We start from the raw sequence: 69032 nt of genomic DNA on the forward strand, positions 1-69032 counted from the left end.
CAGGGGCCTTCAGAGGGGTCTCTTTCCGGGGAGAGGCCTGGAGGAAACCCCGGCCCCTCCTTGCCGGCTCTCACCCAGCCTCTGGCGCCGGCCCCCTCCCACCTCCGCCTGGGCCCCGCTCCCTAGGCTCGGCCCTCCTGTCAAGGCTGCCCAGCCTCTCCCTCCTGGACGCTCACAACCCTCGGCTGATGGTGTTGAGTATGCCTCTGGGCCTGGGCCTGTCTGCCCTGCTCCTCGGCGAACCTTCTGGCCCTGCGAGGCCAAGACCCCAACGGTGAGGGCGGCCAGGCCCAGCCCCAGCCCGGGGACCTCCCTGCGGCCAGGGGACCCAGCCGGCAGGCCCATCCTAACAGGCCTCAGGCCCCTCCCCCAGTCCCTGCAGTCACTTCCCTGGGCTCTTCTGTCAGCCCTGAAGACCCCTCCTTCCCGGGCAGAAGGCTGGGAAAGGGGCACCCCCCCTGCACCCCCTAGCAGAGCTGGCCCGCACCCTGAGGGGCTGGCTCTCCAGGGACGCGTCCTTCCAGGCAGCAAGGTGGGCCACAAGTGCCCCATGAGCCTGCCCCACGCCCCGCTGCTCTCCCTGCCGCAGGCCCGGCCCCAGGGCACTCCTTCCCGGCGGCAGAAGCCCCTTATCAAGAGCCCCGGCCGCGCTCTGTTACCCTTGAATTTAAGCTCACGTCAAGGACGACGTGGCCTGGGAGCCTGGGAGCCTGATGGTGGGGGTGGGGAAGCACAGTGTCCACCGGGCCGTCCTCCCTGGCACTTTAGAATCTACCCCTTGGAGAGGTTGGAAAGGAGCAGAGGGAGGGCGTGGGGGAGGGGAGGGCAGGGGGCCGGCTGGGGGGAGGGTGCCTTGGAGCTGGACCTCCGGACCCCTGGGCCCAGGGCCTGCCTGGGATTTGCCTGTGGGGGGGTCAGGCCGCCCGTTCTATCTGCCTGTAGTCCACAGCCCGGTCACGAGGTTAACGAGCTCCAAGTACGCTCCTTATCGCGTCGCCGAGAGCGAGCGAGGGCCCAGAGCCCTGCACCTGCACCGTCCGTCCTCGGCGCCCTTTCTTTTACTGCGTGACCTCAGTAACGGTTACAGGTGCGGCCACGCTTTTATTAGGTGAGTGACGGTTCCTTCCCTCGAGCTTTCGCCCGTGACGTCTGTGCCCAGATAAGCTTTTAAATGCTTAGTCGTTCACGGAAGTACTAGCCACGCTTTTTTTTCTCCTTTTCTGTTGGATGGCATCATTTACACCCAGGGAATGTGGCCTAACCAACCCCCCTCACGTAATGTCATCACACAAGGACACTGTAGGGCAAGGGCGCCCGAGCAGTGACACAGCCCAAAAGGCAGCGCTGGCCTCCAGGAAGAGACTCACAAAGACGAGCTTGAGAAAGATATGTGGAGCAAAGATGCAAAGGATTAACATCCTCAATATGTAAAGAGTTCTCAGAATAAATAAGGAGCATTTACCTTACTCGGGGACTTGCTTTGATTTCCTCCCCCGAAGGCATCCGTGGCTCCTTCCTCGGGTAACACCTCAGGAACCACCCCTCTCTCACCTTTAGCCCGTGAGACTCAGTGGGCTGGCCTACCCTTCCCCTCCAGAGGTCAGACGTGTGGCCCAGTCCGGGCCGATGAAGGGGGACCCTGGGCTGCAAGCCAGAACCGCAGAGCAGGAGGCAGGCGCTCCCATGGTGTTGGCCATCACTGTACAAGACGGAATGTGCTGATGGAAAACAAGAAGGGCCACACAGGGCAGCTGAGCTGGGAGACGGAGTTGGCAAGATGTAAGAGAACAGAGAAGCTTCTTACGAGCGCCTGGATCTAACTCAGCCTGAAGCCTAACCTGACAGCACGAACTTTCCTTTTTAGCTTAAAGCCATTTGGGTTGCATTTCTGTTTTTCGCAACCAAGGGAGTCTGGGCTGAAACCCACCGATAGAAAACAGGGCAGGAAAGAAGGCCTGATAGTCACGAGGAACACGAATGGCCCATAAACATAAAAGCAAGAACCTATCTTAGTAAGGATATTGAAAATCACACATTAAATTGCACGCACACTGTTATGGACACCTACACCACAGCCCTTCAAGCCACACACACCCACACACACCTGTCCACATAGCTCGTGTCCAGATGCTGTGGTCCCGAGAGGAGCGTGTTATCCGGGGTGGAGGGAAGGGCCTCGGTCCATCTGTGCTATTTGAGACTTGCACAGGACCAGGGTGAGCCAAAGCCCCGCCTCCAGCCTGGCCGCCTCCCGTACATGGAGGTCCTTCAGCAGGTGCGCTGGGACCCAGCCTCCGTCTGCTCAGCAGGGCCTGCCTCCCTGGTTCTGGGCCCTTCCAGCCTCAACGCGGGGTCGCCGGAGCAGGACACAGGCGACGGGGCAGAGGTAGCAGGGGACAGCAGTGGCTCCCGCTGTAGGAACAGTGTGGCTCTGGGGAGACTCACTCTGGATGGGTAAGGGTAAGGAGGGAAGGGTACGGTGGAGAAGACCAAGGCGCGGTGTCCCCCAGCTGCTCTGGGCTCCTGGGAACAGCCCTTGCGGGCGTCAGCTCAGAGTGGCAGGCGGGGTCTGAGGCACACCTCCCTGGTGGCCGGCACGAGCCTGAGCGCACACGTTCTGGGCCTGCCTCGGCACCACAGGTGGCCTCTGGTCTGTAAGGAAGGGGGTGGAGGGCCGTTGGGTGGTCCTGTGGTGCTTTAGGGTCTTGCTGGACCCTTGGACGTGGCTTTTTTTTTTAGTTTTTTTTTTTTTTTTTGTGATAAAAGATACATAAAATTTACCACCTTAACCATTTTTAAGTGCGCAGTTCAGTTGCATTAAGTAATTCCCAATGCCGGGGCGCCTGGGTGGCTCAGTCGGTTGAGCATCCGACTTCGGCTCAGGTCATGATCTCTCAGTCCGTGAGTTCGGGCCCCATGTCGGGCTCTGTGCCGACAGCTCAGAGCCCGGAGCCTGCTTCGGATTCCGTGTCTCCCCCTCTCTCTCTCCCCTCCCCTGCTCGAGTTCTGTCTCTCTCTCTCTCCCTCTCTCTCTCTCAAAAATAAATAAACATTAGAAATTTTTCAAAAAACAATCATTCACATTGCTTGGCAACCTTCAGCGCCATCCATCTCCAGAACTTTCCATCTTCCCAAACAGAAACTCTGTCCCCGTGAAACACCGACTCCCAGGCCCCCTGCAACCACTGTGCTCCTTTCTGCCTCTACGAATCTGACCACATGGAATCGGTAGAATATTTGCCCTCTGGTGACTGGCCCGTGTCACTCAGCATGACCTCCTCGAAGAAAGAAAGCTTACTCTGTGCAGGTGTAGAAGTCTTTAGACACCTGTTCTAGCCTCACCCCTATACGTGAGGGGTATGTATGTAAATGAGCCAGTACAGAAACAACTCAAGGTTGAGGCCCAGCCCTCTGGTTGCCCCGGGAAGCTGGCTTTCAGTGCGCGGAGGGTCCACGCTCTTCAGAGGTGAGGTCAGCAGGCTTAGAGGTTGTCGCCTTTGACCCAAGGGCTAAGGACACCAGCCAGGAGAGTCAACCCCCTTCAGACTAGGACTGAGTGTCAGCTGGGACCAGAGAGGGGCTCCTGGAATGGAGGCCTGAGACGGATCACATCCAGGGGACCCTGCCCCAGGCAGGCACCCTCAGACACGCTGGACAGGTGGGGTGGGGTAGAGTGAGCTGCGTCGGCCTGAATGACCCAGCTTCACCGTCAACATTTCAAAACACGGGCTATGGGGCGTGCGGCACAGCCTCCCGAATCACCAGGAGGAAGTGGGTCCTGAGAGGCGCTGAAGCCCATCCTGCAGCCCGTAGGAATCCAGCCAAGGACTTCTGTTTCTAGAACCTGAATGTCTGCCTGCTCACCCTTCCTTCCCTTCCCGCATCTGGTTTGGGGGCAGAGGGTGAGAGAGCGTCCGTCCTAGATGCCTTGCAACGGCTGGGGCTGGGGGTGCTGTGGAGCGTCCCCGGGGACCACTCTGGGGGGATGCCGGCTCAGGCCTGGGAGGGGCAGGGTCCCAGCACCGACCCTGGGGCCCAGGAGCTTGGGGGAGCACCCCGGAGGGGTGGAGGGACTGGCAAGGGGGAGGGGAGGGGAGGCAGCCGCTGTCCGGGTTCTCTCTCTGAGTGGCTCAGCTTTAGGTGGGGGGACCCGGAGCAGGGCACTCCCAGAGGAGAGAGACGGGGAGCAGTCAAGGTCGGGGTAAATTCAGGTCAGGGGCCGGAGGCCACGGAAAAACGAGACCCGTCACTGCACACTCCTGTTTCTGGCTCACGGCCCCCTGCCCAGCTGCCTCACAGTCCTTGTGTCTGCCCTGCTCAGCTGCGCCTCCCCCAGCCATACGCTCTGTCTGTCCCTCACCACACGCCCGCCCCCCCGGCCCCACTATCCCGCTAGCCCACAGCCCCCACAGTCCTATGGCCCCAAGATCAGGTGTCCCTTGCTGCCAGCTTCTCTGGAATATCCCACTACTGAGCTTGCCCTATTATTTTAAAGTTGTCCGTCTCGGGCCTTTCCTGCACTTGGGGCTCTCCAAAGCCTCTCAGGTACCCTTCACATCGACTCGAGGGCCCTGGGACCACACACCATCGAGGGGGGACAGCGGGAGCTGGGCTGCGGGCCGGCCCCAGAGCAGACGGGCCAGCTTCCTCCCGCTGCTCAGCTGCCACTAACCAGTCCCCAGCCCCGGGATCGGGTTGGACCTTCTTCCCGGTCTGGCTGGTCCCGAGGGGCTCTGCCCACCTGCAAACTCTCTGTGTTCTGAGTAGCTGTGGCCTGAGCTGTCTCGTTTTCTCCCCGACCAAATTTTTGTCCTTTCTGGTCTCTCAGGGACCACCACGGAGACGTGAGCAGGACCGCGGGGTGCCAACGCCCCAGACTTTGTCCCGCTCCGTTCCACGTCCCGTCTCTGCACGGCTCATTAGCTGTCCCGCCGTACTGGGGAGACGTCGCTGCGGGTGCGTGGTCTGGGGACTAGCTTTCGGTCATTTTTATTAGCTGATGGCTGTGACGTCTCTGCCTCCTCGTGATGTAAGTCTGTGTGTTTTCTTTTTAAACAAACAACGCAACAACAATACCAGAAACCATGGAAACCAGGTCAGAGGGGATGGAAACACCTTTGCAGGCTACAAAAAGGCCCGATGCAGAGCCGGCCTCCTCCTGGGCAATCAGAGGCCTCCGTGTCACCTTGGCAATGGGGGGACGAGGTGCTCCTGAGCTCTGCTGCGGTGGCCTGTGCCTGCGGGTCCCCAGGTGTGTCTGCAGGCCCTGAGGCTCCCGAAATTCTGCCCTTGGCCTCCAGGGACCATCCCCCACCCCCGGGCTGCGCCGTCCTGAGGTGTCTGGGCCAGGTGTCCAGCCTTGACCCTGGATGCCTCTCCAACAGCCACATCACCCCCAAGCCAGCCTCCCGGGGAATGTCAGAGGAAAGCCTCATAGCAGAGGAACCACGATGTCTGCATGGAGGGGAGGACAACAAGGGGTTAAATCGGGGACGACACGGCCACTTCCACAGCGGAATTCCGGGCAGACGCTAAAACCACCACTCCGATGGCTCCGTAACGCCTGGCAGGACGCTTCCCGGCCGCGGCTGGTGAAGAAGGCTGGCGGAACAGGGTCTCCGCACGGTTTTCATCAAAAGACTGGATGGAAAAAGATCACACTGCCGGTAGCATGGCCAGGGTTTTCTGTTTTCATCTTTCCGGACTTGCGCATTTTCTAAATTTCCTATCGATTGTGTGCCCAGTAGACACCGCCGAACATGCTGGGATCCATCCCGAGGCCGCACAGGGACCCAGTGTCCAGGCCTCTGTGTCACTGCCTGTCCCTCCTCCCACGGCTCACACCCGGAATGGGGGAGTCCTCTGCCACCGCTCCAGGGTCTGGGCTGGGCAAACGACTTACACTTCCTGTGCTGCCCAGCGGACCCCTGCTGCCCTCACCCCCTCCTTCCCCCGTGGGGAAGCCACACCCAGGAAGGGTCTGCTCCACGCAAACATCCCAACCTCCTCTCCCCTCATCCTGGCTGCTTTCCCTGCCGTCACTCCTCGCCTGGCAATGCCCCAACCCTGGTTGAGCCCAGATACCCACTTATGCCACAACGGTCCTCACCCGAGCACCTCCAGGGAAAAGTCACAAGGCCACCTGTGCAATAATTTGCAGATGGACATTTGACGATGCTGAGCGTGTCCACCCACGTTTGCCTCTCCAGCCTCGGAGCTGGCCTGGATCCCCCTCTCCGGCTTCTCCTCAGCTGCCTCCGCCGGCCTCCTGCTCTGTGTCCCCACCTTCTCTCGGGAAGACGGAAGGAGCCCCCCGTGGGATGCCTGCCAAACCCCTCTGCCCATCACCTTATCGCCTTATCCTGTTGCCTGTCTTCTTAACGAGGCGTCTGCCCTGGAGAGAAGGCACCTTGTCTGTCCCCTTCCTGCTGTGCTCACGTGCCCAATATGCGTGGCACACGGCAGGTGCTCCGTGACTCTGGGTGGACGCCTGAGGGGGGACCCCCCAGGCATCGCACGCCTCGCCACCTCCCCTCCCTCTCAGACCTGCCCCCCCGCCACCCACTCGGTCGCTGCCAGCGCATCCGTCACTGTCCATGGCACCGGGGCACACCCCTGCACAGTTCTGACCAAGAGTAGAAACTCACATCGCTTCTGAATGAGTGAACAGCCATAAAGAAGACAGTATAGCGTGCTCGATGACAGTCACATGAGAATCACTGCTTAGAAGTCCAACATCTCCCAGCAGGGGTCCGGGAGCTCTGTGCAGCCCCTGCGGAAAGCCCGGAATGAGGGGTGTGGCCACACTGTGGCTCCTGGGCCCTGTGCCTGGTCTGCACGAGGTCAGGGCACCCCAGAGGCCTCTGCTCTACAACACAGAGAAGTGGGAACTTTTCTCCCCACTTGCTTGGGACTGCCAGTAAGACGGCGGGAACTGAGGCATTTACAGGTACGGCTTCCTTCCACCTGAGGACAGCTGGTTTATTCTGGGAACGCGACCAGGACATGTGACCACCCCCCACCAGGTTTCTAGATGTTGCTTTTCTTAAACGAGCCCGCGATAGGTGCATTTCAGGTCCTTGCTGCTCCCTTGCCCAGTCCTGCGTCCCCTCCCACCCCAGTCTCCTTAAGACAGCTGTCTACAGAACGCCCATCAGGAGACAGACATCCAAAGGCCTGCTGGGTCCTCGGGTGTGGCACCAACCACAGCCTTGCTTTCTGTCGGGCAGCCCCATTAGCCCCATTAGCCCCATTATCAGTGAGGACTCACTGGTGGGAGACAGAAATGGGAACCAGAGTCCTAGAACGTTGGATTCAAGAGCTGGTCTGCTAATAGGAAGTTTTTGCTGGTGTGTGTGTATGTGTGTAAGCCCAGTGTGTTAGAATTCTGCCCTGCCTGTCCCATGGCTCCCTCTCTGGGACCTCTCGGGACACATATCCCAGTCCGAGAGTCCCCAGGACCCAGGATTCCTCCTCTCCCAGCCTGTGGAGGGCCTCACCTGAGCACCAACGAGGCAGTCACGGACCCAGAGGAACCGTGGCATAGGAGGTGATACCTTTGGAGCCGAGGTGTCCACGGAGGAGGGTGAGTGCTTTCTTCCCACCTGCTGAGCCCAAGGCCAGGGGCACTGATTCCCTGAGGCAGTGAGGACGTGTCTATTCCTGTGTCCATGTCAAGTTCTGCAAATGTAACAGACGGCAGAAGGGACCGGGGCCAACCCTGAGGCCCGAGGATGCTGCTGGCAGCCAATCTTATTTTTTGATACGTGAAATCATTGGCCTGACACCTTAAATAAACCACATAAAACCAAACAAGACAGCCGGGAGGACAGAGAAGGACCTTGAGTATCTAGGAGGAGAGTGTCCAGGAAGAAAATCACCTCGCCTTCCTATGGTGACAAGGGGAAAGCCACCTTACAAGGGGCGCTGCTGTCCCCACCGCTTTTAATCTGGAGGGAACGGGTTTAGAACACCAGCCCGGAAAGCGTGAATATCAAAGGGACCCACTTGCTGCCGACGGGGTCTCCTGTCTCAAGACCTGAGGAGAGGAAGGTGAACTCCAGAAAGACTGCCATGAGAAGACAGGCTTAAGAAATTCCAAATGGAAAAGAAAACCGACTTCCTGATTCTCCCGAATCTGCGAAGATCTACAAAACAGACACTATCCTTGCAGACGCTGAGAGCGTTTCTTCCGTTATGGGGAGTGGGGGAGTCCTCCCATTGTTTGCTTACCTCTCCTGGAGCACACACTGTGTATCCCCCCCCCCCCATGACGCACACAGAGCATGCAAGACGAGAAATCTGAAAAGAAGTCAAGGATTCTGGAAGGAATTATGGCCTCTGTGTGCCAAGGATGCAAAGAATAATCGAAGATACTTGGAAGCAGAGACGCGTCAACGGCAAGTCCCAGGGGTGCCAGCCAGAGTCCCACTGGGAGAGGTGGCAGCCGTTCTGGGGTCAGACTTTGCCTCTGCCCTGCCTGCATTATCTGCAGAGCAGACTTTCCACCCAAGGGTTGGGGCGGAGGGGTGGCCACGGCCCACACGGGGCTGTTCAGAAGGCTGGAAGCTCAGGAAGGACTAGGTCTAAGGGACAAGTGCGCCTGGGTCCAGGGACCTTCTCTGGGAAGGCAGCTTTGGCTCTTTTGGCTGCAGGTTTTTATTCAGCGATGACACAATGTTTCCAAACAGCCAGCCAGGTGTTTGCAAACACCTATGACCTTTGAAAAGACTTGGCCAGACCTGGGACGGGAGGGGGTGGAGGGGCCCCGGTTTGCTGGGCGTCCCTTTGGATGAGCCTGAGGAAAGTTCTGGGGTCACAGAACGAGGGGCCGCAGGGGAGTGCATTCAGATCCCCAGTTTCTTATCTCTGCATCTTGCTCTCCTAGATTAGTGGGACCCCCAGAAGGGAAGAAAAGCAGTTGTGAACTATTCAGCTGGAAGAAAGTAAAAATACTCCTCCAAATTCTCGGCGGATATAGCTGGGACAGATCATCGGGGCACTTCTGAAAGACTAAGGAAAATTCTGGAATCGTTGGTGTCCCTGAAAGGCCTTTCAAAACAAACTGACCCACGAAGAACCGCCCAGGGAGGGGTGATTGGGAAATATTCGGTCTGGCTGGTGGCTGTGCATCAGAAGCACATCCGAGTCCTACATGGTGCCCTCACCAGTCCAGCCACCTCTCCAGGCCATGCCTGGAAGCCTCTGGAAGAAGGCTTCTAAGTTCTGCATCCATCTTACTTAAGTTTTGCTCCCCACCCCCTCCTATGAAATAGTGTTTTCATTTAACACAAGGGAAAATGATTCTAGGCTAGACGTAAAGTTCAAATCCCAAACCACTGCCTTCCTAATGCCTAATGTTCAAAAAATGTCATTCACCCATAGCCTCTGTCTTCCCTAGAGAACGTGTTATTTTCTGATGAGGCATAAGGGGACATGAAGTGAACAGCAATACCAACAGCAATTGTCACCCACTGCCGTTGTCATCCTGTCCGGCCTCCTGTCTTAACAGGGAATAGGCTGCCGGGCACCAGTCCGGGGGGGGGGGGGGGCACAGGACTGTCCCCAGCAGCTCTGGGGAAACAGGCAGCAGAGGAAAGTAACTAAGTCCACAGGACCTGCCCTGTCCACTACCACCAAGGAGGAAGTCCTGGCCTGAGCTGACCCCACCTGTTGCCCCCCGACCCCTCCACCGCCACGGAGCAGAGTCCTCTCCTTGTCTGAATGCAGAGCATCGGGGACTTGTTGGAGAACCATCACCTCACTGAAGGTGTTGCTAACTGGGCTCCCCATAGCCGGTCCCAAGAGCTTGAAGACCTCAGTGGGCAGAACCCATTCCCACCGACACCTCTGGCCCTCCGAGAAACCGGCCTTCTGGGCCTTTCCACCTCTCTCCATCCCCCTGGGTGCCTTCGTCAAAGCAGAGCCCGTGGATTCCCTTACAAAGGTCCCCAAGCCTCCTCGGGTCTGTCACCAGCTGCTGACCCGCAGATCTGAGGGAGAACGGGCGGGCTGAACCACGCCACTGGCGCGCCTTGCGGGGGCGGAGGGCAAAACCAGGACGAGAACCCGACCCATCCCAGCCGGGGCTCCCCGTGCCAGAAGATGCTGCCCAGGTTTCCTGTGTTTAAGTTTCTCACTCGCTAAACAATAGATTTGTGCAGAACAAAGGTAACCGGAGTTGGGCTGCCCCCAGGTCTTGCGTGTCTGCAGCTGCCGAGCCCCAGAGGGTCCCTGGGGGTGCTGGTGCTTCTCTGGGATGCGGGGGGGGGCGCAATTCGGGGAGTGGGAGCTGGCGGGCTGGCACCTGGCATCCCGTGTGGCCCTATTCTGCGAGTCTGCGAGCTTTCCCGAGCCCCACCTGCTACTTCTCCTAATAGAGGTGCCAAGTCCGAGGACTTTCGACAGAAATTGCGGCCCTGTACCCCGATAACGGGGACCCCGGACTACGGGTCCAAAGAGGACGCAGCAACCGCGGTGCTGCACTTCCGGGGGGTTGGGAAATGCCCCAGAACCAAGCCTTTGGGAAGAGCGCGAGAAGTGGGGGCGCCGCGCCAGGGCGGCTGCGCGCGCTAGCAGACGGAGAACTGCACCCCGGGACTGGAGGCCGAGCCGCCTGCAGCGCCCGCGGCGCCCGGTAGGGGGCGCGCGCCGGCGGGAACGCGAGCGCGGGCGGGACGGCGGGCCTCGGCGGGCCTCGGGCGGCCGGCGCCCCTGACGTCACCGCCCCGCGGTCGCCAGGGCGACGGCCCCATCAGCGCGCGCGTCAGAGCCGCCAGTCTCTTGGCAACCGCCCGATCTCCCGCTCTCCCTTCGCCTGGCGCTCGGCCGCGCGTCGCTCTGGCGTCAAAGCGACGTCAATGGGGATGTATCAATCCGGCGGCGGCGGCGGCGGGGGCGGGGCCGGCGGGGCGGGGCGGGGCCGGCGCGGCAGGGCCGGGGGCGGGCCGGAGGCGGGGCCGGGGCGGGGCCGGGGCGGAGCCCGCGGCGGGCGGCGCGTGCGGCCCGAGCGCGCCGCGCGGCCTCAGAGCTGACATGCGGCGCGGCCCGGGCGGCGGCGGCGGCGGCGGCCCGAGAAGCAGGCGCTCGAGAAGCAGGCGCCCGAGCAGCGCGAGCGACCGAGCGGGCGGCGGGGGCCGCGGGGAGAGCGGCGGCCCGGCCTCGGCACTCGGAGGGCGGCGGAGGTGAGGCGGCGGCGAGGCCGGGGTGGCCGCCGCCGGGCTCGCGGCGGCCGGGCCGGGGCTCCGGAGCTCCGGAGCTCCCGGGCTCTGGTTTCCGACCGCCGCTCCGGGCTCCGGGGCCCGAAGGCGCGCGCGTGGGGGTCTCGGAGCGGGACGCCGCTCGCCCCGCCGCCGCCGGGCTCCCCTTTGTTGTGGGGCGGGCGGCGTGGGAGCGGGTCCACCGGCCCCACGGAACTGGGGCTCCGGGGGTTGGGATGGAGCGGACCGCGGGCGGCGGGGTGGGAGCGCGTCCCGGCGCCCTGCGGGGCTGGGGGTCCGGGGATCGGCATGCAGCCGGCCGCAGGCGGCGTGGGAGCGGGTTACACACCCTGCCGGACTGGGGGCCCGGGGTCGGTGTAGAGCGGATCCCGGGCGGCGGGGTGGGAGCCGGGCCCCGCGCCCCGCTGGGCTGCAGGTCGGGGGTCGGGATGGAGCGGGCGGCGGGGCGGGGGGCGGCGGGGGAACGGGTTATACACCCCGCGGGGCTGAAGGGATCTGGGGGTCGGGATGGAGTGTCCCCAGGGCGGCGGGTGGGAGCGGGTCCAGGCGCCCTGCGGGGCTGGGGGGTCGGGGGTCGGGATGGAGAAAGACCGCGGGCGGCGGGTGGGAGCGGGTCCAGGCGCCCTACGGGGCTGGGGGGTCGGGGGTCGGGATGGAGCAGAGGACCGGCAGGGGGCGGTGAGGGTGGGAGCGGACCCACGCGCCCCGGGGGGCTGGGGGGTCGGGATGGAGTCGACCGCGGATCGCAGGGTGAAGGGGGTCCACACGCCCGAAGGGCTGGGGGTCTTGGGAGCCGGAGTGTCGGGAGCGGGCGTGGGAGCGGGCGTGGGAGCGGGCAAGCGCCCGGCGAGGTGAGGTGTTTAGAAAGGAGCAGAGTGAGGGGGCGGCGGGGAGCGGGAGACGCCCCCCCCCCCCCACCCGTCGGGTCAGGCAGGTCCGGTGTTGAGTGCGCTCCCGGGTGGCCCGCAGGTGCGCCCCGGAGCCATGGTGATCATGTCGGAGTTGAGTGCGGCCCCCGCGGGCTCCGGCCAGAGCCAGCAGAAGCCCCTCCGGGTGGGCTTCTACGACGTCGAGAGGACCCTGGGCAAGGGCAATTTCGCCGTCGTGAAGCTGGCCCGGCATCGAGTCACCAAAACCCAGGTGTGTGCCAGACCTGGCCTGTGAGGACCCTCCCTGGGGGCGGCTGGGTGGTTTCCCTGTCCTCAGGGTTCATCGTGCAATGTCTCAGTGCTGACAGTTCTCAGTTCCACGAGGAGAAAATGCTTTATGTTATGATTCTGAATAATTTCGACAAATCTTAGGGGACAGCAGAGAGAGTAATGACCGGATGACCCAGGAGTGTGGGGCTCTGGGATCCAGGCCGAGGCCCTGTAAAGGGAGCTAGAAGACATTTAAGATACTTCCTTAACTTTAAGTACCATTAATGGTGACTTGTTTTTTTTTTTCCCCCAACTTTTTGTGACCTTTGGGGACATAAAGTGTTACAGAAATTAAGCTGCAAAAAACCAAATGTGTCAATGAAAGGCGTTTGTTTGGGGACAAAAATATCCTTTCTTTTAAACTGTAGGTTGCAATAAAAATAATCGATAAAACTCGATTAGACTCCAGTAATTTGGAGAAAATATATCGTGAGGTTCAGATCATGAAGCTTCTGAATCATCCTCACATCATAAAGCTTTATCAGGTAAGGACTCAAGTTTGCCTTTTGCTGTGACTTCTGGCAAGTGTGTTACCTTTTATTTTCAACAATAAGCCTGCGATTCTGAATTTTGCCCCTCTCTTTGGGTGTGTGTGGGAGGCAGGGGGTTGGCTGTGTAAGGTAAATAGATTGATTTTTGTAAGCTCTTCAGATGCGTTTTCAACTATTTTCTTGCTTTTAGATCATAACTGAGATTTGCCTCATTAAAATTTTATTTCGTATTGTCATTCGCTCCAGTTTTAAATGCGTAGAGGTCGGTTGTTAGATTCGCTTTCCTAAGAAAACAAACAACCAGACGTAGGTATTGTCTCATGTCAAGCATTTAGCATAGGACAGATTTTAGTGGAAGGAGACGCTTCCCCCTTTGCAGATGATTATTCAACTTTAAAACCGGCTGCGTTTACCAGTTTCCGTGAACTCTTTGCAAAGGCAGCAGTAAAAGCATTTGTCTTCCCGTTTCAACTCTTCCGTCAAAAACGGAGAGATGAAAATACTTTTGCCATGGTGAGAACAGAGAACTTGTCATTGAATCCGCGTTAAGAACATGCCTCGCCCTATCCGTCTGTCGGTTTGTTTGGTGACTTTATTGTCGTTACCGTGTTTTAACTAATAAATCATATCTCTGGAATATTACAAGCGCTGATTTAATGAGCGCAGTAAAGCAACTCTTAGCCGACCACTTCTGCAGATGAGATGCCGGCTGCTACGTTTTTTGCAAATGCTCGGTATTTCATCCAGCTGTGCCGGGTGTTAAGTTCCTTCTGGGGATTCTCGTGAAGCCTCCTGAATCTGAGAGGAACACGGGACGGCGCGGGTGCGTGTGTGCCCACGGCGAGGCTCGGCGGGCAGTGTGGCAGGAGAGGGCGTTAGAAGAGAAGACTGTCCCACGGAAGTAGTGTCACCGGGCTTGTGTTCCCCTGAATGACAGTTCACTTAGAGTCACTGAGTGCGGTCATCAGCCCTCCACCATACGCTCGGGTTTGTGTTTTGTTTCTGTGTCATTTTGAGTTGTGCTGCTTTGATAAGAAGTTTCCTCCGTGGCCGCTGATGTCAGTGCCTGAGAAATGTGCCTGGCCTGTTTCCGCAGGAGTGGCCCGAGCCCTGTTTTTGACTTTGCTGGAGGGATGAGCCAGAGCGTACCTTCCTGGTCTTCCTGTCCCTCTCCTGGCCCATTGTGTGGAGCAGCCCAGTTAGACAGCACATCGCCCCCAGCATCAGAGTGAGAGGTCCTTTCGCGGAGTGAAACCTCTCGGTGCTGTCTGGGTCGCTTTAACTGTTCGGACGGGATAGGGACAGCAATGCGTATCATTCCTCGGGGTTTTACACTGGTGTCTAACTCTCATCCAGCTGGCCCAGGCCCCAGAACCTTGCCGAGACACTACACTCTTGCCTGGAGGTTTCCCAACACCCCAAACACGTTTACTCTTAATTCTTTCTCCGGCTCTCTTTTGAACTGAGGAGAGGGACGAACCTCGGCCTTCCTGCTCAGGCCTCTACCGCACACGTGGAGGGCCAGGACACTTCAGGACACTGGAGATTCTTGGTCAAACACACTGTGTTTGCTGTCTTGTTAGATTTACGGCCTAAACCAGTTGCCTTTGAAGTGTCTTTTTTACGGAAAACCTGTATTTCGAACCCTAAAGAAATCTGTTCCTGTGAGCACGTATTGTCTCTGTGTCTCCCTTTGAAATCTTGTAAAACACCTGGGAAGGAGTTGGATTTCCTTCTTTTAGGACCAGAGATGTGAAATGCACCTTGTTTCTTAGCTAGCTGTATTTTCAACTCTTTTTTAAAATTGTTTGCACAGTGAAGTAAAATTCTCGACCCGTAAGTGAGCCTGCAGGGTGTGTTTGACCTCGGCTGTTGCTGCGGACACATGCTGAGGGGTTTGCCGTATAAAGAGCAGTCTGTCGTAGCTTAGCCTGGCAGAACCCGCTTCTCAGCGCCCAATTTATCACGTCAATAGCGCAAGGGGGAAGGGGTGTTCGTTATCTATTATTCAGCTTGCGCTGGCCTGAATCATCTGTTGCCTGCTAGGCTTCTAGAAGAAAGCCCTAGCGGTGCATGCTGCGGGTGTCAGACCTCTGAGGCCTCACAGAGCCGGCGGGTGGGTGAGGCAGTTGCGTTGACACGGTGATACGGGAAGGTTCTAGTGCATTCGGATAGACAGGTTAGTGAGGAATTCACCTCTGATGTTTTAAATTCTTTTCCTGAAGAGGAACCCCCGTATCTGTTTCTTTAACACAGAAGTGTTTATTTTCTTTCCTTTTGAAAGATAACGGATACACTCATCCTTGGGGAAGTTAAAAATTTACTGGGGTTCGAGTAGATTATTTATACCGTTGGCATGTTCTGTTCCCGTGTGGTTAAACGTTAGGTCTTTGTGTTTTTAGGTTATGGAGACAAAGGATATGCTTTACATTGTCACCGAATTCGCGAAAAATGGAGAAATGTTTGGTGAGTCACGCCTGTCTGTAACATCTGTTGAAAGCAGAGGGTAGAACTGGTCAGGAATCCGCCCCCCAGCATTTGGGTCTGCCCGTCTTTAAGTCGTACGGCTTTCCTCACTCGCGCTCCAGACGACGGCCAGGCCTCTGGACGTTAGGGCTGGAGCTTCGGCTTGTCACTCCTCAGATTATCTGACCTCCAACGGGCACCTCAGCGAGAACGAAGCACGGAAGAAATTCTGGCAGATTCTGTCCGCCGTGGAGTACTGCCACAGCCACCACATCGTCCACCGGGACCTGAAGACCGAGAACCTGCTGCTGGACGGCAGCATGGACATCAAGCTGGCAGGCAAGGGCCCCCCCGGGGCTGGGGGGCGGGGGGCGGGGGGCGGTCCCCGAGCCCGGGAAGCCCCGTCTCCTAAGGGCCCACGAGGCCCCCCGCTGTGGGCGTGCGCACCTTTCTGTCCGTGGCCCTGCCGTTGCCGCCGTGACCTCACCGTCCGTTTTCCTGTCCCTCAGATTTTGGATTTGGGAATTTCTACAAGTCAGGAGAGCCCCTGTCCACGTGGTGTGGGAGCCCCCCGTACGCGGCCCCAGAAGTCTTTGAGGGGAAGGAGTACGAAGGCCCCCAGCTGGACATCTGGGTAGGAGCCCGCGTGGGCGGCGCGCGTCAGACGCCAGGGCCCCGGCCGCGGGCGTGCGGGCGCTGACCCCAGGCCGTGTGGTCTTTGCAGAGCCTCGGCGTCGTGCTGTACGTGCTGGTGTGCGGGTCGCTCCCCTTCGACGGACCCAACCTGCCGGCGCTGCGGCAGCGGGTGCTGGAGGGCCGCTTCCGTATCCCGTTCTTTATGTCTCAAGGTGGGCGACCTGGGACGAGGGGCTTGCAGAGGGGGCGGGGGGTTAGTTCCCGAAACGCCTGCCCGACGGTGTCTGGGTGTGCCGTCAGGTCCGTGAGTCAGCGCCGCGTTACCGCGGGCTGTTTCCCTGCCGCCTGCGACACAAGCCCCGCCCACTGGGTGTTTCCTCAGTGCCCTACTTGTGGGGCGGGGCCTCGGCTCTGCGGTCCCCCCCCCCCGCCCCCCCCCAGAGGGCCTAGTCTCTGGGATGCCGGCCGGCCTCGTCCTCGGTCGGGGGCAGGTTGGCAGGAACCCGTCCCCTCGATTGCTGGCTCTCCTGGCGGCGGGTCCTGAGTGGCAGCCCGGGGCCACTGCCCCCGGACTCAGCGTCCTTTAAGACGGTCACTCGTGTGTCGCGCGCAGGAGGGGAGCCTGGTCCCCAGCGGGGCCGCTGCGGGAGCCAGCTGGGCGGTGGTGGGCGCACGCAGGGGGGCCGCCGGGCTCAGCGGGCCTCCCTCACCCCCAGACTGTGAGACGCTGATCCGCCGCATGCTGGTGGTGGACCCCAGCAAGCGCATCACCATCGCCCAGATCCGGCAGCACAGGTGGATGCAGGCCGAGCCCCCGGTGCCGCGGCAGGCCTGCACGGCCTTCTCTGCGCTCAGCTACAACGCCAGCCTGGGCCGCTACGACGAGCAGGTGTTGGGGATCATGCACACCCTGGGCATCGACCGGCAGAGGACCGTGGAGGTGAGGGCCACCGCCTGGCCTCGCGCGGGCTTGGACGGGAGAGGCGCTCACTCCGAGGAAAAGCAGGCACTCGCCAGTCGAGTTGAAACGGGAACGTGGGCTAATTTAAGGGCCAGCTGTCCACTCCTCTAAAGGATATTCTCGGCCACCCAGGAATAACCCTGGGAACAGGCCTGTCAGGGAGCCTCAGCCGCTCGGGAAGCGTCGGAGGCACCGCCCGCCGCGGAGCCCTGTCGCCCCGCTCTTCCCCGTGCCGGCCCCGCTCTGACCCCGCTTCCCTCTGCCTCCTGCAGTCACTGCAGAACAGCAGCTACAACCACTTTGCCGCCATTTATTACCTCCTCCTCGAGCGGCTGAAGGAGCATCGGCACACGCAGCCGTCGGCGCGGCCCGGCCCGGCCCGGCAGCAGAGGCCGCGCAGCTCGGATCTCGGCGGCTTTGAGGTGGGGGGGAGCCTCCTTCCCGAGCTCTGCCCAGACTGTGCACCCCCACGCCCGCCAGTTACGGTCCCTCACCCAGACGGGCCCGGGACTGAGATGCCCGCTGAGCCCGCCGGCCCCCGGGTCCCGTCTCCTGCCCGTGCGGCATGGGGGTTGGGGGGGGGGGGGGGTTCCTGTGGGAGCCACGAACCAGAGGCTACACGGAGGAGAGGGGGTGCCGGCCGCTCCGCTGCGGGTCAGGCACTACCCTGCAGCCACTTGTTCCTTAACTGTCCCCGGTCTGGCCTCCTGACACCTTCCCCTGGTCACCCTGGGCGGCATGGCCTTGGAGAGGAAGGTGCATGTGTCCTGAGCCCAGGCAGCCGGTGACTGACCTGTCAGCCCCGTGGCAAAGCCAGTGGGGCCTTCCTAGTGACGCTGTCTGCGGTTGTCCCCAAAGCTACCTCCCTGCTGACGTCTGTCCTCTGCCTGCCCGCAGGTGCCTCAGGAAGGCCTGTCTGGTGACTCTTTCCAGCCCTCCCTGCTGTGCCCACAGCCCCAGGCCTTCGGGCAGTCTGTCTTGCAGGTGGACGCGGACTGTGACCCCCTCAGCTCACTCCAGGTGTGTGATCTACACTGGGCAGCCGTCGCGTGGGAGGGGCTCTCCCGGCCGCGTCCCGTGGAGCCCCGGGAGTTACGGGTCTGCGTCTGTCCCCCCAGCCCTTGCTCTTCCCCCTGGACGCCAACTGCAACGGAGTGTTCCGGAATCGCCCCATCTCCCCGAGCGGCCTGCTAGACGCGAGCATCAGTGAGGAGGTCAGGCAGGGCCAGGGCCTGGAGGAGGAGCGGGAGCCGCAGGAGCCCCCGTCCGGCGGCACAGGCCGGAGGCACACGCTGGCCGAGGTCTCCACCTGCTTCTCCCCGGGTGCCCCTCCGTGTAAGTGCCCGGTGGGGCGGGAACGCGGCCCGGGGCACCGGCCAGGGGGCGGGCGTGCGGTGGAGACTCTGACGGGCCGATGGAGAGTGCACCTCATTGGCTGGTGGGCGTCTGATTGCCCTTGTCCGGATTTGCCTTTTGCTCTAACCCCGAGGCCACGCAGATCCTACTTCGGGACTGCACGTGGTCCTTCGGTGGCAGGACAGCTTGGGGTTTAGCTGCCCCCGGGGGCCGGAAGGGCCGGTCCGCAGCCCAGGCCCCCGTGTGTCCTTGCCTGAGCCCCGCCGGTCAGCTGCGGCGGCAGCCGCACCCTCAAGGTGGCCGGCCACCATCACGGCTCCCAGACGCCTCTGACGGCCTCCGGCCGTCATAGACTCCTGCCCCATGTTGAGGGCAGGCACAGGGAGGCCAGTACCGCCGTCTGCCCCTGTCAGCTGGCCCCACGGGCTGTCCCAAGACCCAGGGGCCGTGCACCAGGCACGGAGAAAGTGTCCGTGCCCGTTCTTTCCTCTGACTTCCGGTGAAAACTTGGGTGCTGTGGGTTGCTTCTGGCCTTGGGGAGCGTCAGGCCCCTCAAGAGCGCGTGCTGCTTCTGCAGGTATCGTCGTCTCCTCCTCCGCCGCGAGCCCTTCGGAGGGCACCAGTTCCGACAGCTGCTTGACCTTCTCGGCCGGCGGCGGCCCAGCGGGGCTCAGTGGACGCCTGGCCGCCCAGGGGCTGGTGGGCACCTGTTCCCCTCTCAGACTGGCCTCACCGCTCCTGGGGGCCCAGTCTGCCACCCCAGTGCTGCAGGCTCAGGGGGCCCCGGGAGGGGTCACCCTGCTCCCCATCAGCTTCCAGGAAGGCCGGAGGGCATCGGACACCTCGCTCACTCAAGGTGACCAACCTTCCCTGCTCCCCTTCCACCTGTCCCAGAAGGTGCTGCGTGCGCCCCTGGGAGGGTGTCACCCCGTCCCGGTGCAGATGGCGTGCGCCGAGTCTCTGGCCGGGCCTGGACGGAGCAGCGGAGCTCCCAGGCTCTAGGTGTCCCTGTCTTCTGGGACGAACTCACAGGGTCTCCCAGTGGCCGGTCCTAAAAGCCCGGGAGACACTTGGATGCCAGGCCGCAGCGCCTCGCCTGGAGGAGGGGACAGGTCAGGGAGGGACCCTCCGCAGAGGCAGCCCCCCCCTGCCTGCCTGGGCTCCCTCCCTCAGCCCACCGCCCCGCTCGTGCCTCCGTCCCCAGAGGACCCCCTGCCCAGACTCGTTCGGGGTTGGAGCTGCTGCCCCAAACCAAACTCTGAAGAAAAGAGGACTTAGCCCCGGGAGGGGTCATCCGATCGGATGACCAGAGAGTGCCCCCAACCCCCACGGGAAAGCAATCCGTTCATGCCTTCACGTTTGCATGGGGTCCCTCCCTGCTCACGCCGGCCCGGGGTCTGCGGGCCGCCCACGGACCGGCTTGACTTTGCACCCCCCAGGGCTGAAAGCCTTCCGGCAGCAGCTGAGGAAGAGCACGAGGGCCAAAGGGCTCCTGGGCCTGAACAAGATCAAGGGGCTGGCTCGCCAGGTGTGCCCGCCCTCCTCCTCCAGCCGGGCCACGAGGGGCGGCCTGAGCGCCTTCCAGCTGCCCGCGCCGAGCCCGGGCCCGCACGGCGGCGGGGCCGGCAGCCGGGAGGGCCGGAGCCTGCTGGAAGAGGTCCTACACCAGCAGAGGTACGCCCCCCGCCTCGCTCCCGTGACCGCCCCCCGGGGAGGGCTCGAGGACGTCTGGGTTTCTGGAGTAACCTTATCTCGGGAGCTCCTCGCCCTCTCCGTGGAATCAGACGCGTGCACCTGCCGGCCCCTAGTGTGGGGGGATCCGCCGGTGGGGCCTCGTTCCGGCGGACGGGGGCGGAGGGGGGGGAGCAGTCGGCCTTCCTCACTTTGAAGCCCGCCCGTGAGTGGGGGGTGGGGGGGGGGGGCAGCGAATAAGAACGTCGCGTCTGGTTGGCATCTCTGAGCTGCCGCAGAAGCAAGACGGAGAATGGAAATGTCAGGAATTGCTCAGGGATTAGTCACGCACAGCCTCGCGTGTGGGGAGCAGCCCCAGCCGGCGGCTGACCCGCCCCCTCCCTCCCTCCAGGTTGCTCCAGCTCCAGCACCACCCGGCGGGCCCGCCCGGCTGCCAGCAGGGCCCCCAGCCGCCCCCGGCCCCGCTGGTCCTCGCCCCGTGCGACGGCACGCTCCTTGTGTCGGGACTCCAGAAGGGGCTGGGGCTGGCGCCCGGCCCGCTGCTGCCGCCCCACTTCCTGCAGGCGGGGGGCTCCCCGGTGGCGGCGGCGGCCCAGCTGCTGGACACCCACCTGCACATCGGCAGCGCCACAGCCCCGCTGCCCGCCGCCACGCTGCCCCCGAGCTTTGTGGCCGCGGGGCTGCCGCAGGCGGACTGTGAGATAGAGGACCTGACCTCGGGCCGGCTGGGCACCTTCGTGCTGGTGCAGTGAGGACCCCGCCCGCGGCTCGGGCCGGCCGGCCCTTCGAAGCAATAATTTCAGAGTATGTGAAGACGTTTCCGGACTCGAAGCCAATAAGTTTCTAGAAGCGAAACAAGCAATACGTCTGGTGTTCTGGCTTTTTACTTTCTTCTCGGTTTTACTTTTTCCCTCGCACTGAGCAAATGCAACTCTGAGCAGGGCCTGGAAACTTTCTGAAGAAAAATAATAATTGAGGGGCGTGCCAGGGTGGGTGGACGGGAAGGGGAAGGAGGGCGGCGGGGTGAGAGGCGACAGGGCTTGGCTGGACTGGCCAGCGCCACTGCGGTCGGGGCGGCGGGAGGGGGCCACGGGGGCCACGCGGGGCTTGCCTCGGGAGAGACCGTGGCGTGGGCCGCGTGTCCATCCGCGTGCGTGCGCGTGTGTTTAGTAGCCTTTTTTGTTTGTTTTGGTTAACGATTCTCCGCTCCCCGAAACATTTACGCTTCAAAACGAGGACTGTGAACTTTCTACTTTATGTATCAGCTTTTTTAAAAAGGCTCTGTTGGCCGGCCCGGGAGAAAATAATCTACAAATTCCTGGAATTCTCTACCCTGAAATCAGAACCCCAAAGACGGTGTTTTCTTATTTTAGATGAGAACTTTTGTCAACTGCTCGAGGTCGGTTTCCAGGATCCTTCAGAGGAGCCGTAGGAAGAGACTAGAAGCCGTGGGTGACTGAGGTTGGGGCTCTGGCCCGGATCACGTGGCTTCAGTCCCCCACGTGCCTCGGAGGGCCCCGGAGAGGTTTCTTCCTGCCGCCCATCTTATTTCCGCTGCTAATTTAAGTTTTTATGCATTTCATTATCAGGGTCCAAAATGAACAACTGACCAGGGCGGGGGGTGTGCAATACGGCCAGGTGTGGCCGTCGGGCAGGGGCAGGCGGAAAGCGGGGGCGCGGGTGTCGCGGCCCCGCCCGCCTGCCGCCACCGGGCCGTGGCCCGTGGTAGCCCTGCCTCATCCGGGCCGCACACGTCAGGCTTTCGTTCGAGAATACCGCAATGAGAGGTCAGATCAGTGTTGTTCAAGCTTTGTTCCTTTTTTAAAGCAGATATTGTCCATGTATATAAATAGACAAACAGACACTACTTATTTTTTATATTTTTTACTACACTTCTGTGTTCCTGGTGTCACTTTTGCTCTCTGGTAACGTTAGCAAGCACCGGCACCAGGTCGGCGCGGAGGGGGGAGACGAGGTGCGTCCTCACCTGGCGGGTGAACTCGGGTCGGAAGCCACCCGAGCGGGCGGGCGGCAGGCCTCACCCCCTCTGCACCAGTCAGTACCCGTCCCTTGACCCGACCCAGGTGCCTTCAGCTCACTTTGGCTCTTACAACCTACAGTATTAACAGGGGAGAGGAGGGCGCTGGGAGAAGCCGAGGACACCCCCCCCCCGGGCTCCTAGAGGGCAGGGGGCCGGCCGCGTGCACGGGGGGCCGCCGCCCGCGTGTCCGCATCTGCCAGGCTTCCTGCTACCGGCCACCGGCCCTGCCACGGCCGCTGCTGCTACCTCCCCGTGGCTGTCGCCGGAGAGTCGGGGAAGGCACCGTCCTCGCGCCTGGCCACAGAGAAATCACCAAAGCCTCCTGCTGACTTGTAACGAGGGCCCCGGGGGCGTCCGGGCCTCCGGATCCACAGAGGCGGCGCGGCCGACTCCCCCCGAGACCGGGGTCCCCTCGCTAGACTCCTTGCTGTCGTGACGCCACAGATCAAAGGCCTCAGAGCCGTGACAAGCACTTTACTTTCACGGAGGTTTTCTTTCTGGCTGTGAGTCGTGTCTCTGCGTCGTGTGTTTAGGTGTGTGCGACGTGCGTCCTGTACTTTCTCCGCAGCGCCGGTGCGCAGACTGGCGGCCGTAGCCTGTGCGAAGGCGCCACGGCGCCCGATTAAGGTGTACAAAGTTTGGTTTGTTTGGTTTTTTTTTTTTTTACCGCAACGGAATTAATTATTTTATTTCTTATGTTAACATGAGAAATGTATGCCAAATGATTAGCGGGTGTATGTTTTTTTAATTTAATATTTAAATAAAATATTTGGGGGAAGAACCTTGCCTTTTCCCCGTGCTCGTCTCTGTGGGAGTGCCGTCCTTCCCAGCCGCTTCCTCCCGCCGCCCTCCGGTTGCAGATCTCAGAGAGGGGGCGGTGGCACCAGCTCCCCCGCCAGCCTGGCCGCCAGGAGCCGCCCTCCCCCGGAAGTAGCGACCCACCGGGCGCTGGGCGCTCAGGGCAGGGCGCGGGAAGGGGCGGCCTGGGGCTGAGCGCGCCCCGGCCCTGCCGGTCCCCCTTCCCCGGGTGGCATCTCCAGCCCGGCCTGTTTCCAGTGGGTTCCTCCCCTCCCAGGGTGCCATACACTCCTTCCTCCTCCCTCCCTCCCCGGTAACGCTCAGCGAATCCACTCGTGAACCAAACATTTGGAAGACCCTCACGGCCAGACTCTCCCAGTCTCTTCAAACCGGCTTTACGAACTTCTAGCAATAAGAGAGACATGGCTGCTCACAGAGCACAGGGGTCCCTTCATTTTGATTCCCTGGCAAATGCCTTTGGGTTAAAGAAAGTTTGTCAGTCTCTTTACACCCATTAGGATGGTCATCGCCAAAAACAAAAACATGTGAGGTTGCCATCAGCACCCGCGTGCGCTGCTCGCGGGAGAGGGTGGCGCGGTCTGGCGGAGCCCCACCGAGTGAGAGCCACCGTGTCCTTCCGCTGGTGGGCGTGGGCCCCGACCTCTGGCAGAGACCCCACTGGCGCCTCTGTTCATTACGGCGACTCAGCGACCGAGGGACGGAAGCAGCCACACACCCGTTGACAAGGCGATGGACGTGACGTCCGGTGGCACGTGAAGAGTAGCCATAGAAAGGACAGGAACCGACGCCTGCTGTAACACGATGAGTCTGAGGACGTTACACCAGGGACACTTACGCGGGGACCTCAAGCAGCAGAACCGTAGACACAGAAGGGGGATGGGTGGGAGCCAGGGGCTGGGGGAGGGGGAGGGAGAATCCGTGCTCTCTGGGGACAGACTTCAGTGTGGGGAAGGTAGAAGGTTCTGGAGATGGATGGAAGTGACGGTTGTATGGCAACGTGAATGGACCGAAGGCCACAGAACTGGGCACTTGAAAATGGTTAACGTGGTAACTTTGACGTTAACCGCGTTTCACCATAATGAGAGGGAAATAGATTCTCTCGGGGAGAGGCACGACGTGGACAAGAAGCTTCCCCGTGGCGGAACAGCAGGACACGGGACAGAGGACAGCAGGCTGGGACCCGCAGGGGTCCCCGGAAGAGTCGGGGTCCGTCAGCCGGCGTGGGGATGACCCCTCGGGCCCGGCCACTCAAGCCCGGGGTGGCACTCGCGCTGTGGGCAGGAGGCCGGGCTGGCAGCGGCAGTGGGGTGGTTATGCTGCTTGCGTGGGAACGGCTACAACGCCCGGAACCGAGCCGCGGCTCTGGGTGTTGGGGGGCCCCTGACGTGTGTGGGGGCTCGGCCTCGCCGTGTGCGCCCCCAAGTGGGCTCTGCGACCCCCGGCAGTGGGGGGTCCCCGAGGGGGACACCAGCTTCGGAAGAGACTAACGGGTGTGCAACCGACACGCGCGGCCCACGGCTCCCCGGCTGGGCTCCTTACGGGCCGGCCGCATCCCGTCCCACGCCTAGGACACCTCGAGCAGCCAGACCGCCGCCCGCTGAGATCCCAAGTTCACACTGGGTTGTTTCTGTGGGGCACTCCCGTCGTCGTCGTCATGAAGTGGCGCTTCTGGAACTCCCAGGCTGGAAGTCGGAGCCCCCCCACCTGGGGAGCGTCCGGGCTGGGCGATCCGCTCGGGAGTCATTCCGGCCCCTCGGAGAGAGGGCCAGGGCGGCCATGGGCCTGGCCCAGGCCCGCCAGCCTGTTGGGGACCCTCGCCCGGCCCCGCTGCCTGCATCTTGCTCTGTGCCACGAGGGCCTCGCCCGCTCGGGCGCTGCCCCGTTGGGGTGTGGCCAGGCTCACCTGTGCTTTGGCGCACCCGAGTGCCGGGCACGCTGGGGGTTCAGAGTTTCCGCCTCCTGGTCGCTCTGGCAGGGGTCCGGGTACTGCCCGGGGCCGTGACCGCGGCAGACCCAGGGGCAGCTGAGCCCAGCGCGCGGAGGAGCACGGGGGCCCCAGAAGGCGGCCTCTGCTGTCGGATGCGCCCGGATGTGATCCGCGCGGCAGTCTTCCAGGCCTGTGGCGGCGGACAGGGCCGAGCCATGCCCGGCTTTCTGCTGTCAAGACGGCGTGCGTGACCACACGGTGTACTTCTCGGGGTTGAGCGAACACCGCCTACTGCGAGAACCGCTTCGCACAGCGCCCGGCACACGGCGGGCGCTCCGTGAGCACAGCGTCGCCTGCGACGTCGCCACAGCCGGGAGCGGCGGGGCGCCCGGGAGGGAGGCGGCGTCGGTGGACCCAGCTGGCTGGAGGCACCGCGGTTCCTCTCAAGGGTGTCGGAAACGTGGACCCGGGCGTCTTCCTGCCTTCACCAAGGGTGTCCACTTCTGGCCACGAGGGCTCGAGGAAAGCGGGGGGCTCGTAGGTCCCACTGGACCACGGATCGAAGACTGTGGGGAGCACGGGGCGGGAGCCTCCCACAGAACGGCGCGTCCCCAGAACAAGCCAGCTCTGCTGAGCTGCAGGGGACACACAGCGGGACTCACCCATCCGGACTGAGCGTGTGGCTCGAGGAGCTCTGCCAGCCGCCGCCGCCAAACCCAGCCCGCCCGTCACTGCCGCCTCCCAGAAAGCCCCTGGGTCCTTTGCGGGGGCCCTTCCCGTTCCCCGGGCCTCAGGCGGCCAAGGCCTGGTCTCCGTCACCGTGGACTAGTTCTGCACTTTCTAGAATTTCCTGCAGACGGTCCGTGCCGCGTGCGCCTCCGATCGTCGCGTGGCGGCTCGTGCAGGCGTCGCCCGCTGGGGCCTCAGCCTCTCTCGCTGCGGAGCCGCGCTCGCTGGGCCAGCGTCTGTGGTCCCTCCGCAGTCGGCGGACAGCCGGGCCGTTTCCGGTGCGAGCTGCCGCGGGTGCCACCGCTGGGAATCTTCGCGTCCAAGCGTTTGTGTGAGCGTCCTTTTCTCTCGGGTAGTGGGGATACAGGCACAGCGGCCGTGTCCCGTGGCACGATGGCTGTCAACGTCGTAAAAGCTGCCGAGCTGTGACGCGAGTCCCCCCTGCAGCGGGAGAGCACGCTGGCTGCCCCTCGTCCTCACCAGCACTCACAGGGCCCGGTTAGCTATCCTGATAGGCCTGCAGGGGTCCCTTATTGTTTTATTTTGCGTTTTCCTGATGGCCAGTGATGGCCAACACCTTTTCACGTGCTTATGGGTCGTTCCAGGTTTCAAGTTTACTTAAGTCTTTGCCAGTTTAAAAAAAAAAAAAGTTTATTTATTTATTGGGGGCGGGGGGCGCGGGCAGAGAGAGAGGGAAAGAGAGAATCCCGGGCAGGCTCTGCGTTGTCAGCACAGAGCCCGATACAGGGCTCGATCCCATGAACCTTGAGACCATGACCTGAGCCGAAATCAAGAGTCAGACGCTTAACTGACTGAGCCACCCGGGCGCCCGTGTCTTTGCCAATTTTTAATTGGTTGTTTGAATTCTTAGTATTGAGTTGTAGGAATCCCTTATATATTTTGATATGAGTTTCTTCGTCGTGTGTGTGTATATACACATACATGTATACGTATCTGCACACATGTATACATACAGATCTACCCATGTGCACGTGCACATATGCGCATTTGTGCACACACGCAGAATATTTCTCCCACCTGTGGCCTGCGTTTCGTTGGAAGAGAGGAGTTCAAAGTTTTAAATTTTATGAGGTCCAACACACCTTCTCTTTTCTGGTGCTTCCTCTGTCCTAAGCGATCTCCACCCCCGCTCCTAGTGTGGAGGGACTCTCCTGTGCTCCCTTCTGGAAGCTTCTCACACTTTTAGCTTTTGGTCCACATCTGCAACCCACCTTGGGATGAATGTTGCCTGCTTTGGGACAACGGTCGAGGCTTATTTTTCCTCTGTGGATATCCAGTTGTCCCAGCACCGTTTATTGCCAAGACGCTCCCTTGCCCTGCTGGATTAATTTGAAACATTTGTCAGAAATCAAGTGATTTCTGAAGTCTTGATGAGTCGGGTAGTGTAAGTCTTGTCATTTTGTTCTTGTTTCTCTAAGAGTTTCGCTTTTCTGGGTCCTTCGCATTTCCACATAAATTTTCGAGTCAGCCTGTCATCCTGTACAAGTTGTATGGAGTCTGTATAGTTGTGTAGAGTCGGAATTCTCTCTCTGCTAAGCGTTGGGTGGAATTCGCCAGTGAGAGCGCTTGGGGCCGGAGCCGCGTTGGGGGGTGGGGGGGGCTGTAAATCACACATGCGATCTCATTACTGCGTTTAGAGCGACGCACATTCCCCGTTCCACTTTCGAGCGAGCTTCGGAAGCTTGTGTTTTCCAAGGCGTTTGTGCATTTCTCCTGGGCTGTCGGATTTAGTTCTCCAAGGTCCGTCGTATTCTCTCGGGCCCCTCTTATCGTCTGCGGGATCTGCAGCCGTGTCCTCTGTGTCACGGAGGCTTGTTCTGCGGGCGGGCGCGAGGTTCGCTGGGTGACCCTCCGGTGCGCTGCTGTTTATGCTCTGTAAGCATAACCACCAGGGAAGTCGAGCTGGGGGAGACCGATGTTTGTGTTCTGCACATCCTCCTGATTTTGTCTTCCTTTTTTATTTGTTTTTGAGGGACGGGTGTGGACACGACCAGTTACACCTGCGAGTTCATTTCTTCCGCCCTGTCCGTCTTAGCCGTGCACACTCTGAAGCTCTCCCTTACCCGCTGCCTACTTTTTAAGACTGCTGTGCCTCCTGGACGAGCTGACCGTGCTTCCGTTGCGGGCGATTCCTGGCCGTGGATCCCCCTTGTTCCGAGGTCTGTCCTGGTGTTTCCACCGCTGTCCGGCTTCCGTACGGTCCCCGCCGTGTGGGCGCGATGTTTTATCTACCGCTTGCACACGTGCCGCCTGTCTTTCTATTTCCGGTGGGTTTCCCGTAGATGGTCCAACCTGGGGTCTCGGATGGGAGCCCAGTCCGCCACCTCTGCTCTTTACACGGTGTGTTTGCCCCTTTAACCGCGCACATAACTAACGTGTCGGGTCCCATCGGCCGTCTTGCTCCGCATTTCCGGGCTGTCTCTCCTTTGTGGCTTGTCATGTCTTCTGCGGGGCTGGGTTTTGATTGCTCCCTTTTGTCTCCGCAAGGAGAAGGGGTGCGGCACACCTCCACCCTGCCCACCTTCCGCGGGTCACACTGTGGACACACGGCCACGCCTCGCGTCCGGGAGGCTGTGGGCTCCCACGAAGCTGCCCAGTTTCATTGTGTTTTGCAGAACAGTGTTCGTATAGCATTTATTTCTATGATAACAACGACAGGAGTGTGAAAAGCACAACTTCTTTACCCGGTGGGTACGGAGATAAAGTGTTCGCGAGGACAGGAGAGTCCGCTTTTCCATAAGCTCCACGCCTGGCACGAAAGTCGGGCCCTGTCTGTCCGTAGGACTTCCCTTGTTCTGACGGGACTGTGGAGCCAGTATCTCCCTGCTGCGTGGCTGTGCCCGTGGCCTCTCCTTCCACCTGCCCCTCGGCCAACAGCAGCACGTGCCCCAGGCTCTCAGAGGACACAGAGGACACCGGGCCAACGTGAGCTGCTGTGATTCGTCCCTGGGAAGCTTCTTCCTCACATCTGCAGCCTGGCTGCCGAGGTCTCGGCTCCCGCTGGGCAGGGAGGGTGGGGCCAGGGCCCCGAGGCCTTGAGGCTGGGGTTTCAGCCCCAGGTCAGTGGAGCCTGGCTTCCGGCCCTGGTCCCTTGGTGCCCCGGCTGTCTGTCTCCTCTCACTGGGCTATCAGAAGACCCCAAAGAGCGAGTGGGGGAAAGGAAAGGCTTCTGCGGTGGGTCCAACCACCCAAGCGGGCATTGGGCAGCCTTCCAAGCTCGGGCCATCGCTGGCCTCGAGGTGCAGGGCCACACAAGGGCACAACAGGGCCAGTCAGTTTCTCCGGTCAGCCCCGGCCGGGGCCCCTCCTGACAGCAGGGTGGGACTCCCCGGGTGGAAGATGATAGATAGATGGAGGGGATAGGAGCCCAGCTGGAGGGGCTGGAGTCCCACTGGCCAGCACCCGGAAGCCCTCCAGACCTCGAGCTCCTAGGGACCCTGCCCACCTCCCTTGGGCCCCAAGTTGCAGGCAGGTTGTGCTGCAGCATTCTGGGCCCGTGCATTTAAGACACTTACTGGGCAAGTTCCCTCCCCGTATGGGTCTCCGTATGGGGTCCAGTTAATTTTCCTGAACAGGCACGGCGGCCAAGTCGTCTGCCTGTCTGAGTTGGGCGGTGATTATCGCCTCCCGCAGGTGTGCCGTGGCCTCGGCCACCGGGGAGCCCCGAGTGCTCGCAGCGCCCTGGACCTGCTGGGTGGTGCAGGGGAGAGCCAAGGGTCAGGGAGGTACTGCCCGCCACAGCCACCCCACCCAGAGGCCACGGGGCCAAGAGTACGTGGCAGGTCATGCGGGCTGGTGGCCAGAGTGTGTTGGGGGCGGTAAAGCTTGGGCGGGGCAGCGGAAATGCCTCTGGATGGGGTGCACAGCGAGGTCCTGCGGTGGGAGAAGGGGTGCACCCAACACGCCCCCTACCGACGCCAGCCCCATCGAGAGAAGGCCCCTGGGGTCTGGTGATGTCGAGGCTGGTCATCGCCCTGGGCTGCCCGTGGTCAGTGGCGAGGGGTCAGAGCAGGACAGGGGAGGGGTGCTGGGGCACAGCTGTCATCTGAGGCTCTCTGGTGTTGCGGGGTCACTGCTCCCCTCACCTGGGTTGGGGGCAGCTGGTGGGGGAGTGGCCTGTGCGTGGGGGCCGGGCTGCTGTTTCTCAGGCTGCGACCCCTTCAGAGCCGGGCCCCCCTTCTCCCTCCCATTCCTGAGGCTTCTCCTGCAGCTCAGAGGGCCAGAGCCTCATCCTTGTGCACAGGGCAGGCTGGAAGCACAGAGACTTTGTCCCCACAGGGTCACAGGTCCCTCCTCCCGGGCCAGCAGTGGTGATGGGCACATCAGCTTACCTGACAGCCAGACCCCAGAGCCACACGGTGATGGTGATGTGATGGGACTCTCCGGGCCCTCCCCAAGAGAGACTCCCCATTTTCTTTGCTCTCACAGCCCTGTGGACCCCCTCCCCACCACCAAGAGACCCTGCCTGGAGGCAGGACCCAATAGCTAGGGCCCCAGGCCAGAGGCAAGTCCCTATTTGTGATGCTTTCCATTCTTCCCTCCCTTTTAAGAAGAGGGTGTTGCGGGTTGCATTGTGTCCCCCAGAATATGTTGATGTCCCAACCCCCCAACCTGTGGATGGGACCTTATTTGGAAACGGGGTCTTTGCAGGTGTAATCAAGTTGAGCTGGGCCATAAGCTCCTATCCTACCTGATAGGACTGGTGTCATAGAGGAGGGGAGTTCGGGCACATATGGAGGGACAGGTGGACACAGGTGTGGCCACAAGCCAAGGAACACGGGGGCCAGCAGATGCTACCAGAGCTCGCTGAGGCAGGAGGGACCCTTCCCAGAGCCTCTGGAGCTGGTTCAGCTCTGCTGACACCTTGATCTTGGACCTCCAGCCTCCAGACCTGTGAGAGAATAAACTGTGGAGTTAAATCCCCCTGGTCTGTGGCCTGTGATCCAGTGGCCCCGGGAAATTGACACGGAGGACGAAACAGGCAAGTGCCCACCTCCAAAGGGCAGAGGCCCCGGCATTAAGTCCCAGGGACTCCTGGGCAGGCAGCCACTCTGTGCCCTCGGTTCCCGCCCTCTCCATGCTGCGGGACCGTGCCGTCTACAAGTATTGATGCACCTTCCCGATGGAACGACTCCCTCCTCCTCCCCTGTGCAGGGAACAGAGGCATCTTTAGAGAGGCACCGCAGCCCCCCATTCCCTGCGGACCCCTCCTCCTCCCTCCAGCCTGACAGTCGGGCCTGATAGTCCCGTGCTTTCCCGTGGGAGGGTCAAGGTGTACCCGAGCTTGGGGTTGGAAGGCTGAACCCCAGCAGGGGACGTGGGGCGCCCCTCCCTGCCGGGCCAGCCAACACTGTCCATTCTTGTGGAGCTGTTGGGTAAACAGAGGCCCGGGCTTTATCTGTGGAATGGCTCTGGGGGTCTCCCCCTGGGCTTTGCAGGACCTCAGCCACTGGCCGCCTTGCCCCCAGGCCCCGGGGCTGAGGGGCTGAGGGAGCCGCCAGCTAGGCAGGCTCAGGCTCGGCGGGGTGGGTGCAGGTGTTCCAGACCGGCACGTGGAGGGGTCACAGGAGGCCAGAGCTTGGAGAGCTGGCCACGCAGGGCCAGCCCGGGAGGAGTGGAGACCGCAGCCACAGAGGGGGCCTGGCAAGGAGGTGGGGGGTGGGCAACCTGCGTTGGGGCCAGCACGGTCCCCAGTGGCTACAGAGAGCCCCGTGTGGGGCCAGCAAGCAGGGGCTGGGCGGGAGCTCAGCCAGCAGACCGGCCACCCACCCAGGGCCACCTCCCGACCTCAGTGGGGGCCTGAGGTGGGGGTGTCTGCCCTGGTCTGCAGTGGGACCCCACGGCTGTGCTGGGGTGACCTGGGGGCGGTGAGGGGTGGGGAGTCTCCTGGCGCAGGGGTGGTAGGAAGGCTACGGAGGGGGGAGGCTGCCCCACGCCTCCCGCCTGCCCTGCTCCAGGGCTGTGGGACCCTTGCGGCCAGACTCAATGGGCGCTTCCTGGCTCTGAGTCCCTTCCTCTGTGAGGGAAGGTGACAGCTCGCCCGACTTGTGGGTAAGGACCCTGAGTCCCAAAAGCTCCCTGCTGGCCCTGGGTGCCAGGCCCCCTCGGAGCCGAGCACACCAGGCCTGGGGATGCAGCTGCCCTGGCTGAGGGCTTGCGCTGGGCCAAGGGCAGGTGGTCTCCCTTCCTTGGGAAAAAGGGAAATGAAAACAGGAGAGGGAAGTGGTTTCCCTGAGCGGCAGAAGGTCACAAGTGCCCAGCGCAGGGACGGTGGCAGTGGAGGCAGTGGGCCCTGTGCTGCTGTTGCCTCGGGACCCTGGGGAGGAGCAGCGGGCCCCCAGCCCACGGGCAGCCAGATCCCTGGACACACACGGAGACCCCCCCCTCTCTGCCGAGGAGAGCTGTCAGGGCGCCTCGGGGCAACACCCCCTCATCACATCACACCCCGGCGTCCAGGCGGCCCTGGCCCCAGGAAGACTGTTCATCTGTGGTTCACCCGCGGTGGGAGTTGGGGCAGAGGTGACAGGGGTGCCCAGAGAAGTGACATGAGGAGGGGGGCGCCGTCGGCTCCTGGGAGCACACTCGTTATTGTCACTCCAAAAGGAAAGCCTTCTTCCGGGACTTCCCTGAGCCCAGGGTGGCCGGAGACAGCTCTCAGGAGGTGCCCACAGGTCAGGACAGCAGGAGATTCCCCGGGAAAGGCCTAGGGAGCTGCAGGGAAACTGAGGTCGGCAAAGCCCCCACCAGCCAGGGTCAGCAGCCCCAGTGACTGGGGTGGGGGGGGGGGCAAGACCCCCGTGCTCTCTCCCCCAGATGCCCTCTGGTGATATGCTGGCTGTCACAGTTGGTGACTCACCCTCACACCCACTCGGTGGCAGGCATCATGTCTCCGGTGCCCGGATGAGGAAGCTGAACCCCAGGACTCAGCCTGCAGGAAGCACGAGAGAGGGCACCGGTGCTGTGCCTGCACCCCAAGCCCTCCCCGGGGCCCCGGCACCCCCCTCCTGCTGCTTCACCCCAAGTGGGATGCACATTCTCGAGAGGGGCCAGGGGACAGGAGGGGCTGGCCCGGAGGCTGGGCAGAATTTAAGCTGGAGGAGGCTGCTCGGTGACGTGTTTGCACGTGCGCGCACGTGGGCCGGGGTGCAGAAACCCATCGCCCAGCTTGTTCGGACTGGGTCACCACCACAGGCTTAAAAAGCAAAGGTTTTGTCCCCAAGCTGCCGAGGAGGAAGCCTGAGAGAGTCGGTGACTCAGGACGTCCAGCTCATCAGCTGGTGTTGGCCTGTGTGACTCCTGGTCAGGTGCCCGCGAGCCTGGGGACAGCGCTGTTGACCAACAGGGCCAAATGGGTGAGCTCATGGCAGGAGAAGGGTGTCTCCTGTCGGTGGATGGGACCACAGCGGGAGAGGTGACCGCGGACGGGGAGGTGACTTCCCCCCTGCAGTGCAGGATGAGGGAGCGAGCTGGCCTTCATCGGAGGAAGAGGAGGGCACTTACCCTGTGCCCCGTGTTCGGGGAGGACCAGGGACAGCAGGTCTTTGTCCCCTCTGGGGCTGCAGGATGGCCTGGGCTGACCGGATTCCTAGCTCAAGGTCCCTAGTGCCTTGGGCGCTCTGTCGCTAGGACAGGCTCTCGCCCTCAGCAGGGCCTTCCGCCCCCTGGGGCCCCGTCTGTGCCTGATCATCAGGCCGCTGTGTTCCAGGGATCCTGGAGCTCGCGAGAGCCAAGCCGAAGGTGTCAGCACAGGCCGGGCGTGCAGGCTGGGTGTGCACCAAGCGTGCACCGGGTGTGTGGGCTAGGTGTGCAGGCCGGGTGTGCTGAGCTGTGCCGTGAGGGAGTGCCGGCGTGTGCAGGGCTCAGCCTGCGCGTGTGTGCGTGTGCATGTGCACATGCGCGTGCGTTCCCGAGCCCGAGACCTCCGTTGCCACAGGGAAAAATGTGCCATGGTCGCCACCGTGCAAGTTGTCCCGAAGGAGGCCAGAGGCCGAGGGTCTGTGCGGAGCGAGACCCGAGGAGGCCAGGGGTGGGGGTGGGGGTGGGGGGGTGTGAAGCCGGAAGTCATTTCTGCTCCAGAAACCAGACGCACGCGGGTTTTCCCTCCTGGGCCGGCGGAATCCTGCTCATCCAGGCAGGAGGAAGTGAGAGTTTACTGTAAACAGGGCTCCCCGTAGCCTTCGTTTATGGTCAAATATCACAAAGACCTGCTGGAGACCAGGGCCTGTGGGGAGAGGTGCCCGCTGGCAGGCGCACCTGCAGCTGACGTGGAGGGCGGCTCTGCCCCGGCTCTGGGCTCCGGGCTCCTCTAAGGCCGAGGGGCTGGGCCCCCAGCTCCCTGCGTGAGCTCCTGGGCCCGCGGGGACAGCTCTGTGGCCGTGGGGCTCCGTGCAGAGTCGCGGCCTGCCCGGCACGAGCCCGGCTGACTCCGCAGGGACGTTACGCTGCGTTTTCGCGTAAACAGGAGTCCTTTCAGGTGGCATTTCATCCTTGACTTTGAGACTCAGGTGACTTTCTCTCTGGGGGATAGAGTCCTGCAGGCTGGACTCCAAGTTCCCGAGGACTGGCCAGGATCCTCCTGGGCACCGTGCCCGGGGAAGCTCCGCCTGGCGGGAGGCCTCCTCCCCACGAGGACGCGCCCACCCTCCCCCCGGCCCCTGCTCGGCTCCGTCGCTGGGCTCCATTCTGGCTCCGGCTTCCGGGCCCATCGGGGAACAGCTCTGGTGAGACCGGACACCGGAGTCGACCTCAGACAACGGGGATCGCACCCCCCGGCCTTCTCTCCTGAGGACCTGACCCTGGTGGGGACGGACGGAGGGCGGGAGGGAGGCACCTCCACCCCGGGCAGACGCTGTCAGGGTGACTCATCCGGGTGCGGAGGCACGACAGGCTTCGTTGCTCACCCTGGCTGCGCTTGGTTCGGGAAGGCGCGGAGACCAGTGACTTCTCGCGACCCGGGGTTGAGGCACCCGTGAGCTTGCCCAGGCAGGGCCCACGCTGGGCATCGAATCCACGCTACGCGGAGGCCGGAGTGGCTTTCGGGAGTCCCGACAGGCCCCCTGCCTGGCTCTGTGCTGCCAGGAGCCCTCCGCAGCCTACCCCGGGCTCCGGGGCTCGACCCTCCCCCATCCCAGGGTGCCAACTGGCCCCTGGAAACAGGTGGGGCCTGGGGTTCCCAGGCTGGAGGCTGGGGGTGCCGCTCAGAGTTTTGATGGACCCACGAATCGGACAGAGGAGGTGGAGACACAGAGAGATGGGAGGAGAGGGGAAGAGAGGTCCACCTCGCGGCTAGGTGGGGAGACTGGGACAGGAAGGTGGGGTCAGCACGTGGGAGGGGTGCAGGGATTCTAGGCAGAGACGCCGTGGTCGGTCAATTCCATCACGCTGCTGGCAGACAATGCAGGCCAAGGATTGATTTGCCGATTATGTTTGGTCCCCATGAGTGTGTACCTGCATATTTGACCACCCGGCGCTCCGGGGTGGCGAGAGGCGGGACCGTCCGCACAATGCCCACCTCACTGCTTTGCCGCACGTGGCCTCCACCCCGCCACCCGCTGCTCGTCGCCCTCAGCCCTTCCTGCGTCGCCCCCCCCCCCCGACCAGCCTCTCTGAGAGCCCTTGCCTGGGTAGCTGCACACATCCTCTGAGACCCAGCCTGCCCTTCCTCTAGTTTCCACGGTACCTCTGCACCCCCCTGCCTGAGCGCCTAGGTATGGACCTGGCATTCCCGCATGAGTGTTGCTCTCTTTATATTGCTAGAACTCTCTTGGCTCAGAATCTCCATTCAAGTGAACTTAAGTAAATAGGAAATTTATTGGCTTACATTAACTACATCTCCCAGGAGCAGCTTCAGGCTTGGCTGGATCCAGGAGCCCCGGTCATGGCCTCGAGTCTCGGCCTCTCTCTCCCTGTCTTGGTTCTGCTTGTCTTTTATTGACTTCATTCTGGGTGCCAGCTCTCTCCCCGTGGGGTGGAGGTGGCCTCTGACAATCCCACAGTTGCCTCCTACCAAGTGAGCCCCGATTTTCCGGTCGCTCTGGGAACAAGTCCCAGAGGGGGTTCTCATGTTGTGATTTGGGTCACGTGAGCATCGCAGAACCAACCGCTGTGGCTGGCGGACGAGGTACATGTCTGTCCCTACACTAGGCAAGGGCAGCCCCGCAGGAAGGAGAGGTTTGCTGCCTGGCCAAGGGGAGAGGGAGGCTGGGCAGTCTCCCCAGCGGGCCGGGTGAGTTCCTCACGAGAAGGCTGTGCATTTTAAGTGTCTCTGTACCCGTGGCCCCCTGCACAATGCCTGGCACACGGATGGGTACGATCTTTCTTGACTAGCAACTGCCCCTCTCCCACGTAGGGGCTTCTTGGCTTTAGAGAGTGGGGCACGTGGGCTCTGGGGAAATTATAAAGTGACAAAGGTCATCTTTGGGAAACCTCTCGGCTGCCCAGGTCTGACTCTTCCTCCTCTGATGGCCTCAAGATGAAGGATTAAGCTGCAGCAGAACGGACAGGGGGCAGGGGTGGGTGGGCTTTCCTGGCCCCTGAGGCCCTTCCCACAATTATCACAGTGTTCAGCTCCAAATCAAAACCCACGGCCTACAGTGGGGTGGAAAATGCCACATAGATGCTGGAGGCTGTCTGCTGTGGTCATCCCAGACACCCAACGCCAGCCTTGGCAGAGAATCAGAGCCTCGAGGCCATGATGTGGGGTCCTGGATCTAGCCATGCCTGAAGCTGCCCCGGGCGATGCAGTATGTAAACTGACAGATTTTCTTCTTACGTTCGTCTGAATCAGTTTCCCAAATTACCGTGTCCCCGACTCTGGAAGAAGGGGCTTAGGTCTTTGTGAGGATGTGTATTAAAACGGCTCCCACTGCGTGCCCCCGTTGTCAACGGAACCTCCCTGCTTTCAGGGGTGGGCAAGGAGTTGGTGGATTCGGCTCTGGACGAGCCGTGTGTCTCCTCAGCGTCCCCCAACACTCCCCGCCGCCATCGCTGGGGCTGGCTGCTTCCAAGGCTCTCCCTCTGCTGAGCCCACCCCCAGGGCGGGGATGCATCGGGTCCTGACGTCCTCTGATCCCGGGGAGCCTGGAACCTCCGTGGGTGACATTCACGCAGGTCTGCAGCTCTCTCTGCCCTCAGCCTCTCCTTTCCTTCCCCAGGCTAAAAACGCAGACAAGTGCACCCCCACCCACTGTAACGGGTTCTCTGGAGTCTCGAGGGTGAGGAACGCCACCGCAGAAAAGGCGGCGAGGCCACAGCGCACGTGTTCTCTCTCTGCAGGACGGGTCTCGGAGCCCCAGCTCGGGGTGAACACAGAGCGGTTTTGTTGGGGCCAACAGCCCCTCCCGATCATGCTTTGCGGCCTCCTCCCCTGCGCGGGCCCCGCCACACCCGGTCACTTGGGTGGTCGGGGTGCCGTCCTCTGTCTAAAGCAGCTTCTCATCCCGCCCACGGCCCCCCTGGCCGGAGCCGGGCTGTGTCACACGGGGCTCCGGCTGCCCCCGGCCCAGGCGCCATCAGGTCTGATGCCCCCAGCCTCGTGGCCTGCCCTCGTGAGTCATCACGCATAAAGCCCTGCAGGGAGGTTTCCGTCCCCGGGGGGCCTCTCAGGATCGGAGTGGGGTGCAGGGGAGTGGGGGTGTCAGGGGCTGCTTAGCTCCACTGCCATTTACAACCTCAGTCACCGACTCCGGGGCTCTGGTAAGCACCTCCCTCTCAATCCCGTTCTCACCGTGCCCTCGCTAGGTCCCCAGATGCCACCCCGCGGTCCCCGGCTCCTGGTGTCCGTGCCCTTGTGGAGTCTGGGCTGCTCTGTGCCAAGGTGAGTGGCAGCCGGGACGAGGTCACAGGTGACATTGTGGTTTCCACCTTACCCCCTTTCGGATCACTGACCCTGGTGGACCCCGGCCGCCATGCTGTGAGGACGTCCGCGTGGCTCTTCGGAGATGCCAAGTGGCCGGGCACCGAGGGCCCTGCCAACGGCCGTGTGAACTCACCTTCTCGAAAACAGACCCTCCGGCCCCGGTGACACCCGCACGTGATGCCACCCTGTCTGATATCTTAGCTGCAGCCTCGTGATAAACCCTGAGTCAGACCCCCCCAATCCCGGAGCCACAGAAACCACAAGGTAATAAACGCTTGTTGTTTAAAACGGCTAGTTTTGGGGTAGTTGTTACAGAGCCCCGGGTAACTCCTCTCCCCTGCGTGCGCCCACACCTACTGGTTCTTGCTGTGGGAAACAGAGGCAAAGAAACAAATCAAATTTCCTTACAACGTACAGCCCATTGACAAGTCCTTGGGACAGGCAGGGTGACCTTCCCCCGGGAGCTCAGCGGCCTGGATGAGGACACTTTGCTCGGGGCAAAAGTCGATCTTAGCCTGACACTGTCCCCCTCTCCAGGGTCCTGTGAGTCTCCTTTAGCAAATAAAGATTCCTTTGGAAACTTCCTTTGTCTCAACACCCCCCACCCCAAGATACATGCTGGCAATCATCCTCCAAGCATGTGGCCCCCTGATCTCCATCTGAAGGGTCTCATGACGGGGTTTTGACTAAACAGTAATAAATGACCTTTTCCCAACAACAGCAAGCCCCTCCGGGTCCTGGAAGCCTTGTTTCCAAAACTCCCGGGAGGCCTGTGCTGTCCTGAACCCCTCCCAACCTGAACCCCTCCTCGCAACCCCAGTGCAGCTCTTTATGCGCACGGGTCCGTCCCCCTGCTTTAATAAAATCACCTCTTTCTTTGCACGGAAGACGTCTCGGGAATTCCTCCTTGGCTGTTCGCTCCGAACCCCACGTTTCCACGTCAGTTCTGTTCTCCTGGAGAGCCCTGACCGTCCCAGCACACACTCAGGCCACCCACCCCCCAGCCCCCAATCCCCGCCTTGCTTCTTAAGGTCTGTCTACACTCCTGCCCACGGTTCCTTGGTTAAACGCTTCTCAAATGAGCCGGTTTGCACGCAACAGCCATTTCTTGTCAGGCCCACGCTTGGCAAAGCCACCCCACCCCCACCCCAAGTCAAGACCCAACCAACTCCCACTGGAAGGGACTTTCCGGGCCTTTCCCAGCTGGAGAAATCTGGAAGCAACTTTGACCTTTTCCTCAGATCTACCCGCAGCAGCAGCAGTGACGGCTGAGGACCCGTAATAAAGAGAATGCAATCGGATGCTCTGGAACGACGTTCTGCTTTCTCATGGCTAACCGTCAACCTCCGCAGGTAATTGTGCAAAGGGGGCAGCGTGTGAGAAGACACTACTTGGTTCCACCGTCACCCGCTTCGCCTCCTCTGTGTGTGTGGGCAGCATGGCCTCCGGGGCCCCGGGAGCCGCCTTCCACCAGGGAGAGAGGGCGGAGGGCTCCGTCCCCGTGCCCCTGTCCCCGTGCCACCTGCGGAGGCCGACTTGCCCAGGCTCTTCGGGAAAGTCCCGGGAGGAGGGACTTCCTCACCGCATCCCTGGAATGTTGTTTTCCCTCCGGAGGAAGCCTGGGCGCAGGAGTCTCTTCCTGCCAGGGATTCCCCTCCGGTGCCCCCACCCCTGAGACGCCGCTGCCCACAGGTCGTGGGCTGGTGGCCGGGCGGCCGCGGGAGGGGCGGGTCCAGAGCCACGAGGGGCAGCACCAGCCCCGGGGACCCCGCCTGTGTTTAGGCGTTTGATGTTTCGTTCATCAGGAATTTTGAATTAATTCTGGCTTCGAAGAGGGTTGGGCTAAAATGGTGCTCGTCTTGATCAGTGAGTTTTTAGCGACTCCCACTTGGATTTCGCACCAAGACAAGCATCTCCCTCGCTGTGCCCTGAGGTCTGGTTTCTGCCCTCGAGGGACGGGACACACATCACACACTGGGTGTGCGTGGTCGTCTGCACGGGGCGTCCCCCGCGGAGCCTGAACCCCACGCAGCCACGGGCCAGCACCTGGCAGACGCCGACAGAAGCCCGGTAAACACCAGTACACGGAAGGGGCCTGACCCTCCCGGGCCAGGACCCCGCACGGACGGCGGCAGGGCCCCCGGCACAGCAGGAGGGCAGTCCTGAGGGACACAGAGCGGCCACTGCCCGTCTGCCGGCCCCACGCTGGCCTCCGCCCCGGGGCAGTGACCGGGCAGTGCTGTGGATGCCCGGCGGCTTCTGAGGGACCAAAGGGTTGGTGTGGGTCTTCACAGAAGGGGTCTGGGGGTCCCGGCGCTGCAGCAGTGGCCACAGTGGCCCCTCATCCCAGATGGATGAGGCCGCCCGCCGCCCGGACCTGGGCCCAGACTCCCCGGGATCACACCAGCCCTGCCTGGTTTAGACGCTCCCTCCCCGGCTCTCAGCGCGACTCCGCCCCATTCTCCCGCCGATGTTTCTCTGAACCCCTCTTGGAACATCAACCTGAACACCGCGTTTCAGACGCACCGTGAACAGACACAGGCCTGTGAACAGCACGATCCCAGACATGCAGAGTGCAGGGCCCCTCCCCCGTCTCCTCTGCCAGGTCCCCCAGCCCGGGGGCCCCTGTCACTCCGTCTGATACATGGAAGGGGCAGCGAATGCTCCTTGACCTGGTGCTGTGCTGGGGGCTTCATGCCGTGGGCCACCCCCACCCCCCGGGCCCCTGTTGTGTGGTTGGGGCTCAGCGTGTTAAGTGACCTGTGTGGGGTTGCCCAGCGCCTGCCCCCTGGGGTACCCTGGAGCATGGGGCTCCCCAGTTTGCTGAGATCGAGTCCCCTGGAAAGGGAAGCAGGGGTGGGCCGCACGTGGGGTCGGCGCGTCCCTGCGCGTGCCGCGCCTTCTGAAGCTTCTCCGTCGGCCTGGTCCAGGGCCCTGCAGCTGAGCCCTGGGACGGTCCAGGCAGCCAACAGAAGGGAAGGGGGCAGGCGAGGTGGGCCAAAATAACAACTGTCTCAGCTGCCCTGCAGGACCCCTCCGAGCCGTCCACTGTCTGTCTGTCCTGCACCCGCCCGACTAGGCTCAGGGCCAGCCAGAGAGCACCCGCCCCACCCGGCAGCAGGCAGCCCGGTGGGGCCCGAGGGCCAGCAGCCAGGGCGCTGGGAGGAGCCCCATCCTGACGACAGAAGCCCTCTCCTGCCTGCCCGGTTTCTGCAGCGAGCACACCCTCTCAGAGAAGGAGCTGGAAGCCCAGAAAGCCGCTGGCAGGGCTGAGAGAAGGAAGGGCGTCGGGAAGACAGGTCTGTGTGCAGGTAGAGCCTGTGTGCACGTGCGTTACATACACACGTGACACGCATACCATGGACACGCCCCCACATGCCCTTCACACACCAACACACACAGAACTAGGCTTTCCTCTTGCACAATAAGCACAAAGTCCTGGGTCTCCAATCAGCCAGAGCTGTGTTTCTGGCTCTCACTCTGTGCCGCATCCAATCTACTCCGTTTCCCACAAGGCCTACCCACCTCGGCACAGGTGAGCCTCACCTGCCTCACTGCCTGACCAGGGCTGTCCCGGGAGGTGTGGGCCAGTGACCAGACCTGCTTGCTTTCCTGATGGGGTCAAGTGCTGTTGGGCAGAGAGAGCCACCGGGGCACCATTCCAGCCAGGGGAAGTACCCCCGTACTTGGCTGAGGAAACCAAAGCCCAGAGAGACCACGGCTCGCCCAAGGTCACACAGCACAGCTAGGCTCCTTCCTGCATGTAGCCTGGGGGTGGAGGGACTCAGCTTGTGAATCAGCTTGGTGCCCACATCCAGTTTTCCACCTGGTCCTGGCCCCCAGCCCTCTGCTGATAGTGGGTACCAGGAAGTATTTACAGAGGGGCTATTGGATCGTGTCCTGGCACCCTCCCTCCTTATTCCCATTTATGCCCACGGACAAAGGACCCCGTGGACCACCTATCTCACTCTCCCAGAAAACAGCTTCGGCATGTACTTTGTTAATGAGACCGCAGTCTGCTGACCCATTCTCTGCCTTCAGCCACACTTCCTCGCCTGCTGGTCATTCTCTGTGTCTCTCTCTCACTCCTTTCTAAGCCTCCCTCTTCCCTGGGACTCTGAGCCACATCACTCATTCTGTCTTTGGTCTGCAAAATGCCCACATCTGTAAACATCTCTGCAAACATCCTGAGCTCTTCCACTCCCTCACCTTCTTGATGAGCCAACACCTTGTTTATGTAGAAACTTCAGGTGATGCTCTTGTCCTGAAGTCACCTTGTCTGATAATATAGTCTCATCCACTTTCTTTTTTTTATTTTTTTAATGTTTATTTATTTTGAAGGAGACAGAATATGAGCAGGGGAGGGGCAGAGAGAGAGGGAGACACAGAATCCCAAGCAGGATCCAGGCTCCGAGCTGTCAGCACAGGGCCCGACGCGGGGCTTGAACTCATGGACCGTGAGATTACGACCTGAGCGAAGTTGGACACTTAACTGACTGAGCCACCCAGGCGCCCCTCACCACTTTCTGTGGTTAGAGTGTGACACTGTGCGTTTCCCTACCCGATATTTTCAATCTCTTTGTGTTCTGATATTTAAACTGTGTCTCTTGGCAATAGCATACAGTTGAGTCTTGATGTTCTTATGCAATCTGATAAGCTCTGTCTTTCCACTGGAGTGTTTAGTCCATTTACATTTAATGTAATTAGTGATATGGCCGGGTTCAGACCTTCAGTCTTGCTATTGCCACCTTCTCTTTCCTCCTTTGTTCTTCCTTTCCAGACTTTGCTGGTGCTCTGTCTTTGCCTTTCTACAGACTTAGGCTCACATCTGGGATCACTTTCCTCTGGTATTATTTCTGTTCTGTAGGTCTGCTGCTGATAAATTCTTCCAGCTTTTATTTGTCCGAAAATAACCTCGTTTTCATATTCATTTTTGAAGGATGTTTGCACTGGGTATGGAATTCTAGGTTGAAAGTTCTTTCCATCAGCATTTTGAAGGTGTATTAAGTTGCCTCTGGCTTTCATTGTTTTTTTTTTTAATTTTTTTAACGTTTATTTGTTACTGAGAGACAGAGAGACAGAGAAGAGACAGAGACAGAGGGGCAGAGAGAGGGGGAAACACAGAATCTGAAGCAGGCTCCAGGCTCTGAGCTGTCAGCACAGAGCCCACCATGGGGCTCAAACTCATGAAAGTCACGAACCGCGAGATCATGACCTGAGCCAAAGTCAGACGCTTAAACCGACAGAGCCACCCAGGCACCCCTCATTGTTCTTCATTGGAAGATGCTCATCATTCTCGTTGCTGTTCCCTGGGCGGCAAAGTATCATTTTCTCTGGAAGCTTCCAAGATTTTGTGCCTATCTTTAGTTCTTAGCAGTTTCACTCTAATGTGCCTGGGTGTGGCTTCCTTTGCCTTTAACCTCTTAGGGATTTACGAGGCCTCTTACATCTGTAGAGTGATGTCTTTTATCAATTCTGTGAAATCTACATCTCTTCAAATATTTCTTCTGCCCCCTTCTCGATCTCTTCTCTTTCTGGGATGCCAGTTACACGAAAGCGTGTATGATAGACTATTTGCGGTGATCTCATATGCCCCTAAATTCTGTCCCTTTTGCCCCTATTTCTTTTCTCCCCATGCCTCACCCTGGATAATTTCTATTGGCTTGCGTTTGCCCAAACTATATCGTCAGCCCCCACAAACTAAACGCATATACGGTGTGATGTCCCATGTGCACAGCCAGCCCCTCACACTCAAGCTCATCCCGGAATGCATCTCACTCTTCCCTCTGCTGCCGTTTTGCCCACACGACAAATCCTGGGGTGCAAACACCGAGCTTCCAGACATATGGCGCATTCTCTCAGAGATTCCATGTCTCTGTTGAAACTCTCCTTCCTTTAACTCATTCTATATGTTTCTCCAAATTCTTTAGCATCTTTGTCATAGTTATTCTCAAGTCCTCGTTCAATGACTCTAACATCTGGGTCACTTGTGAGTCGGCCTCTCATGCCAAATTTTCCCTCCTGATTCAGGGTCACATTTTCCTACTTCTCGTGCCTCATAACCTTTTACTGTCTTCTGGGCATCATGGTTAAAGAAAGACAGCCAGGGGGTGAGTATCACTTCCCCCCCACCCAGAGGCAGGCACTCTTTCCTCTGTTAGGCGGCTAAATGGGGGGGCTGATCACTTTGGCCCACTCAGGAGGTAGGGGCTTTCTTTTTCCTGGAAACAATAAGGCAACTTCAACAACAGAAGAGGAAACCCCCAAATCTCTCCAGCTGGCCTCCCTTCTGCTGCTTGACTCCCACGTTCTCTGCCTTCTGCCCACTCAGATCCTTCTCCATTTCCGAACCTGGGGTCTCGGTCCTCAGCCCCGGCTGTGCCTGTCGGGGCCCGAGGGTCCCCAGCTCTGACCGGCCTCCTTGGTGTCGGTCCACTCAGGGCCCCTCGCCTGAGTGTCCCAAACCGACGAGGGTTGTGTCCGCCCACACTCCACAGCCCCGGGAGCGGTTCGCACAAATCTCCCACTCTCTGTCCCCTCCTGTCACGGTGACTCATCTAGCCAATGGGAGTGAGCCGGGCGACATGTGGGCTTCGGGAGGGTCCCTCGTGATGGGCATGTCCCACGAGTGACAGATACATCTGGGGCCTAAGCCTTGGGGGACTTGGGGCTACTTGTTACCTTAGCATGACTTTACCTGTTGTGACTGCCGAGGGCCCTGCTTCCCATTTCCCAGCCTGCTGTCCTAGAAGCAGAGGCAGAACCTGGGGCGCCTGGGTGGCTCAGTCGGTTAAGCATCTGACTCCTGATTTCGGCTCAGGTCATGATCTCACGGTTCGTGAGTTGGAGCCCTGTGTCCGGCTGTGCACTGAGTGCGGAGCCTGCTTGGGATTCTCTCTGTCTCCCTTTCTCTCTGTCCCTCCCCTGCTCACTCTCTCTCTCTCTCTCTCTCTCTCTAAAAATAAACCCAATTAAAAAATAAACTTAAAAACTCAAAATAATAGAAGCAGAGGCACATCCGGACCCCTCCCTCGTCCCTACCCTGCACCCAGGACGGACCAAGTCACACGCATGGGACTGTGTGCCCTCCGCTGCCCCACCGACACCCGGCCAGGCCTCCGTCATCCTCCCCTGGGCCTCTGGGCGCGCTCTCAGCTGGGGCGCCCGGGACGGCACTCCCTGACTTCTGAGCACATCTGCAGAGCAGCTCTGCCGGCATCCTGAAGGGCGGTCAGAGCGTACGGACGGGGACGGCTGCCCGCCACACTTGCGGTAAAGCCCCTCTCGGCCCTGCCCGATGGGCTTCTCTCTGCCCGCCGGCCACCGGCCTCTCCGCTCCTGACAAACCCTTTCCCCCACCCAACCACAGGGCCTTTGCCAGTGCTGGCTCCCCTTCCTTCACCCTCGGCCTCCGCCACGCCTCCCGCCCCGAGATCTCAGGTGTCAGTCGCCGGGAAGACGTGACTAATCCCCCCCACCCAACACCCGGCCCGTCTTCGCCCTGGAGCGGCCACGCATTCCAGCTGCCAACGACGTGTTCCTGTGCGTGTGAGCGGCCGCAGGGGTCGGCATCTGCTCTGTGACGACGGGCTCTCCGAGGCGGGCTGTCCGCTCCGCCCACCGCCTTGCCACCAGTGCCCATGCAGGAGATTCACACGGGAGTGTCTGTTGATTGACTACGCAAGAGGATGCCCTAAACGGCACGTGTTCATTCTGCCGAGTGGCTGAGAGAACCGAGCCTACGCGACCCGTACGCGCTGTATGGGGCGGCGGGGACAGAGGGTGGGGCCGTCACCTGCTCGGGACCCGCCTTTGCGGCAGGCGGTGTCCACAGAGCGAGGCCCCAGCGTGGATGTGGGGGAGGGGGGCGGCTCTCGCTGACAGGGCTGGGGCGGGAAGGGAGGGAACCACGGGTCCTCTCGCGCGGGCACCATGCCTGCCCTCATGACCTGCCTCGCTTCGTCTCAACCAGAGTGCCGGCCAGTCCTGCCTTCCTACCCACCACAGGGAGCCCGCCTCGGCCCTCCCTTCCCGGCTCGGACGCTGTCCCTGGGCCTGGGGGGACAGGCCCGTGAAGCTCCCGCCCGAGTTTTCTCTCTGCACAGTGCGTGCTCCCATCCCCCCCACCCCGACTCACCCTAGGGACCAGTAACGTTTTGCTTCTGGGGAGGGGCAGGGGACACAGCTCTCGGGGGCAGGGAGCAGCTTCTCATGCTCTGTGTGGGTGACTGTCACCCTTGTTCAAGGGGTGTCAGCAGGGGACAAGAGTGGCCCTTCCCGAGGGCGTCCTGGGGTGACCAGTGTTGTCATGACCACACTTGGGCTGGGGCTCCAGACACACCCACGACGCGCGACCCGCAGACCCGGGCTGGGGTTTCCTTGAAGAGCCAGGAGCAAAGTCCCCTAGACCCCTGTCCCTTGCAGACAGCCTCGGATTGGCCTGTCCCCACACCCCGGGAACTCTCCCTAGCTGCACATTTCTGGGTGACCCTCCTCTAGCATGTGGGGTTCAGACCCCCCAGGGGGCAGGGGCCTCTGGCAGGGGGAGCATGGGCTCTGGGCCCCTCCCCACCCCAGGCATGTCCCCTCTGGGGACTTGCAAGAGCCACAGGCATTGGGACGCATAGAGTCGGGGCCACGTCTAGCTCGGGTGGAGTGGATGTCTATTCTGATGGTTCACGGCCACCTCTGGGCGGCATACCTGGGTCGTGGGCATCTGGAAACTCCTGCCCTCTGCCACCCTGGCCTCAGAGCCAGAGGTCAGGTCGGGTCAGGACACCAGCACGTCCGGTGAGTCCTGGTCCTGGAATCGTGAGAGCTTGGGAATGCGGCCAGGGGAAGTCTGTGGAACGTTCTCCAAACCTGACAGCTCGTATAAATACCAAGCAGAACACCTCGGCAGAGGGTTCCCTAAATTTGATTATCCTGAAAATATGCTCAACATCATCAGTAAAGAAACTTTCCTACAAATAATTAGAAGCAAATTTTGATCAACAGTGCAACAGAAAAGCCTGAATTACCTTTTTATTCTCTTCATAGGAAATGTTATGACATCACGGCCACATGAAGAGACAATCAGAGTATCCAGCTGAACTGTAGAAAGAAAGGGAATTATCGGGGCACCTGGGGAACTCAGGCGGTTAAGCATCTGACTTCGGCTCAGGTCAAGACCTCACGGTTCATGAGTTCAAGCCCCACATCGGGCTGTGTGCTGACAGCTCGGAACCTGGAACCTGCTTCAGATTCTGTGTCTCCCTCTCTCTCTGCCCCTCCCCCACTCGCACTCTGTCTCTCTCTCTCAAAATAAACTTTAAAAAAAGAAAAAAGGCAAAAGGGAATTACACAGGTATGTCAAGTGATCGATAATTTTCCTTGACTTTATCATGCATACGAAATTTAAAATATGATCCTTTCGCTATGGTTTCTTTTCTGGTTCCAAATAGTCACCTTTGCACCTACACCTTGTGGTTATAATTCTGTATTCTTTTTCTTGGAGTGATGCCCCAAAGTGTAAGCTTTAGGCCCACAAAACCTGGGTCTGCAGCTGCCCAGGCCCTGAGTGATAGAGCAGTCAGGGAAGCTTCCAGAAGGATGGGAGGTAGCATGAGAAAAGAGTGTATTGGGGAATCTCCAGGAGGCCCAGCCAGGTGGGGGTTGGGGGGCGGGGGAGGGGACCTCGTGCTTGTTCCTCTCCCCAAACAGAATGAAGACAAATCACACACTACAGGGACGTTGCAAAAATTTAAAGATTAAAATAAATATACAGGATTTTAATAGTGAACATGCATTTGAGTTTTTAGGGAAAGATGCATTTTGATGGGCTCTCAGGCATACGCTTTAAAAAACAAAACCAAACCGACTTTATTCTTTGGAGCTGCATTAGGTCCCCAGCAGACTGAGCACAGGACAGATGTCCCGTTTCCCGGTCCCCACACCCCGCAGCGCCCCCCCCCACGCCGGCCGAGCAGCGTATCCGCCGTGATGGAGACGGATGGGCCCACGCCGACGTCATCACCGCGCACAGGCCAGGAAGGCTCTTGCCGGTGTGAGTCCTGCGGGTTCAGGCGAAAGGCTGGTGACCTGTGTCCACTGTCACAGTGTCACGCAGACCGGTTTCACTGCCCTCCAGGCCTTCTGCACTCTGCCCGCTCACCGGCCCCCCCACCCGCCAGCCCTCCACTGACCCCTCTGCTCCCTGCGGAGCTCAGAATGTGCTTTTAAATGAAGCTTTTGATTGGAAAGTAATGAAAGCAGGCAAGAACAAGGAAAATGAAACCCAGCAGTCTCTGGAATGAATCCTGGGAGAGTGGGTGGGGTCTCTCTGCACACTGGGCAGCCCCAGGCCACCCCTGCCTGGCCCAGACACCCCGAGGCAGGGGTCTGGCACCTGTCACAGCCCCCACAGTGCCCAGGGCAGCGTCTTACTCGCTGGTCATGTAACCAGGCTTCGCTGAACAAGGACAGCATCCGATTCCGGAGTCACTGAACCGGGTCCCGGCCCCCCGCCGGCCATCGGAGAACGGCCCTCCTCCCCCACGGGGTCCAGAACAGCCTTGGTGGCCCCCACTCTTTACCAGCTACACCTTGGCCGGTGGCCATGAAGCTCCTCCAGTGCAGCAGCCCCCCGGACAGGTCAGACCCGGGCCCCCCCGGCCCCTGCTGTCCTGCTTGGACATTGTCCACGCTGTCCCCTTCTCCCTGCCCCCCCTGCCCCTCGGCTGTTACCGGGCCTTCAGCTGGCGGCCCTCATGAATCATTCACAGGCCGAGAGGACTCTGCCAGCTTTCCGCAGCCCCCAGGTGATCTTTCAGGGGGTTTGCACCCGGTGCCCTTGAGCAGTCTCTCTCCGGTTGTGCCAAGAAGTGGGTCGGGGTCTGTGGGACCCGGGCGGGGTCTGCAGCCAGGGAGCAGGGCCCTGGGGTGTGTCCAGCGGCTGGGAGGCCTGGTGTCCCCACACTCAGGTGTCACAGACGGCCCCACCTTCCTGACCTGACCCACGGAGGCAGGCGTCCGTGTTTGACAACAGCCCTGAGCTCACAGTGTTTGCACAGCTCCAGGAGGATGTAAAGCACGACGAAGGAGAACATGTGACAGAGGTGGCCAGTGGCCCCAAACCCTCCATCAAGTAACGAGTGAAACGCCTTGCCCTTTATGGAGAAAAGACCCACTAGGCAGCTGCCCCTCCCCCGCGTGCCGGCTCCTTCCTCCCGGGACCTTCATCCTCCAAAGCCGGCAAAAGGGCAAAGCGTGCTCCTTTCTCCCAGGGGTTCTGGAAAAGTCCAGGGCGGGCCTGGGGCTCTGCTCAGCCAGGGCAGGTCACGTGGCCCGGAGCCCGGGAGCAGGACGGGCACCACCTGGCCTTCACTGCAGGGTTGAGGCCACTCCCAAGGGAGACTGGATGCGTCCCCAGGCGGGGGCCAGGGGCTGCAGGGCTGCACGCCTCCCCCCTGCATGCTGTGCACCGCCCTCACCCCATGGGGTGCGAGCCACTTGAACCTGGCCCCTGGCTGTGCCTGCAGTGGCTCCCGACCCTGCGTAACAAGGCAGCAGGTGCTAGCGGGCACCTGACTTTCCTTCTCCAGGGCGGTGCTCGCTCGGTCAGCCGAGCAGGTCAGGCTGTAGGGACCCGCGGCAGACTCACGGTGCTTGACCGCAGGAGCTTTCCTTCTTGCGCAAGGTGCCCATCCGTGCTGGGTCGGCTTCGGGATGCAGGATAAAAGTGCAGCCGGCCCTCGCCCGGGGCAGCCTCCTCAGGGTCACGGCCAAGGGGACAGAGCTCACTGGAGCTGGCAACGGCCCTTGAGGCCTCTGCTGGGGTGGGGGCTCTCTGACTGTGTCCCTGTCACCAGCCAGAGCCTCCAGGTGGCTGCGCCTGCCCCCCAGCAGGCCGGAAGCCCAGTCCTCCCCCAGGGAAGGAGGAAGAGACTGGTCCCACCCACCTTACAAGCGGACCCCTCTACCAGGGCGACCGGCCCTGCCAAGAATAGGGGCGAGGGGAGGGCAGATGAGGAACGTGGGGTTCCAGCAGGGGTATTATGACGTACTGGGCCCTCTGACCCTCCCTGGGACCAGCAGTGAGCTGGGGGCTGAAGCCCTTTGATCCCCCAGCCAGGCCCCCAGGAGTCTCCACAACCCTCGGAATGCAGGTGGGTTTGTTCTTGACCCAAACAGACCAGGTCTTTTGACCACGCGGAGTGTCTCCGTCCACCTGCGACACGCCCCCGGGCGGGCTGCTCGCTTCCCGGGTTCCTCTTGCAAGCAGGTCACAGGGAAGGGCTCCATCCGGCTGGGGGAAGCAGAGCTGGCCTGAGCCAACCGCCCGCCTCTCTCCTGCGGATGTGGGGGAGGAAGGAGGTGATCGATCACCAGTTTGCCTGCGTGCCGTGCCTTTGCTGACTCCTTCGTAACGGGCACCCCGTCCCCAGCCCTGCCACGGGGACCCCGGGCAGGCCGGCAGCCTCGGGGGGCTTTCTCGGGTGCAGCCACTAGAGGAGCCCAGGTCCCTCTGTGGTCCCCGACCTGACGCGGAACAGGGACCCCCCCGGGCTCACCGCCGCCACTGTCCGGGCCCACCGCTGGGGATGCCCGTTCTTCTCCATTGCTGTCTGATGGTGGGTGGGGGCAGGGAGATGGGCTTGGATCGGTCATTTTAAGGCGGTGACCGTTCCTGCTTCTGCAGCCCCTGCCCAGGAAACAGTGCAGGGAGACCCCGCGCCTCACCTTTGCTGCGCTGGTGAGCTCCCAAAGCAGAAACGAGGTCCTGGCAGGTCCTGGGCCACGGCCAGAGGACAGGACTGCAGGCCCACAGGCCTGTGACCCCGGAAGTGCTTCTGGAAAATAGTGGCAAACACGGACCCCCAGGTCAGCACCACGCGTCGTGCTCAGGGTGACGGCGGAGGCCGGCAGCCGCTGCCCGCGTGCCTATTTCTGAGGTCCTCCTCTGTCCTGCTTTGTCCGGCTCCTGCTCTGTCATGAACACGGTCCCAAGGAGACGCGTCCTTTCAAGAGACCTAGCGTGCAAAATCTAGGAATTAGAAAGAGATGATTCGCTCTCCAAAGGACCTTTTTCTCCAGAAAAGAACACCCTGAATTTGCCAGAAGCACCGATAGCCACGTCCCCGAGTGCCTTTACTGTGTGGTCCGTTTTTTCAAACGGGGACGGAATTTTAGGAGCACATCCGGGGCCTCGATTGAAGGACCTCCGCCGCTCCAAAAGCTCCCGCGGGCGGTGCGGGTGGCTGGCTGGCAGTGAGGCGCAGAGGTGGCCGCCTGCGGGCCGCGGGCTCCCTCGGGTCAAGGAGCATCGGCCGTGAGGAAGCAGCAGGCGGGAGAGCCCGTGCCCTGGAGGGGAAGGTGGGGGCAGCGTTTGACGCTGGTAGAGTCTCACTGAGCAGCTGACGACGGGGTGGGGTGGGGGGGGATGACGCCACGTGTGACGGCAGAGGGGGACACATGGTGAAAAGGCACACAAGAGGAAGGACCGGGGTCATGAGAAAATACGCACTGAGAGAAATCCCCTTGGATGTTTTTTCCTTGAAAAACAAACCGACCTCTCTGAGCTGTGTCTGAGCCGTGATTCAGAATTCCACGCTGAGCCTAAATTAAGCAGTGGCACGCACTCACCGGGGTGGGTGACATCTGCTCGCCGTGCGTCTTTTGTGTCCCTCTCCCACCAGGTCCCTCGTGGCAGGGCTGGTGTCCCCCAGGGAGGACAGAGAGTGGTTTCGGAGACTCTGGAGCTCAGTGCCCAGGAACGGAGAGTCCTCCGCTCTCCCGGGAGGTCTGTCTGTCTGGACCGTCCTCCCTGCCTGGAGGGAGCTGTCTGGCGGGCTGGGTTTAAAACCTTCCATGCAATGCCAAACCAATCAGCACTGCCTTCTGGCGCGGCGAACCTTTTGGACCTTCCCTCCTGCTCCTCTCCCTGTTCTCCCTGACTCGTGTATATGTATATTGTCACCGGAATGCACGTGGGACTTACCCCAGGCCGTTATAAACAAAGAGGCTGCAGGGAACCGACCCTCGGGGCCAGACCGGGCTCCCAGCGTCCATCCTGGAACCTCACCCAGCCGGGGCCGGCTCTCCTGGGTGTGGACAGTGGAACTCAGGAGGGCCAGACCCTCCGCTGCCCCACACCGACGGGCAGGACCACCGCCCAAGCCGCCATGACCAACAGCACCGCACCAGGTTAAGGACGTTCACTGAACACAGCGACCTGGGCAGCTGGGCTGGCACGGGTTCCTCGTGTGCCCTGTTTGCCCACGCGCGCCAGGTCTTTCCAAAGAAGCCACTTGGTAAAGATAAACCCTACGCTTCGTGTCTGCAAGGGGTGGTCTGGGCGTTGCGGGCAGACACCCCAAGCCCACGTGGCGGCTACGGTCCTGCTCCTGCTTTCTTCTCACGCAAAGGGACACGGAACCTCTCTCGCCTTCTGCCTTGGGCATGTGAAACCAGGGTGGAAGCCGTTCGTGTCATCAGAGCTCGGGTTTTGCTTGGGGGCCGCGTGGGCAGGACGTGTGCAGAGCAGGATCCCGAGGGCCGCAACAGGAGAAGGGACGCCAAGCCACCTCGACCGAGTCATTTTCTCGTCTGGGGTTCTGTCCCCGTCCCTGCAAGACGGGGAGGGTGGTGACGCTCACGGCTCCAGGGCCTTAGCCAACACGGCACGTGGCTCACAGCCTGGTGTGCAAGCAAGCGGGAGAGACCGAAGACGCCACAGGAGTGCGGGAGCTTTCCTTGTTGGTCGTGGCCCGACCAGGAGCCTTGTCCACGTGGGGAGAGGACAGCTAGCTGGACACCACAGCTCTCACCGTCACCTTTGACACCTGGGCCTACTCTGCACCCGCCCTGCCACGTCTGACTCCCAGTGACAGAGCCACGGCGAGTGGTGGGTCTGGGGAGCCCAGGTGGTGGGTCCCCCGAGTGCTCGAGCCCCTGCGTGTGAAGAATGTGGACGGAGGTCAGCTGGCAGCCATCCGGGGCTCCCCACCGGGGTCGGGCAGAGAGTCCATTTAATCGTCATGGCAACCGGGCAGGCAGCAGGTGTCCCCATTTTATAGATGAGCAAACAGAGGTAGAAAGCGATGAATAGATCTGCACGATACCGAGTGGACGAGAGGGGGACCCGACGCAGGGAATGCCATCCGGGCACGGTGCCGGTTCGGTCGGACCCCCCCGCCCCAGCCCGGCACACGCATGTGCCCGTGTGTGTGCACACGCACCACAGCAGGTGAGCAGGGAGCAGGGCTGCTGCCGGGCTCCCTCGTGAGCATCTTTTCTTTCCTCTAGGTGGGAACTCAAGGGTTACGCGGCACCACCCGGCCCCGTGTCCTGCCATCATGGGGAAAAAGGCAAGTGATCTCACACGGCCTGCCAGCCAGCACCTACAGCGACCGCTTGTAGGGTCCCCAGACGTGCCTCAGCGGGCACGAGGAGGGGTGAGTGGACCCCCGCCAGCAGTGAGTGACGGGGAAAGTTTGGGGGACGGGGCACAGCCAGGTGCGCAACTCACTTCGGGGGCATTGGAAGGTTGGGAGGTGCGGGCAATGCGCAGTGAGGCCAGCGGGGCCTGGGCCGTGCCCCCGGGAGTGGCTTCCCCGGACCCCTTCCCGGAGGCCACAGTTCTAGATCCCCTGGGGCTGCCCTCTGCCCAAGCCGCGTGCAAAGGCTACCCAGCACCCCGAGGTCCCACAAGATCCTATGTGCTAAGGGCACTTTGCTTCCCTCACCGGTGGCTGTCCCTCTGGGCACCGGTGTCCGAATGCTAATCTCATCCGCTCGGGGCGACGATCAATGAGTTCCCGAGGCTCTCAGGCCGGCCGGAGCATCCCGTGCGAGGCAGTGGGTGCTGTTGCTGTCCCACCCAACCCCTCTCTCCAGGCCTCGGCACCACCCCTGGCCGTGAGCTGTTAGGGGCCCAGAGGCTGCTGCGGCTCTGGAAAGGGTTCAGGGCTCTGGGGTACAGCTCAGGCCTGGAGCCCCCGCGGGACATGTCCTCTGTGCACACAGCTCACACCCGAAGTCCCGCGGGCTGGGTCCTCCCTGCGGGACAGCTCAAAGTCTGGACCCCCGTGGGACAGGTTAATGTTCCTCTGCAGCCAACATCCTAGCTTAGCCACCTCCCTTGTCCCGTCTCCCTCTCCCCCATTCCCATGGGAATGAGTAAGGTTGCCACGAACAACCCAGACCAGGGGCTTAAACAACACAACACCTTTTCCACACGATCTAGAGGCTGAAGTCCGAGCTCGGGTGCTGATGGGATTGGCTTCTGAGAAGGCCTCCTCCTGGGCTCGTAGATGGCTGCCTTCCCTGTGTGTCCTCACACGGCCGTTTCTCTGGGCGTCCTAATCGTCTTCCTATAAGCACACTGGTCAGGTTGGAGTAGGGCCACCCTAATGTTTTCATTGTGCCCTAATCACCTCTTTCAAGACCTTGTCTCCAGATACGGTCACATCCCGAGGTCCTGGGATTTGAGACTTCAGCACGTGAGTTTGGGGAACGTAACTCACCTCCTAATGCTCGGTGATTCGCCTCCCCACCAGTCACCTTCACAAACTCTGCCTCGGGCTGTGCTTCTGGGGAACCCAGCCTGAGACAGGACCCAGCCAGCGTCCCGCTCCTCCAAGTCAGAAGGTGGGACAGGTGTACCGTCCGCTCACAGGCGGCCTCACGCGGAACGGGCTGTAAGCCGCTGGCACCCCAGAGGCCGAGCTGCAACAGGCATGTGGGCCGCTGACGGGCCTGACTCGTTCTTTTGACTATTTCAAAATGATCGTTGTCGTACGTAAACCAATTTGACAGTAAATTTCATACAAGTAAATAAATAAAACATTAAAAAAAATAACCTCTGTCCACAGCATGCCCACGTGTCCTTTTCTTAATTGGAGCGTCAGATTTTCTCAGATAATCGGGGCCATCTAACAAGAAACACGGTCTGCACGTACATTTGGCTGACAGGCACAGTTTCTTATTCCTGGGGACCCAGAGGAACGGAGTGATCATAAATTGCGAGAATGGAAAGAAACTGCGGTGCAGCTCTAACCCCAACCTCTTCTTCTGGCCGGCTGGGGGGCGGCTCTGCAGGGGGGTGGGGGTGGGGGGCTCTCCGGCTGTGTGCTGCTCAGCCAAGGTCGACGGGAGCGGGTCTCCGGGTGGCTCCCAACCCAAAGCCGACGACACGTGGGGCAACAAATGGTTTAATTGACCTCACGGCTTTCCCATCTGTGAAGCAGAGCTCAGAACGCTCGCCACCGGAGGCCACGAAGACAGGTGCATCTGTGTTTGAAAACTCTCCGCGCCTGGGGTGGGAAATGCCAGTGCTCAGTCGTCATGCTGAGCGAGAAAGGAGACAGCTCAGACCTGCAGGGGCATTCGGCATGTCTCCCCTTGTCCCTTGGGCCACGGCCCCGGTGGGAGGACGCACTGGATGGAAACCACGCGCCCGAGTGTTAGAGAGCCACATGCTGCTTCCCTACACGGAGCACAGACTCTGTGCGGGCGTCACCCCATCCCCAAAGCGATGGCTTAGACTCGTGTCCTGCTGTGTTTGTTGTCCTGCTTCTTTTTTTTTTTTATTATTTTTTTAAAGGAAACTTTATATTTTTTTAAATTTATTTTTGAGACAGAGAGAGACAGAGCATGAATGGGGGAGGGGCAGAGAGAGAGGGAGACACAGAATCGGAAGCAGGCTCCAGGCTCTGAGCTGTCAGCACAGAGCCCGATGCGGGGCTCGAACTCACGGACCGCGAGATCGTGACCTGAGCCGAAGTCAGACGCTTAACCAACTGAGCCCCCCAGGCGCCCCTGTTGTCCTGCTTCTTTAGGGGCGTCTTCTTCTCAAAGGCAGGAGGGGCTCAGGTGGGATCCAGCTTCGCATCTATGACCAAGCCACTGCTAATTTTTCTTAATTAAGGAATATTTGGGGGCGCCTGGGTGGCTCAGTCAGTTAAGCATCCAACTTCAGCTCAGGTCATGATCTCTCAGTTCTGGGTTCGAGCCCCACATCAGGATCTGTGCTGACAGCTCGGAGCCCGGAGCCTGCTTCGGATTCTGTGTCTCCCTCTCTCTCTGCCCCTCCCCTGCCCATGCTGTCTCTCTCTCTTTCTCTTTCTCTCTCTCAAAAATAAATAAACATCAAATAAAAATAAATTAAGGAATCTTTGACAAATAAAAACTATATATAGTTAAGGCATACGATTTTATTTTGATAGTCATATACACTGTGAAATAAAAAATCACGGTTGAGCTAACGAACCGATCTGTCACCTCAAATAACTCTCCTTCTCTTCTTCCTTGTGAGAACACTGGAAACTTACCTCCTTAACAAATTTCAAGTATACAGCATTGTCCTCTGTAATCACGTTGTCATACATTATGTCTCCAGAACTCAGGGCACCGGGGGGTTAAGCGCCCAACTCTTGATTTCAGCTCAGGTCATGATCTCACAGTTCATGAGATCAAGCCCCACGTTGGGCTCTGCACTGACGGCACGGAGCCTGCTTGGGATCCTCTCTCTCTCCCCCTCCCTGCCCCTCCCCCGCTCGCATATGCGAGCTATATCTCCCCCCTCCCTCAAAATATATAAATTAACATTTTTTAAAAAGTCTCCAGAACCCACTCATGTTGCCTAACTGAAACTCAGTACCCTTGGCCGACACCTGCTCGTATCTGCCTCCCCGCAGCCCAGCCCCGGGAGCCACCGTGGCGCTCTTTGCCATGCAGGGTCCACACGCATATTTGCCTGTCTGCACCTGCTCGTCTCAGGGAGAACACTGACCTCGAGGTTCATCCACACTCTCAGAAATGGCAGGCTTTCCTTCCTCGCCAGGCTGGATGATACGCCAGCATATGCATAAACCACATCTTTATCCATTCATCCTTCAGTGAGCACTCAGGTTGTTTCCGGATCTCGGCTATTGTGAATAAAGCTGCAATGAATAAGGAGACGTAGATTGCTCTCTGAAGTCCTGATTTCACTGTCTTTTTTTTTTTATGTTTATTCATTTCTTAGAGACACAGAGAGAGAGATCATGAGTGAGGGAGGGGCAGAGAGAGAAGGAGACACAGAATCGGAAGCAGGCTCCAGGCTCTGAGCAGTCAGCACAGAGCCCGACGGGAGGCTCGAACTCACAAACCGCGAGATCATGACCCGAGCTGAAGTCGGATGTTTAACCGACTGAGCCACCCAGGTGCCCCATGGTTTCCTTTTCCTCTGGATATGTACCCAGCCGTGAGATGGCTGGATCATCAAGTCATTGTATTTTTAATTCTTTGAGGAACCTCCACGCTGGTTTCCAGAATTTACATTCCCACCAGGAGCAAAGGCTTCTCTTTTCTCCAGGTCCTCGGCAACACTTGTTGTCTGTTGTCTTGCCGGTAACAGGCGTTCTAACCCGTGAGGAGTGATGCCCACGGGTGAGCAGGAGGGCGCTGAGTGAGGTGTGGCGGACCCAGCTCCGGCGGGTGGCGGGTCGCAGCGGGCTGTGGTCGTGGGGCAGCGTCTCTGTGCGGCCACGTCAGCCGAGGCTGCAGGCGTCCGCGGTGGAGGCGGGGGCGGTCCGGGCGCACAGTGCTGAAGGCCGCCGGGGTCCTGTACTCCTGTTACACGCGGACAGACGCGGTGGCCAGGGGGCCCCTCCGGCTGCACGCGGTGGCGGCAGGGCCCGAGTCTGAGGCGTGGGCGTGTGCAGGGTAGGGTGGCTCTGGAGCAGGGGTTGGGGCGTGGGTGGGGGCTCCGGCCCGGGGGGTGGCTCATTCCTTCCCCGCAGTGGGGCCGGGCCGGCAGCCCTGTGGCCCGGGTGCTGCACTGGCTGAGCCCGCGGGAGTCTGTGGGGTGACGAGGGCTGCCCTTCTTCCACGGGAGGTCGTGCCAAGGGGATCCCTCTCAGGGCTGCGGTGCGCCGGGCTGGTGACGCGGGGGTGGAGGCGAAAGCTTGCTCCGCTACAGGCTGTCCCGGGCTCCTGTGCCCTCTGGGTTTCTGCAGCTTCTTGATGGCAGCCTGGGGCCTCCCAGAGCTGTTTCCGTCAGTCCCAAGTTGTTCACTCGCGGGGGCGGGGGGGTGTTGCGGGGACAAGCCCCCCACCTGCCGGCCTGCGGTGGTCACCCTGCTCCTTCCCTTTGAGGCGGCTTCTTTCTTAAAGGAGTAGCTTGTCTATGTGCTTAGCAGTGACTAGCTAGTGTGGCAACTCACTTATGTGGGGATAGACTCGAGATTGTGTGAGGGGCCTTGCTCCTGCCACTTGATTATTCAGGCCAGGAAAGACAGGTGCAGCTGAAGAAACTTCTGGAGGATGAATCTCAGGATTCAAGGCCCTCCGAAGCATGTGCCCGGGGGCGGGGGAGGAGTGGTCAGCACCCAAGGCCGGGCCTCTGGCGGCCAGAGTCCACTGTAGGATCTGTCTGTGCCCACGGAGGAGGCCATCGACCAGCCATCACAGAGGGCCTGGGAAGACGGGCTCCTGGCCGCTGTGCTGGCTGCAGGGAGCAGGGGCCAGCGGCAGGAACAGACCACTGAGGTCGGTGTGGGCACAGCCCCTCCCCGCGGGCCGTGTGGCCTGTCCCCGTGGGGACGTCTTCACATAGCTCAGACTCCCCGCTGGCTTGGGGGCATGACGTGAACCCGCCAGGGAGTAGCAATGCAGACGGCCACCGTCACCGGGGTCCCTCGCTGCCAGCGCGTGGGTTTGAAGCGGGTCCCCGCCGGCTTGTCGTGAGGCACGCACGCCCAGCAGCACCCACTCGTTACACCAAAGAAGCAGGTGCCCTTGCCGGTCCCCGGTCGACCTTCCTGGGGCCTCGGGGGCGGCGAGAGCCAGCGCCCTTAAGAGCAGCAAGGCCATGGGCCCAGGAGGCAGGCTGGGGGTGGGGGTGGTGCTTGGGGCCCGGCTCCCCGTGTTGACAGGGGCCAGCTGTGGGCCAGGGCTTGTCCCGACACCCCATGCTGCCCGGGGCCGGTGCGGACCCTCCCGGGGCACCGGCCTGCCCACCTCGACCCGCCCCAAATTGAACTCTTCAAACAAACAGCACCTTTTACGCATACTTAGTGCGGTGCTTTAAACTTCTGAAGGCACGACGGGACGCGTACTCGGTGAAGTCTTCCCCTTCCCTCCCCCCCCTGCAGAGCCAGCAGTGTGGCCCTTGTGCACGTGCAACCCTGGCATTAATGAGCAAATAGGAGAAAAGACAAAAGAGCGTGAAGGGGCACACCTGCGGTCTCACCCCTTTTATTCGTGCGCTTTTGTTTTCCGGGCGACACCGAGCTCAGGAGATTCCCTCCCCATCGCACAGTGGCTCATAACAGTCATAGGTATACAGGTCGGGCCCGGGAGCCACCACTGAACACAATGCCGCCGTGCACGTGGGCACGTGGACCTGCGGGGGGGGGGAGGGGGGGGCGGGGCGGTGTGGGAGGGGCCGCTCCCATGTGCCTTTGCAGGCAGATGCGGTGGCAGGGTTCGGGCGTGACGGCATGGCCCGGGCTCTGACTGTCCCCGGCCCCGTGGTCTGGGACGGTGCTGAGGGCCCTGCAGGAAAAGCAGCCGGTGCGGGCGTTCCGACAGAGGGACGTTAGTGCTGGGAACTGGCCACCCGGGTGCTGGGGCCTCAGAGGCAGGTGGCTTGGAGGGACAGGCAGGCCAGGCGATCCCAGCAGCAGGAGCTGCTCTTGGCCACGGAGCCTGTGCCCCGCCCGGCCGTTAGGGCTGGGATGCCATTGGTCCTGGAAGTGCCACGGAGGGGCCACCTGAGCAGGACAGGGACGCGCTCCTAGTGGCCGCTGACTCAACTCAAGCGGGACGAGCTGGTCCTCTCCCCTCTCCCTCCCTGCAGGCTGTCCCACGCAGCTGGCCGGCAGTGCGCTTGGGAAGTGAGTTTGCAGCCACTGACCCCTAGAAAACACGGCGTGGGCGAAAGCGGGGAGGGAGAGAATGTGCCGGGGCGTGGAAACCACATCCTTGCTACACTGTTGACCTTGGCATGAGTGCGGATGGTCCTGTAGGCTCCGATCCTGCACGTTCCAATCCCCCGAGGCCGCCTGGGCCTGCACAGGCCTGAACGCGCCACCCCCGCCCCCTGCCTTCCTCTGCCGCCTGCCGCCACCAGGCTCCTCTGGCATCATCATCTGCAAGGAGTCAGCCGCTCCTTGTTCTGGGGTCCTTAGTCAACATCCAGTGACTTGGCCAACCTGGTGGGCAAAAGCAGTTCGATCTTTGACACTTTGCTAGGACTGGGCGTATGCAGCCCTTTACCCCAGATTCCTTTCTGGGGACGGTGGGGATCAATGCTGTGGCTGGAAGTCCCCTGCAGTCACCAGGGTGCCAAATGCAGCGGGGGCCGTGGGAGAGGGAATGGGGACGAGGGGCTATCGGGTGTCAGGCCATCTCGGGCTCCTCTCGGGGAGGAAAGGGGACGGGGCAGCCCAGCACCTCTGTGACGAGACACGCAGGGCCAGCCCCAGAGAAGCTCCCCAGGGCCCCAGAGGTGACTTTCTTCCTCCACGTGGGAACGTCGGAGAACGTGCTGGCCGGCCCTGTAGACGCGGGACTGATCCCTGCATTACTTTGCTGGGGCTGCTGTACCGAGGCCCCACAGAGTAGTACGGACAACAGAATGTCGTTGTTTCAGTTCTGGAGGGGCTGGACGGCCAAAGCCAAGGCGCCGGTGAAGCTGGTTCTTTCCAGCCCTCCCCCCGGCTCCTGCTGGTTCGCTGGCTTCTTTGGCGTTCTGGGGCTGGTAGGTGACGCCCCACCCCAATCTCTGCCTGAATCTTCACGTGGTGCTCTTGTACGCGTCTGTGTCCAAATTTCCCAGCGGTTTTATTGGATCAGGGCCACCCCTCTCCAATATGACCCCTCTTAACTAATTACATCTGCAACGACCCGGTTTCCAGACAAGGTCACATTCTGAGATACAAAGGGCCAAGTCTTCAACACACGAAGGCTTTAGGGGAGAAGCAATTCAAAACCTGCAACCAACCCCCTTCTTGTGCAAAGAGTGTCTCCGAGTGAAAACAAAAACAGGTTAGGTGACCATGATGTGAAAGACAGGCCAAGAACAGGCATAAGGAATTCTCTAGAAAGCAAATGCCTATGATCACAAAACACAGGGAGGACGGCCCTACCTGACCGGTGGTTAAATACAAACCACGACACCTCCACACCATGCTCTGCCTGTCGAACTGGTGAGCTTCATATAGCGGACAATCCTCAGGGCTGGCCACCCTTCCAGCCGACACGCAGGCAACGTCAGAGATCATTGTCAGCATGAATGTCCCCCCTGAAAATGTTCCTTTGATCCAGCACATCTATTTCTGGTCACCTGACTTAGGGAAAGATCCCAAAACATGGGGAAATATCGATGCACAAAAATGTTCCTCTCAGGGTAATTAAAAATAAATAGAAGCAAACCAAAGATAGCAAAAGGGATTTTGGTATACTCATGGGAGAGGGTATTATACGCTCATTACAAATCACATTGAAAAAGAACATCAATGGCCTTGGGAAATACCCACGTGACAATGTTAAGTGATGGGAGCAAGCTGCACACGCACATCCCGTATCAGAATTGCACCCAGGGTTTCATTTACAGAGGTGAGAACAAGAGGGACCCATGTTGTTGGAAGAAGATGTTTTATTCCGTACTAGAGAAAGGGGCACGACACCACGTGGGGCCACATGGGGAAGCACCAGGCCCGGGTTGGGAGGCAGAAGCAAGGGGAAGGCTGGGTTTTCTGCAGGAAAGACAAGGCAGGGGAGCCAGCCTAGGACGGGCCAGTTTGAGCCATTCTGGCAGGTTCTGAGCCGCAGAGGTGGTCTCTTGTTGCCCGGTACGTGCCCCAGGGTTGGTCCCGGGTGGGGGCATCAGGGGGACCCGGTGTGGGGGAGCCCTGGCCGTCTCTGGCAGCTGGCTAACCTGGGGAGGGCCGCCTGTCCCCAGCCAGGGAGGCCACAGACACCAGGACAGCAAGATTGCAGAAAATACAGAAGTGTAGTTAAAAACCATCGACCCTGTAGACAGAGCTAAACCCCAAGCGAGCAGAAACCCACACTCAAAGAAGACACACTCGTGCACACACACGCACGTGTGCACACACTCACATGCATACATGCACGCATATGCACACATGCACGCATACACACACACACACACACACACACACACACACACACAGACTTAATTCTGTTTTTACAATGTGCAGAAACAGGTAGGACTGGAAGGAAACATTCCAAAAGCGTTGATAGTGTTCACTGTGTGGTGAGTTGAGTGTATTTTCTTCCTTCTGCTTCTTATAATTTTCTTTATTTTCAAATTCCGTGTGAATGACTCTGCATTGTTCTTAAAGTCAGGCTAAAAGGGTTGAAGGCACTTTCGTGGCTGCCCCCTCCATGGCCTCAGTGGGCCTCTGAGTACGGGCCCCGAGCCTCCCCTCCGGCCACCAGGCCTCCCCCGCACGCCGCAGTCCTCGCTCAAGCAGCTGTGACTCAGCGTGCTGGCATCTCAGCCCCCAGGAGGGAAGGAAGTACAGGAGTGGAGGGCGAGATGTGAGCCGTGAAATGGAAAGGAGGAACCACGCCTGGATCGTGCTGGTGACTAATTATCAGCTCTTCTGTATATAACATCGCGGGCCCTGCGGAGCGAGCGCCCGGGACAGCAAGCTCCACACTCACAGGGGACAGGTGCCACCTGCGTCCCTCTCCTGCCCTTGGGGCGTGAGGATCTGGCCAGGGGTTGGCCACCACCCTTGGCCAGAGAGTTCGGGGCACTGTCAGGGAAGCCAGGACCCCAGAGTCCAAGCCCCTTTGTCAGAATCCCAACCAGAGTGGCCATGTCCTCTGACGGTCCCAGGGTGTGACTGTCCCCCAGCTCGGGTGACCGGGAATCCTGGTTTCAGCATTAAAGCCCTGTGTCCCCTCCGGACTCCCAGGGGCCCAACCCTCCCCTCAGGGTCCCGAGCCCTGAGAGCAGGGGGGGAAGGGAAGGGGGGAGAAGGGGAGGGGAAGAGGGGCAGAGGTGAGTTTGGGGGTGAAGACAGTAACTCTGGGAGGATGTCCCAAGGTGACCCAGGTACCTCCCATTTCCAGACCCTGCCTCCATTCAGCTGTGACCTTCAAGAGGTCAGTTCATGTGCAGAGGAGTCAAACCTTTTATTAACATTTTCTCAGGTACTTTCAACCACAGTCATTACGCGGGGGCGCTTTAGAAATTACGGCGGAATACACTTTTGCTAATCGATTGGATTCACTGCACCTATGCAAGGTCTACACACATAGCAAACATGTAATAAAAACTACGAGGCTAGACAGTTTTTCACGCAGAACTGAGAGAACCAGACATCTAAACGACCCCCTTCGCCTCGAGGCATTTCGGGGATGGCTCGGAGCGGGCCAGCCTCACCCGCACACAGGCTCAGCTATCGCGGGGCTGATGGCTCCCTGCCTGACCAAGTGCTCTCCGGAACGTTCCACACTTAAGCAGGGATGTGGGAAGGAGGAGCCCGCCGAGCCAGACTTCAGGGTCTGTGCCCGACAGTTCCCGATGGCGCCTCCTACTTCTCCCGGAATCGGCTTCCAGGCTCTGCCTCTGGGGACCTGGCCTTTGTGTGTGCACGTCGGCCCGGGTGGGTGCGCAGGCTGAGCCTCCGACTTTGGCTCAGGTCACGGTCTCACAGTTTGTGAGTTCGAGCCCCGCGTCGGGCCGGGTGCTGTTAGCGCAGAGCCTGCTTTGGATCTTCTGGCCCCTTCTCTCTCTCTCTGCCCCTCCCCCCTTGGTTCTCTCTAAATAAATAAATAAACTTTAAAAGGAAAAGGGGGGGCCCCCACGGCTCACATTCCAATATGACCATGTTCCCCGCCTTCCTCGGGGCATAGGAAGAACACCTCCTGGCAGCCCAGAGGCCGGAGCTGGGTCCCAACAGTGCCACGTGGTGCCCAGGCCCTTGCCCTGCGGCCTCAGTTTCCCCAGAGAAGGTGAGAGAGGCTACCCTCTCATCGTCTTTGTCCGCAGGCAACGGCTGCTTTCATCAAGGCCACCGGGTCCCGTCGACACCACCTGCACAGCCGGCTCCCGACTCAGCCAGCCCTTCCCGACAGGAGCCCCATAACCAGCCCCGTAACCCACGGTGCCGAGCAGGCGGGCGCACCTGCCAGGCTGCGGTCCCCGCCCGTCGAAGGGGCTGCAGAGTCCGCGCGGTGCCGGCTGGACCTCCTCTCTCTTCAGTCTTGCCCGCTCCCCTCGGGGGCAGAACAAGGCACCGCCACAGAGGACGCATGCTTTAATCTAGAAGACCGATCTTTTACTCGGGCCTCTGCCAGCCGCCGTGTGCCCGGGACGACGTGCGGCAGTTTTCGGAACGGCGGCGAGTCTGTGGTTGTGCGGCGGCCGGGTTTGAAGTGGCCGTCAGCGGGGGAAGCACTGAGGGTGAAACTGGTTTCCTGTCCTGGAACATTTGGGGATTTTGATCACACTCTCGGCCTCTGACAGCCTCCAGGGACTTTGGAATATTCCGGCACGGCTGCCGGGTCCTAAGGCTCATCTGTTGCCGTGTGTGGTTCTGGGACCCTCTGGAGGGGTTGAGGGCCGATCAGGGCCTTGAGCCACAGAGGCACCGAGGGGAGGGCCTCGGGTGTGAGTGGCAGGGCCTCTGCGAGGCGCAGGCCACATGCAGGAGCAAGGCTAGTGTGTGTTCTGGGCTCCGCTAGAGACACTCTAGGGCAGGGTCCACATTCCTGTCCCGGTGGGGGCTCTTTCTCTCCCTCTGCAGATGGGACTCCTTCAGCTGCCTGGAGGAGGGGGTCCTGGCCGCGGCCCCCCAAGGCCTGCAAGGTGGTCCAGCTTCAAGACCCCAGAGGAACTACAGCCCCTTCCTCCCCATGTCCAGGGATGGCCCCGAGGCTCCTGCTGGTCAGCCGCCCCCTGGGCCAGTGCACCTGCCGGGAGACGGTGCTACCTTGGCCAACCTGGGGTTGCCGTGCGGGTCTCTGGGGTCCTTGGGGGCTGGTTCTGAGACGGGCTGCCTCCAGAACCACCCAGAGTCGGACTACTCCTGCTCCCGAAGGAACAGAGGGTGCTGCTGAGGTCAGGAGGGTGTCACACAGATCCAACAGCCACTACCAGCTCCCCCCGCCCCCATCGACAGCCCCAGAAAACAGAAGCAGGAGGTGCGTCTGAGTGCAGGGCTGGGCCTCGGACCAGTCTCTGCCACTGCGGTCGTGGACTGGGCAAGTCCCCCGCCTCTGGGACTGTCACCTCGTCCTAGCCGAGAGCGTTAAACTCTGAAGTCTGCACTCTGCCCACAGGCTGTGCTGCCACGGCCCAAGTTTGGCCTGTTTGTGTCTGACCCCTGGCTAAGAAGGGTTTTAACATTTTATTTATTTAGTTATTTTTAAAGTTTATTTATTTATTTTGAGAGGGGCAGAGAGAGGGAGGGAGACACAGAATCCACAGCAGGCTCCGAGCTGTCAGCACAGAGCCCGACTCGGGGCTCTGAGCTACCAACCGTGAGATCGTGAGCTGAGCCAAAGTCAGATGCTCAACCGACCGAGCCACGCGTGTGCCCCGGTTTTAATATTCGTAAGTGGCTGGGGTGGGGGGAGGGGAAGACGACCTGTGGAGGTTGCACCCAAGTCAGATTTCAGGTCCATAAATAAAGTTTCATTGTAGCACGGCCACGCCCACTTGTTCACGTCGTGTCTCCTGTGACTTTTGCAACAGAGAGGATGCAGCAGAGACCGCCGGCCACAGAGCCTAAATATTTACTCTCTGGTCCTTTCCAGAAACAGTTCGCAGAGCCCTGGGCTAGATCGATGCTCCCCACGCCTCCGTCACCCACCGGCCACGGCAGAATTTCAGCCGGGCCAGTCCACGACGCGCCTGGCGCTTTCCGTTCAGCCAGCCGGGGGCTAACGGCCCTCCTCACCAGTCTCGGCCACAAGAGATGAAATCCTTCCGTCGAGGTTTTGATGCTCTACGCTTTTTGCTAATGTGCAGGAAAATCCACACAGGACTTAAAAAGCTGACGCTGCGTCCGATCCCTGCCGCCCCACACGGCGCCCCGTGGCCTGCTGATCTTAAGGCCTCTTCCGCCGGATCCTGGGCTTCTGTGGCCCTGATGCCCACTGTCTGCCTGTGGTCACATCCGTCATCGGCCTAGCAGATGTCCAGCCTCATGGGGTCGGAGCCGGGACGCTGTGCAAGCAGGAGGGCCTCACCCTCTTCCCCGAGCTCTGGCTGACGGGAGCGTGAGCCGCGTGGGGGCAGGTGGGGGCAGGAAGTTTGCTCCGCTGATGAATCAGTGGGGCCGAGCCTGGGCTTCCGGGGTCATGTTTCGGTTGGTGTGGGGCCAGACTTTCCCGACTTCCCAGCAGGGTCCTGGGGGCAGGGGGAGGCCCGTGGTCCCAGCCGTAGAGCCGGTGGGGGGCGGGGGGTGGGGTGCCGGAAGTACTTTGGTGGGAGATGGCTGGGGTGGGTGTGAGCCACGTGGAGGTGGTGGGGGATCCGTGTGTGGTCCTCAGCCCCCGCTAGGACTCAGACCACCTGAGCCCTCGTCTCACCACTCCTGCCTGTCTGTCGTAAGGGGCCAGAGAGTTCTGCAGACTCCACTTTCCCCCAAAACCAACAGTGGACGATGCTCCCAGAGGGGAAGGAGGACCCGGGGAGGGACGGCTCTCCTTCCCACTCGACGTGGCCCGGGTGCCACGGGACCGTGGGACGAGGAGATCCCACGTCGGGAACATTCCGCTTGGTTTCCATCTTGGCCCAAACGGCGGAGTGCAGACGTCAGAGCGTCGAGGACGGAGCCAGGTGGCACCATCGTTCCTGGCAGGGGACTCCACCCGCAGCGGGCCAGGAAGCAGAGGCGAACAGAACGAGCCGCGTCAGAGGCAGGCGGTGGCCCACACCTCCGAAGCCGTCTGCCTCGGGAGTTGGGATTCACACACGTCCTCCGGCAGTGCCGTTGGACCAAGAGCCTCCCACGGGCCTCCCAGACAGAGGCGCTCACTCCCTGTCCCTGGCAGGCCCGCCTAGAATGTTCTCTGGGCTTCCCACTCTGCTATCTCCCGGCCCAACTCAGCTCCAAGGTGGACACGGGCGACTGGCCATCGGACGACTGAGCGGGACACCAGCTGGAAACCTCTGGACCGTGGAGGCCCCACATACTCCACCTGAGGCTGGCCCGCCACTCACCAGGCATTTTCAGCCCTGGGGAAGCTTCCAGGATGTGGAAGGCAGAGGAACACCTGTCAGGAAGCGGCCCTGTCTTCCAGACAGGTGGAGAGGAGTCCGGGCAGACTGGGGTGGCAGGATGTCAGCAGACCCTCGAGAGGGGTCCCCTGGAGGCTGGAGACCCAAGGGGAGCAAGCAGGAGGGTGAGGGTCAGGGCTGCTTCCTGAAGGAGGAAGGGGGCAGATATAAGAAGGGAGAGCCTGGCCTGGAGGGGCTCCAGGCGGAGGAGAGCTTTCTAGCAGGAGAAAGAAAGGGAAAGCCCCCCACACACTCACAGGCTTGTGATCAGACCTGAGTGTTTCCTTATTTAAATGCCCCAGTTACCCACATGGCCACCACTTGGTTCCCACGGGCCCACGGGGTTGACCACCTGTGCCCCCACCACCACCACCACCACCACTCAGGCCTCAGGCCATCTGTTACTTAAACCTCTGCTCCTGCTGTGGAAAAAGAAACAAGGAACCGCCTTCCCCCAGCCAGCCCCAGGACAGCTCGTGTCAACTCCAGAGGGCCCGCAGAACTCTGTCATAGGCGTGACGGCAGACCTGGTCCTCAGAGCCCCAGGCAGGAAGCAAGCTTTTTTACCGACGTCATCCTAGGCAACTCGCAGAATCGTCTCCCAGAAACAGGGGACGTGGGCCCAGCAGGGTGAGCCAATGGCCTGAATGAGGTCCCAGGGGCCCGGGGGGCCCAGCACCTTCCCCTGCCGCTGGACCTGGGATCTACGGGGGTCCTCGTGGGTTCAGTCCCACATCCCGCAGCCCCCCAGCCAGAAGGTGGCCTGATCGCTGCAGGGGCCGCTTTGAAGAGGACGAGGGCTCGCGAGCAGGGGAGGCTCTGGTGGGGGCTGGGGCCCAGGAGCGTGTCCGTCCAGGTCTGAGGGACCCCGGGCGTCCAGAAATTAGGAAGCAAGCTGTCCGTGCCCGTGTAGCCACTTTCAGGACCGCCGGGGGCCCACATATGCGGGAGGCTGTGGTGTAAATGTCACCAGAAGGGAGGGCAGCCTGCTGGTGCCCGCGTGGCCTTCCCGCGGGTGCCTGCGCTCAGGGCAAGGGGGCCCGGGGGCAGCCAGAGAGCACGGCCACAGCGATCTGTGTCACCGTTCATCTGTTTGTCGTGTGGATTCAGGCAAAGCTGTTAGAGGGGGCCTACTGTGCGCTGGCATGTCACATGACGTCCTTCTAGGCCTCGATTCGGCTCAGGCTCGAGAGAGGTTCCGGAGCCCAGAGCCAACGATGAGCCGGTACCAGTTACCAGGTGTGGAACACCTGCCAAACCTCACGGCCAAACTACCCCTGCTGTGGCCACGCCTCGCTGTGGAGAGGCGCATACCGTGGGCCCCATGTGCCCCCCTTCCACACGTAAGAGAACCGGGGCCTGGAGAGGGTAAGCAGGGGGTCAGGCGTCTAGTGAGAGGCTGAGTGTAAAATGCAGACCTTCTGGCCCAGGCAGAGCCCCTCTCTCTCTCTCTCTCTCTCTCTGTCTCACCGATGAACGCTTCTCTGGCAAAGGCCCTGTGAGAACCTGGAGCCCAGAAACGCTCCCTTTCAGACCAAACCTCCCGTGTGGGCTGGTGGTCAGCCTGCGGGCCAGGACTGGGGCCCGGCTGGGATGCCTGTGGCTCAGAATGACCACGCCTGCCTCCTCCTGGCATTGGTGTCGGGCCAGGGGCTCCTGCTGTCCTCCTTTCCCCAGGTGCCCTGGCTTCTAGAACATTCAGGCCGGCGGGGACAATATGGGAGGGCTGCTTTGTGCCGGGAGCCACAGGCCAGGCTTCCTCCTTTCCACGGCGTAGAAAGAGCACAGCATGTGCTTTGAAGGGCACCGATGTGTACAGAGCACTTAAAGGAAAACCTCTGACTATTTTCTCAATGGAAGAGCAAATATTGACGTCTTATAAACTGAAGGGCAGGTTGGAGTGTGTGCGGATACCGACTTTGGGGCGCTGCCATGCGGCTCCACGGGGAGCCGGCGGGAAAACAGACGCTGGCGGCTTGGCCGCTGGGCCAGAAGGACCGGAAGAAATGCCCCCTCGCTTGGGGGCGCAGGGCTGGGCGCCCGGGTCTCCAGAGGGAGGGGAGGGGGGGGGCGGGCGGCTGGTCCGCTCAGCCCCTCCTGCCGGCTTTTCCGTCTGGAAAACCAGAAGTGGGGTGGGGAGGGGCGACCTCCCATTCCTGGGGTGCCTTTGCCGGGCCTGGGGGAGCCCCTGCTAGGCTCCTCTCTCCCCCCAGCCCGGTCCCCACTTGCACATGACAGCCGACAGCCCGGCCACGTGGACAGCGTGACCATCGGCCGACTGCCCGCCGGCCGATGCGGACTGTGCCAGTTGTTTCGGTTACTAGAACAAAACAACACAAAGGCCAACTTCAGCCAGGAGAGCAGAAAGAGGGCAGCGGAAGGGAG

At 60.8% G+C, this 69032-nt stretch overlaps 1 protein-coding gene across 1 annotated transcript; it reads left to right on the forward strand.

Moving 5' to 3' along the window:
- The first annotated feature begins 11055 nt into the window (after positions 1-11055).
- On the forward strand, positions 11056-22658 carry SIK1 (salt inducible kinase 1). The gene is made up of 14 exons (XM_042956648.1): positions 11056-11183; positions 12189-12359; positions 12787-12903; positions 15312-15375; positions 15553-15714; positions 15885-16009; positions 16100-16223; positions 16728-16951; positions 17245-17394; positions 17870-17992; positions 18091-18307; positions 18906-19184; positions 19768-20002; positions 20412-22658. The coding sequence occupies exons 2-14, from the start codon at positions 12204-12206 to the stop codon at positions 20770-20772; spliced, it is 2337 nt and encodes a 778-aa protein (XP_042812582.1). The 5' UTR covers positions 11056-11183; positions 12189-12203; the 3' UTR covers positions 20773-22658.
- The last annotated feature ends 46374 nt before the right edge of the window (positions 22659-69032 follow it).

The sequence above is a fragment of the Panthera tigris genome, chromosome C2 (assembly GCF_018350195.1).
Source record: "Panthera tigris isolate Pti1 chromosome C2, P.tigris_Pti1_mat1.1, whole genome shotgun sequence".
NCBI lineage: Eukaryota > Metazoa > Chordata > Mammalia > Carnivora > Felidae > Panthera > Panthera tigris.

What these genes read in the sequence shown, in the direction of transcription:
- SIK1 (XM_042956648.1), top strand. Translation starts at nt 12,204, where the DNA reads ATGGTGATCATGTCGGAGTTGAGTGCGGCCCCCGCGGGCTCCGGCCAG. An exon ending in ATCGAGTCACCAAAACCCAG is followed by an intron (nt 12,360 to 12,786) that starts GTGTGTGCCAGA and finishes TTTAAACTGTAG; the next exon opens with GTTGCAATAAAAATAATCGA. An exon ending in ACCCCCTCAGCTCACTCCAG is followed by an intron (nt 17,993 to 18,090) that starts GTGTGTGATCTA and finishes CTGTCCCCCCAG; the next exon opens with CCCTTGCTCTTCCCCCTGGA.